The 60,948-nt window shown below is 40.5% G+C and overlaps 1 protein-coding gene and 1 pseudogene across 2 annotated transcripts; one reads left to right on the top strand and one right to left on the bottom strand.

Moving 5' to 3' along the window:
* Positions 1 to 866: 866 nt before the first annotated feature.
* On the top strand, positions 867 to 12,377 carry C1d (C1D nuclear receptor corepressor). 2 transcript variants are annotated; one of them, XM_021177133.2, is made up of 5 exons: positions 867 to 933; positions 7,606 to 7,752; positions 8,574 to 8,640; positions 8,909 to 8,964; positions 11,682 to 12,377. In XM_021177133.2, the coding sequence occupies exons 2-5, from the start codon at positions 7,615 to 7,617 to the stop codon at positions 11,844 to 11,846; spliced, it is 426 nt and encodes a 141-aa protein (XP_021032792.1). In that variant the 5' UTR covers positions 867 to 933; positions 7,606 to 7,614; the 3' UTR covers positions 11,847 to 12,377. The 2 variants fall into 2 exon arrangements, with proteins under 2 accessions (XP_021032792.1, XP_021032793.1); XM_021177134.3 differs by lacking the exon at positions 867 to 933 and adding an exon at positions 944 to 1,282.
* A 30,861-nt stretch (positions 12,378 to 43,238) lies between these two features.
* Positions 43,239 to 44,329, bottom strand: LOC110306350 (aldo-keto reductase family 1 member B1 pseudogene; annotated as a pseudogene).
* Positions 44,330 to 60,948: the final 16,619 nt, after the last annotated feature.

The raw sequence follows: 60,948 nt of genomic DNA, 5'->3' as shown, positions 1-60,948 counted from the left end.
TATTAGGGAAGCCCCTCCAAAGATTAATCTGAGGTGCACAGTTGGGTCCGGAAGTTGGGACCCAACTTCCATCAAAGCAAAGAAATGGACAAAGGTGTAAGGAACATTCAGTTTGAAGAAGCCTAATCTAGACAAGATGCCAGGGCCTTCTTCCCCAATCTTGCCACCTTGGCGGGAGACCTTTAAGTCCTTTGCCTAGCATGGCTGTCCTCTGAGAGGCTCTACCAACAGCTGATTGAGAAAGAGGCAGATACTCACACCCAACCATTGTAGGACTGAGGTCAGAGACCCCTATGGTTGGATTAGAGGAAGGGTTGAAGGAGCAGAAGGGGAGGGCGACCGCATAGGAAGATCAGCAGTCTCAACTAACCCGGACCCCAGGGAGCTCCCAGAGGCTGAGCCAACAACCAGGCAGCATACATGGGCTGAGCCAAGCGCCACCCCTTCCCCAGCCTCCTGGGACCTATGTAGCAGAGGTCTGCTTAGTCCGGCTTCAGTTGGAGAAGATGGGTCCAATTCCCAAGGGGCTTGAGGCCCCAGGAATGGGGGATGGGGAGATGAAGGGGAGCAGAATGGTGTGAGGAACTGGGTGGGGGACCGGGAGGGGGCAACGGCTGGAATGTAAATAAATAGTTAATTAAAAAAATAAATGTGTCAAAAAGAGAAAGGAAGGAAGAAAGAAAGAGAGACAGACAGAAAGAAAGAAAGAAAGAAAGAAAGAAAGAAAGAAAGAAGGAAAGAAAGAAAGAAAGAAAGGAAGGAAGGAAGAAAGAAAGAAAGAAAGAAAGAAAAAACAGACCACCGCATTTAGCTCCTGGACGGACAGAGGCGGGGCAAGCCTCGGGACTGAAGTGCGCACGCGCGGCAGGCAGCGTGTCATGGCGTCATCATCGTGCGACTTATTTCCCGGAGACACGCGTCCACGGTATTGAGGTATTGTGCAGAACCGCGTTCGGGTGCTTGTCCTGCTCCCGTCACAGTCTCTTTTCCCGCACCCCGGGATCACGTCCGTCCTGTGGCCGACTGGGAGGAGCCGAACGGGACTGCTCGCTTCTAGCGTAGTCTCTGCAGTGGCGGCTCTCGGGCTTTGCTTTGGCCTTTAGTTTCTCTGTCAATACCGTCTTCTTTTCCCGGCCACTGTTAACGTTGCCTTTCAGGGGTTGAAAAGCGACAAGTAATACACCCAACGCCATCAGCTTCTAGCTGATTCCGAATCTAAACGGAGACAAAATGGAAGGTGGAAAAAGTAACTTTGCGTGCAGCCCTTCCTGTTCCGCCCAAGGTCGGAATGCTTGCGGTGGCAGTGTTAGCCCTTTTGAAACAAGGGTTTCCTTAATTTTACCTTTTATTTTCCAAGACACAGTTTCTCTGTGTAGCCCTGGCTGTCCTGGAACTCAATCTGTAGAACAGGCTGGTCTCGAACTCAGAGATCTGCCTCCCTCTGTTAGGATTAAAAGCGTGGGACAGCAGCTTTCTGCAGTAGCGGATTGTATTAAGAGGAATTTTTCAGTGTGATCTGGGAAAAATTCATCGAGGCTCAAATTTCTGTTGGAAGATAGCTTTAATGACTTAAAATGTGTTGACTACAATTTAGTTTTGGCTTGGAAAAGGTGTATTTGCCCTGGTGAGATGTTTGTGGTGTAGTTATTAACCTGTTTGGACTAAGAGTAGACAGAACTAAGTATTAACGTTAGTTTTTATTTATAAATGACAGCTAACCTTATTGAACTTTAGAAAACCACTTCTGGATGGTGGAATTGATAGAGTGAATTGTTTTGTTACAAGATAACAGTGTGAACAGTTTTTGTTGTTTTCAAGTAATAGAAATTACTTGACAGTGGTGGCACACGCCTTTAATCCCAGCACTTGGGAGGCAGAGGCAGGCGGATTTCTGAGTTCAAGGCCAGCCTCGTCTACAGAGTGAGTTCCAGGAAAGCCAGGGCTACACAGAGAAACTCTGCCTTGAAAACAAAACAGAAATGAAATTCCCAAATCAGAGATGTTGTAGATGCTTTCCAGTACCTATAGGGATGCAGTTTTCTCTTGTTTTTAACTTTGAAAAATTCTATGGGTAAACAGTAGCACTTGTTTATAAGCATTTGACTCTTCATGTATGGCTCTGAATAGTCTACAGTGGGTTACCTCTTTGTTATTTCCACTTTCTTAAATAATAACTAATATTGTGAACTAGTATTTTGAGCATTCTACTAATGGAGTATAGCTTTAAGAGTTTTATTGATATTTATCTTGTCTGCATCACAACCTTATGTATTATTGTTACTTTAGAGGTAATTGTGAAAACAAGCCCCACATTTTTGAGAAGATAGTTTTTGCTGCTTCCTTTCATTCATTTTGAAAACATGTTGAAATAAGCATTAAATAGAAGTTGATTCTGTTGTGGCTCCAGTCTTAACAGGTCCTTGTAATTTATGTACTTTAAAATGTTTCTATTTATTCATGTGTTTGTGCTCATGCCTCTATCTGTGTATTTGTCACATGTGTGTGGGTGTCAACAGAGGCCAGAGGATCCAGTGGAGCTGGACTTACAGATGGTTGTGAGCTGCCCAAACTGCCTGCTGGAAACCAAGCTTTGGTTCTCTGGAAGATGAAAAGTGCTCTTAACTGCTGAGCCATCTCTCCAGCCTTGTAATTTATATAATCTTTATTGCTAGACTTTTGCACATGTATTTTTTGTGTGTTTATGTGTGGTTTATGCAGGTGTGTGTTCTCATGTGAGTGTATGTGCATGTGTGTACGTAGAAGCCCAGCGATGCTGTTTTTCTCTATTGTTCTCCACTTTGTTTATTGAGGCAGGGTTTCTTATTGAAGCTGCGAGTCATTGACCTCAGCCAGTCCAGCTAGACTGCTAGGGGATTCCATGTTTTGGTACCCTCCACACACAGGAGATCTGAATTCCAGTCTTCAAGCTTGGTGGTGGTGGTGGTGGTGGTGGTGGTGGTGGTGGTGGTGGTGGTGGTGGTGTGTGTGTGTGTGTGTGTGTGTGTGTGTGTGAGCGTGAGCGTGAGCACGAGTACTCATGGGCTTTATTCACTTAGCCATTTAACTTCTGTGATGTGCTTTTAGAGGATAGCACGCTTTAGAAAAGGAAGCTTAATGTGTTCTCAGATTTTACTGAAGATCACAGGTAACATCAGCATCTTTGCTTGGCCAAGACAGTAGTATTGAAAATTTACATATAAATTTCACTATAGTTTTCTAAGGTAATGCTGTGTAAAACATAATTATATGAATGGGATTATGGTGCAGAACCTGTAAATTCGTCTCTTGTTCTAAAAGTCAATTAAGTATATGTTGGATTTTCTCTCACTAATATGGTAACTGTGTGGAACTCTAATTGCTATAGAAATGAAAACAGCTTACTTTTATATATGTGTGTGTATACATATATATATATATATATGTATGTATATATATACACATATACATATATAATATAAATTTCTCCTGGATTCATGTAGTGACTTTGTAATTTATGTAATTCCAAACTGGGACATGATGTTAAGATTTTCCAAACTCGAAAATTGGCTAGTAGACACAAACAAAGGTTGGATTTGTGGCAGCAGCTTTGGACTAGATGGTGGGAGGTATGGCCACACAGGAACTCAGAAGAGGCCACGTGAAGAAGAATATACCTTTATTTTGCTAGAAAATTCAACTCTAGGGAAAAGAAGACATTTTGGCTCTTTGAGTGGCAGAACTTGGTGAGACGAAGGGCAAAGACAAGGTCAAGGTGCTGGAGGCCATGGGGATGAGCAAGAAGAGTGAAGAGGAGAGGAGGCACTGCTTGGACAAGCGCACACAGGCACAGGTGGCCTTCGAAAAGATGCAGCAGAAGTGGCAAATGGAAAGAATCCTGAAGAAGGCATCAAAAGCCCACAAGCAGCGAGTGGAGGACTTCAACTGACACCTGGACACACTCACTGAGCACTATGACATTCCCAAAGTCAGCTGGACCAAGTAATCTGCCCCTGGTCTGAAAGGTGCTTCCCTCCGTGTTTTCTAGAATGTTGTACACCTGGCTGGTGCATCTGCTGAGACCAGCTTTCTGAAACTTGATTAAAGGCAGGCAGTCCTTTCATTGGGTTTTGGTTTTTCAGTAGTTCCCTTTTTTGTTTGGACAGCAACATTGACCTCAGCAGCTGGGAAGGTCATGGAAGGATTTCCACTCCCATTGCAGCATCTGTCTTCATTTATACCACAATGCCAGGACAGAAAGCTACTGCCTGTAGCCCACCACAGACATTCCCACAGTTCTGCTCCATTTTGGGTCACCTAGACATCAGATTGCATCTGCAACACCACCTAAAGCATGGGCAGGACACAGGTTTCCCGCACATAGCCTGTCCCACAGTCCACCCAGTGGACTGCTATGGCAGATGTTGCTAATCTCAGTTCTCAATGATGGCACTTGGGTTTCTAAGCATGTGGCATGTGGTATGAGCCTGGTTGGCATTCCTGGTCTAAGGACACCTAATGCCAGACGTGGCCAAGGCAAAGTGCCAGCAGACGTGGTGCAGTGCAGATGTTGCAGAGCTTTGTGTCTGAGGGTCTAGGTGGACCTCTTGAAGAGTTTCTGCACACACATTTGAGAGATGCAGCTTCTGTTGCCATGGATGCTAAAAGAATGACAAATTGGTAGAGCTGACATGTATAGAATAAAGGGAATACCAGTCATGGAGTGGGAATGTTGTCTCTACAGGCTGTCCATTACAGTGATACCTTTCCATGCCCTTGAACAATGAATGCACAGTGCAAAACCAGTTTAGTGTGGGAAAAATGAGATGCTTTTGTCTTTTAAAGGTACATATGTGTATATATACACATTGGTGTATTATATTGCGTGTACGGGTACATGTGCACATGTGTAGAGGATTGACTCCTTCCACCATGAGGAGCCTGGGGATCGGATCCAACTCAGGCTGCAAGTGACTTTACCCACTGAGCTATGTCACAGTCCAGATGACATTTATTCCACCTGTGTTCACATCTGAGAGAGGTGGTATGTGCGTCGTACCTTGTCTCATGTGTTTAGGAACATTTTGGATTTGGGGATTTTTCCAAATTTGGCGAACACAGTGATTTTTGTATGTTGCAGTGACTGTCACAAGTTTGCATACATTTGATTTCTGTTTGATTTGCCCTGTGCACATAGCCTGTGCACTTTTATATTAATTTTTTTGTCTTTGAACATAGTATACAAAATACACAATTTTTTGAAGAATTTTGTGCATAAAAAAAGAAAAGTCATTATAGTGATTTACTAAGTTTTAAAAAGTTTCCTATGAAAGCTCTCTAAGAAAAGAGGGAAAACTGAATGAAAAAGGGGGGAAAGAGAAAATTCTTCTTCCCACTCTTCTCTTTGTCCTCAGCACTTTTACATCTTTCAGAATACATGATCACATGGTAAAAGTTCATCACAAATTCACACATAACATTCAAATCATACATTGAAATAGAAGTTTACAACAGAGAATGTTTACATGCATATCCATTAGGAGTAATAATCAGGCTAAACTCATCACCTGTCACAGATCCACAGGTTCACTGACAGTTAAAAAGCGTAACTAAGATATTAGTGAAGTTTTATATAGATAAACCCAGTCAATATTTTATTTTCAGTCCTAGTACCTATAATAAATAGTTCACTTTTTATGGAAAAGAAAAATTATGTTCCTGAGAAGTAAATGTACTGATTTTGAAGTGGAATATGAAATTCAGAAAAATGCTTAATTAAATCAAACTGCTAATGGTGAAGAGGGCCTGTTGGTGGCCACCTCTGCTTGTATTTGATGCTGTCTGACACATGAGAAATGGGATCTTGTTCTTGTGGTTTCTTTGTGTGAAGTTGAGTCCTTTTATGTTTATTGGTTACTTGGATTCTTTTGTAAGTGGCTGGCTTCTGTTTTTTTGGGAGTTAAGTGTAGTTTCTGCTTGTTTGTTAAATTGATTCAAAGAGACTCTGTTTTCCTTTGTGTGGCAGGTATACTCTATTTGGACTTAGACCTGATCTATGTGTTTTCACATGGATACATTTTAAAGAATCAGATAAACATGGAGGAGATTATATTTTGAGGCTAGACGTATAGTTAGTGGTAGGGCACAACTTAGCATTCATGAGGCCCTTGGTTCGGTTCCCAAGCAGCTACCCTGCCCCTCCAAGGCCATTTGTAATATAATCAAAATTTCAGCCTTTGTTGACTGTGTTAGATTTATGAGTGTTTGGTCCGCAACTGTTCAGGATACTGCAGGATACTACAGGATACTGCGTGGACTGAATGCACTCTGTGTGTGACTTCACCACTCTCCACCTTTGTTATAATGCTCTTATTATAATGCTCTTATTATTAGTTCTTGGTTTGTTACTTATGAAGACAACTTTTTTACGATAGGTTCATGCTGCTAGGTGACTTCACTGCGACCTTCAGTATATATCTTTAAATGATTTCATTATATATCTACGATTTCATACACAACAGAATTATCCATAATTTTGATAATGAATGTTACAGATAACTAGACCAACTAGATTATTTTATGAATAAAAAATTCGAGGTGCACGGAGCAGTTTGATGATTTATCCAAGGTAACAGAGTCAGTGTTCAAGCAACACTGAAAGCTCAGGTATCTGCTTCCGTTAACAGCCCCACCTCCTGTCACGCCGCTCTTTTTAAAACACCTGGGACTATACATTCATTTATGAGCTTGAACTTGAAAAGTAATTTTAGTGTTAGTTGATAAAGATTTTTTATATTTTTTTTATATCTAGGATTTCTGTTTTTTAAGTTTAATACAAGGAATGGTTAGAACAACATCTAAATTTTAAAAAGCTAAATAAAATTTAGAATTTTTGGAGAAACTCACTTTGTTGACATTATAGGATGTTATTAGACTTTCATTTAAAAAAAAAATCTTTGCTTTCAACAGAATGCTTTAAAAAGTGTACCTGTCCCCCATTTATTTTTATTTCTTAGATTGTGTCTCCTGGAGCAGAGACTGGCCTTGAACTTGCCTATAGCTAAGGGCCCCTGGATCAGAGCCTCTCGCTCCACTTCCCAAGTGCATGTACCTTTGAATCCAGTTGAACATGGGTTTAGCTTATTGACATATGGTATTGTGATTATGTTGTCAGAGCTGTGAAAGTCTCTAGGGCTTGATGTGTGGCTGGCGTGGAGTCTTCCCTCTTTCTCCATGCATTTTTTTTTTTTTTTTATTTTAGCTTTCAGTCTCAGATGATTGCAGCTTTATTTTTTTTTTAAATATTTTATTATATGTAAGTACACTGTAGAAGCTGTCTTCAGACACTCCAGAAGAGGGCATCAGATTTCGTTATGGATGGTTGTGAGCCACCATGTGGTTGCTGGGGTTTGAACTCAGGACCTTTGGAAGAACAGTCGGCAATCTTAACCGCTGAGCCATCTCACCAGCCCTCCCCATGCATTTTAGCAAGGGAGGCTGGGAGGTTGCTCCTCTGGACTTGCATTCTAAGATTCACTGACTTACCTTACTCAGAAGTAAATGGTCTTTTCATTTTCTTTCTAAAGCTCTGTCTCCAGTATGAATTCTGAGAGTTTTTTTCCCCCCCAGTTGGTCACAATGGCAGGTGAAGAAATGAATGAAGATTATCCTGTAGAAATTCACGAGTCTTTAACAGCCCTGGAGAGCTCCCTGGGTGCTGTGGACGACATGCTGAAGACCATGATGGCTGTTTCTAGAAACGAGTTGTTGCAGAAGGTATTTTAAAATCTACAATCTCAGATGAATTTCATAAGACAGAACATTAGGAAGAAATGGTGCCTTAGCACTGACCATGTCTTTCTGCAGGAGATTAGGGGAAGTGTTGGAGTGTATTTAGTTAGAACATCCTACAAAGCTTCTGCATGGGAACTTGATTTTGAAGAGCAAGGCACACTCACAACATTATTTTTGACAGAGTCTATCTTTGATGTTTTATGTATTTTAATGATATTATTGGTTCTGGAAACAGTGCAGTACAAGAACAGTAATGGGATTGTTTCTTCTGGCTTTAGAGTTGCCAAGCATTTCGTGTGCTTCTTATATTTAAGTGAGTCATATTCAGTGCTTACGTTAAATAATTACTTTTGATATAAAAGTCCAGATTATAAATCTGAAATTGCTATAATTTAGAATTTTTTCTTGGATTGTACAGATTTCTTGTTTCCTCAGAAATGATATTCAGAAGCATGTTGTGGGTTTTTTTTTTTAAAGCAAAAAATAAATCACTTGTTATATTTGGGTGTTTGTATGTATCAATGAGAAAAAAAGAACCCTATGAGTCCAGAGAAGAGCAGAGAAGGGTATTCAGGAGTGCTTAGGCTGTATTTAAAATGGAGTTTCAGATGTAAACAAAAAGAATCACTGGTTAAGAAAACTTTGTGCACATTATGTCTAGATCATTTTATTATTGAATTATAGGGAGTGAGAATACCATGCTTTACTGCCGTGAAGGAGGAGACAGTTGAACGTGTCGTCTGGTGGTTCTCAGAGGTTATGCGTCTCTCACCCTCTTATCTCTTTCTTCTTTGTGTTGCTAGTTGGACCCGTTGGAACAGGCAAAGGTGGATTTAGTTTCTGCATACACCTTAAATTCAATGTTTTGGGGTATGTATGTTACTTTGTAGCTCATTAGAAAGTGTATTATTGTGTCAAAGATGACTTATTTTTAAGAACTAGTAGTTGACATAGAATTGTCTTTTATAGTAATCTTATTGGTCATATGTTTCAGAATAAAGGATGCCTGTAAGCTACACATAGTTTAGATAATTTGAAGTTGAATTAACTATGCAACTTTCCTCTTGAATAACTAGGATTTCTTTAATTATAACACTCTATATACACCAATTTCTTTCATGCGGTTTTTCTCTTACAGTTTATTTGGCAACTCAAGGAGTTAATCCCAAAGAGCATCCAGTGAAGCAGGAATTGGTAAGAGGCCTGTGATTCATCCCTATTTATATGTCCGAGTGTACCTCTCGGGGGTCAATCAGTCGGCCATCATCATGCTGATCAGTAGGGAGGTCAGAATTGTAGCAGAATGGCAGCATTCTGATAATTAGTTATAACTTTCACATTATTTTTCCTATAAATTCTTTAAATTTTAGTCATCTCCAGGGCTACTTAAGGAGAAAAAAAAAAAAAGCAAAACTCTTACACAATTCTTAAAAGTGTATTCCACTTGATTTACTATCAGAGATGGGGAAATTTCTCTCCTACCTTTCAATTTCTCCATTAACTCATTTTCTCAGCAGTAAAGAATTCAGTTCAGCAACAAAGCTAAAAGCTTTTTTGGCACCAGCTATATGTATACTGTCCAGTAGTTCTGCATCAATGACATATTTACAACCTGTAATAAATCTTCTAGGTTTGTCTCTGTATTCCATTTAGATGGATAAGTACAACATCTAGTACAAATAAGTACAAATAGAATCTAATATCTTGGAGTTTTTGCTGACTTCAGATATTAAATCAAATCATCCAATTGGAAGGAGAAAAATAAAAGTGAAACTTAATAGTTACCTTATTGACTTGGCTTTATGAATAAGAGTTTTAATAAATTTATTCTTTGTGTACATAAAATGTAATATACATGTATATGTGAGACACATGGAATTATATCTTTGTTTTCAAGTCTTATAGTAGTCAGTAATGTGTGTTAGTTACATTTAGTAAAGCATAGGTAATTTACTTAAAAATACAATGAGGCATCTTTATTTCAAATGTAAAATATAAAAAAAGTATAGACTAGAATATTTTTTTTAAAGTTCTTTTTTTTTTTTTTTTTGGTTTTTCGAGACAGGGTTTCTCTGTGTAGCCCTGGCTGTCCTGGAACTCACTTTGTAGACCAGGCTGGCCTCAAACTCAGAAATCCGCCTGCCTCTGCCTCCCGAGTGCTGAGATTAAAGGCGTGCGCCACCACGCCCGGCTTTTTTTAAAGTTCTTGAGGGAAAAATAAATTTATGCTTAAATATAACAGTTGTGAAAAAAAATTTAAGAGAGGTTACCTATGCTGCTAGCATTAGAAGTACAGGTTATGCGTCTAGTTTTCCACTTGTGTCCTTTTATAAAATTATTTTCAACATAAAGCTAGAGTACTCAATATTGTGTTTATAAAAGGACAAGACAATTTATCTTCATTCTTCTTCAGAATCTACTTTATAGAGAGCACATTAATTTTCTGGGTAAGGATTGGCAAATAAAAAGCATTCTTAAGTGAATTCCCTTTTTTGACCTTGAGACAGATATTATTACTAATTGATTGCTCAATTAGATGAAATCGATTTGATATTTGTCATGTATCACAAATGGGAAAACAGTCACCTTATTTATTCAGTGGTATTTGAATGGCTACTAAGGACCAGGCATTGTTTTCAAGTGATGCTGCCTCAGAGAAAAAAACAAAGGTGTGGCAGATACCGCTCTTGGAATGAAGGGAAACCCAGTAACCATAATAAGATAATAAACACTTCGCATCTCAACTATGCAGGATGCTATAAAAGCATTTTATGGGGGAAAAAGAAAAAAAAAATACAGAGCAGATAGAGTGAGTTGGAGTATCGGGATCAAGTGTCCAGTCTTAATGGTGAAGGGAGGAAAGACTGACAGACTAGCAGAGAGGGAGGAGCTGCGTGGACGCCCAAGGCAGAGCAGTATCAGGGCAGGCTCCCGGGGTGGGGCCAGGGTTCAAGTGCTGCCTTGCTGGTCACTGTTACTGGAGAGGTTTTACAGGAGCAGTTCAGTTTTGATAATGAAGCAATGGTAAGGTGTTTATGTTCACACTTTAATGAAACTTGTTTGTTCCTAAGCAGTGATCACTTACTGTATTATAGTTGTTATCGCCTTTATTTCGGCACTTGATGTATAAGAGTTACCTATTTTGAATAATACTCTCAAGAGATTTCAAAGCGCTCCAGAAGCCTGCTATGATTCCTTACCTTTAAAGTCTGTATATTTTATTAGGACATTTTACATACTTACCAGTCGAGATTATGAATTGAATAAAAGATCTCATATTTTCATTTTGCCTATTTTAATATGACAACTCGACAGTAACATAAAATAGATATAAATAATGCCCCACCCATTTTCTGTTTAGAAAAGTGATGGGAGAGGTTAATTTTTTGGCACAAGTGTAGGAGAACTCAGATTTATAATTTACTCTTCTGATACAAAATAGTTAAAATGAGAATTTAGGTTAATGTTGACTAAAACAGTAGTGCCATATATAAGCCAGTTATTGTTTATTGCTATAGTGATATCCTAATGTGAACTTTTTCCTGGAAGAGTTCAAAAGACTTGTTAAGTGTTGGGTTGGTTGTTGTTACTGCTTTTAGACACTGTCGTGTGCAGCCCAAGCTGGCTTCAGACCGGCTGATCTTAAAGTCTTTCCTCTGCTCTCCAAGTGCTGGGATTCCAGGTGCACCCTCATGCCCACTGAAGGAACGTGAAAATAAAATATGCCTTTCCCCGAGACTGTCAGCTCCAGGAAAGCACGGGACATGTTTAGCCTGTGCAATTGCACTCTCTAGTTCCATGGACTTAGTGGACAATAACAATTCACTGTTGACAGTCACTGAGAAAGCGCGTGATAAACCTGGGATGCTGAACAGCTCAGGAAATGACTGTCTTTTATGTTTCTTCTTAAGGAAAGAATCAGAGTCTACATGAACAGAGTTAAAGAAATAACAGACAAGAAGAAGGCTGCCAAGCTGGACAGAGGTGCTGCTTCGAGATTTGTCAAAAACGCACTCTGGGAACCCAAAGCAAAAAGCACACCAAAAGTGGCTAATAAAGGGAAAAGCAAGCACTAATCTTTTGGTTTTGATGTACATGGTTTCAAAAAGTACATCCTTTTTAATCAGTTTACAGTGCAGTTATGTGGCCATGCGGTGTTTAAATGGATCCCTTTGGAATTCATGTATAAGTTTACACATTACATTTGTGATACTGAATCTTTTTTTTGCTGAGAAAGATTAAGTTGTCTTTGTTGATTTTCATATAAAGCATCATGATGTGTTTAATATTGTAAGATATTCTATAAGCAGTTGTGAAATCCAAATGTTCTTTGTAAACATTTGTAGTGTTTGAAATGAATAATGATATTATGAAGTGTGCTATCTGTAGACTGGAGCTGTAAGGACATTTGTTTTCAGTAATGATGAGAAATACAATGACTTAAATACCCACTCTGTTTTCTGTTCAGTTAGTTCAACATGTTTCTGTGATTTTTTTTTTTTTTGAGTAATTGCTGTCTTGATATTCAAAGTGCAAAACTGAAACCTTGAGGCTGTACTCTAATTCTTCATGTTCCATTTAAAATAAAATGTTCTCATTAACGCTGATGGAAAATACGGTTGTATGTCCTGACTGGCTTTGGCTTGATTCCCTTTTAATAAATATGGTAGCTGTGTAGCTCACGTGCTTCTTGCTGTCCACTGCGTGAGTGAACATGCGCTCCAGATGAGGCAGTGTGAGCAGCTCCACCCGGTAGAGAAGGCTTATGAGTCCTGGCTCTCTGTTCTCTTGGTCTTGCTCTTAGAGTCTTTCTGACTAAGTATTTCCTAAGCCATGTGGGTGCTTTGAACCATCTTCTTTATTAAATGCTGCCCCTCAGGCACAGGAGGAATCACATTATATTTACATTCTAATTTATTTTTCCGGAGTGTTTGTTATGATGAATTCCACTTATTAATGTCTGAGCTCACATAACCTTGCTTCTCTAGGCCCACATAGTCATGTATAGATGTGCCAAGGATAGCTAAGTTTTTGTTGTTGTTGTTGTTGTTGTTGTTGTTCTTGAGAATTAGAGTTGTAGAAATTGTCTGTGACTAACTTTTAATATATGAATTTCTTGATTAGGTAGCGAATAGTGGAACTGGTCTGAAGTTATAATGGACTTTGTAAGGCATGCTAAAATCTGATTCATAAATAGTAAGTCAATAGATGCAGAAAGTCTCAGCTCTGATATCAGATACTTTGTGATGTGAAAGAACATTTATGAGCATTTGTAGTTATTTCACTCTTGGCCATTTTAATTCTCTGATAATAGTGAAAGTAACTTCATTAGAGAAATAAGTGCTTTATGAAGATAACTGTAGAATGTATTTTTAATGTTATTCATTGCAAAGAAACTTGGGTCTTGTATTTCTCTTTTTAAATTTCATAAAGAAAAGAGCTTTGAATGGAAATTTTCACAATTGCAGAAAATAATTAACCAAGGTATTTGTGAACACCCAGCCTATGTCCCACTGAATTGGATATCCTTAACGATTTCTCTCAGCCTGCATTTGTAGAAATAAAATATTTTAAGTCTGTTCTATTTTATTATATAGAGTTTGAAAGAATTATTACAACATACCAAGGAGCTGTGACAGTTTATTAGGTTATCTGTGTATCACAGGCCAACACACTGTGCTCAAGTCTAGGTTTCGGAGATGATGTCTGTAGCCCTCGTGTTGTTTTTCTGAAGTGTTACGGAACAGTAGTCTTGATTCAGTTCAGTATTTCAGAGTTTCCAGAAGTCATAGGAAGTTACCTCACCGACCTTAGCCAGAACTATGCAAGGTGGCGGCTTCATTGATTGAGCGTAGAGTAGTGATTGGTAGCAGTTTATTCCGAAAGGGACCGTGTTAGTTTCATGTTTTATTAATCTTCTTGGGAATTAACATAATTGGAGGAATCGCAGACATGTAGACATTGATCTAAATGAAATCTTTAATATTTTAATTAAAAAATTCTTGTTCAAAGATTACAGAGTGGGAAGTAGAATATGTTAAATAAAAAATTTAAAGATTAAACCATGTAGATGAGTTTTTAAGAAACTGAAGTATAAAAATCTACGTTAAGTTACTAAAATGGACACACTACAACTTTTAAAATCGTTTGGAAACCTGAGTACTTAAAAAACAGTGTACTGAAGGTAGACGCTCTTTTCCTAAGTAGGTTATTGAAAAGAATACTTTTGGATTGGTCATTTATGATTCTGTTATATTAAAGTTTAATACAACAAATTCCAAGAGCTTGTTGGGACTTTGTTAAACAACAGGAAGCAAAAGAGGCACTGGCCCTCACAGCAGAGTGACTAAGCTTGCCCAGATGGTCCAGTGGTTCTCCCAGTGATGTCCAGGGTCCAGATGTTTCAGTGGCTTGACTCATGAGCTTGACGGTGTGCAGATGTTTCAGTGCCTCTTCCTAGCTTGCGTGGCTATGCAGTGGATATACTTTACTGATGTGAATATTTCTCTTTCCTTACATTCTAAATTTAAGACTTGAGTTTTGGAACTATCAACTGTAGGTTGTTTAGTAAGAATCTTACAGTTGTCACTGACCGTTGTATCTTTTTGGTGTTGTTGTTTAAAGATTTATTTATTTTTAAGTATTCACTGTTGCTCTCTTCAGACACACCAGAAGAGGGCATCAGACCCCATTGCAGATGGTTGTGAGCCACCAGGTGGTTGCTAGGTATTGAACTCAGGACCACTGGACGAGCAGTCAGTGCTCTTAACCACTGAGCCATCTCTCCAGCCTGACATTTGTGTCTTTACAGAGTTAAAGTTAGGCATATTTGCTGTCCCCTGTCCTCTCTGTGGCCTTCAGGCATGCTAGCAAACACTCTGTCCTCAGTTATAGCGCAATTTAAAATATATCCCAAAGTAGTGAAGTTGTCAATTAGAGGCAGCTACAGTAAAGCTATAGACTTTAACTTGTAACCATATCTGTCTCCCTGCCAAGACCCAGCCAGTTCCCTCCCCTCCCCTCCCCTCCCCTATCCTCTCCACTCCCCCCCTCTCCCCTCCCAGCCTCCCCTCCCTTCCTCTCCCCTCCCAGCCTCCCCTCCCCTCCTCTCCCCTGCTCTTTCCCTTCTCTTTCCCTTTCCTTCCCTCTTCCCTTTCCCTTCCCTTTCCTCCCCTCTCCCCTCCAATCCCCTCTCCCTTCCTTTTCCCTGCTTTCTCTTTCATTTTCTTTCTTGACAAGTTCTCACTATGTAACCTTGGCTGTTCTATAACTTGCTGTGAAGATCAGGCTGGCCTCAAAGTCAGAAAAATCTGTCTTTGCCTCTGTCTCCCAAATGCTGAGCACAGGTGGATGCCACCACATCCAATCAGTTTCTGGTTCATTATGATTTATTTTTATTTTATTTGTGTGAGTGTTTTGCCTGCCTGCGTGTATGGGTATTGTGTGTGCACAGGGCCCGAATAGGCCAGAAGAGGGTGTTGGATACCCTGGAATTGGAGACAGTAAGTAGTGAGCAGCCATGTGTTGCTGGGAACTGAACTTGTATGATCTCCAAGACTAGGGTGTGATCTTAGGCACTGAGCCATCTCTCCAGACCCTGGTCCTTAAAAGGTGGAAAGATGATGGTGGGTTTTACCCCCTCCTCCCAGTAAGCCTTGAAGTTTATGTATCTCAGCAGCAGCACCACTGCCTGCAAAATGTCAGCTTCACAAAGTGATATATATTTGAGATGGTGTACAAAATGTGATGGTGGAGAAATAAGCTTTTATAAATGAAACATTGAAGAGACTTTATTATTCGCTCTTCAGTTTAGTATTGCCTTAAAGGTGCACCATTTCATTTTGGCAGCTACAATAAATGACTGGAGGAAATTGAAGGTAATAACTCAACATTTCAAGATGCTGCTGTCATAATGAATGCAGACCTACCCAGGGCTTGGATTTAAAGTTTATACTCATACAGTACTTTAAAGCCACATACCCAGGAAATCCATGGGGAGAGGATTTGAATGAGCTGATGAGAAGTGGAACAGACCGAGTTCCTTGTGTGGGTGTTCGCTGCTGAGATAACCTGTGTCACTGCAAATGGAAGCCTGTGATTCTCATGTTACTATGAAGTCTGGTTCATATTGGGGTTTATCAAAAAAGGGTTGGTTATTAAAAAAGATTATACCAAGGAACATGCCTCAGTGTAGACCTGAAGCACTGCTTTGCTGAGAGACCATGCTCTAATGGACCAGGCTGGTGGTCTTGTATTTGATGTGTTTTGTACTTAGTACTTGAGCTTTTTAAGCTAAAGTCGTCTGCCACCCTTGTCTCATTGTTTTTAAGAAAGCAATGATGTAAGCACACAGTACACACAGATATCTATTAGGTATTTTTGAGGTTCTGATGCTTGTGAGTCTGATTCTTTGTCAGAGGGTCACAGAGCATAGAGATCTTAGGGTTTTTCCAGGGCTCAATCTTAATTCCTGCGAAGGCAATATTCAACCTCACTGATGATTCAGCCTCGCCACCCTCTGGGTTTCCAGTTTTTTTCCTTTTCCTCGAAGAAGTCTCATTCATATTTCTTCACTCATTTGTTCAATATACTTAGCTGAGCTGTGTGCAGATTCTGTTTTAGGCAGAGAAGATTCAGTTGTTAGCTCTGGCATGGGAGTCCTTGGGAGATGCTAGCTTTTTGTTTGATCTCACATTGATGGGATAAAACTCAGGGCTTTACTACATGGAAGCACATATTCTACCATTGCTCCCAACTGTGTTGCTGTTGATGATTAATCTGCTCTAATAGCCCAGTAGCAGAGAGAGTTCCTTGGTACTGCCTCAATGCTCTGGATTCTTGAATGAAAGACACACACGCAGCCTTATATCTAATATGCCTCTTTCTCCCTCCTGTGTTCCTTGCCCGGGAATCCTAAAAATCCTGCCTCTGCCTCCCTGCTTAGCCATTGGCAGCTGGTAACTTTTTTTTTAACCAATCAAAGCCAGTTGGGGGTAGGGACCATTAGAATCTTACAAGCAGTCATGCAGATTCCTGTGTGTAATTTTTGGGGTCCAAATTAATGAAAGTAGCATTAGACCAAATCCACAACACAACTGGAAAATGGCTGCCACGTGTGGCCTTGTGGACTCACTCTCTTCCCCCACCCCCGGGTTAATCTATGGAAGACCTAAGCTTCAGTTCCTCAAATTGTCACCTTATTTTGGAATGGGGTTGTTGTACATTTAATCTGCATGAGGTCTTTAGCGTGTTTCCTAGTTGTATATGAAAGTATAAAAAGAGGCAGTGTGGACATCTATACAGCAAGACTTGTGTGTGCAATGAAGGCAGAATGGTTTGCTGCTATTAGGTGTGAAGGAATGGAAGTGTGTGCAAAGCGCTCAGCGCTCGGCATCGAGTGAGGGGTGGAAGTGCTTTTCACACTGATCTTGGGTTTCAGTCTCCAGAGCCACAAGACAGTACATTTTCTATTGTATGAGTTGCCCAACGTGTGGCTGTATGAGCAGTATCATGGAAACAAATCCAGAGGCCATCAGATGAAGGGAGATGGATAAAAACAGTACTTGTGTAGGAAAGTATGCACAAGGGGCCTTGACATGAAGTGCAAGTGTAATTCTGAAAAAGCCTTGGCACCTTAGGGACACTGACACCTTACTAAGTGTATACCTAGGGACATTTTTAACGTGGGCAGAGATGTCAGGACTTATATTTTGAAATGTCAAGGGCATGCTATATCCTTTCTGAAGCCAAAACATTCAAAACTTTCTAACATATTGTCAGTTAGGGTTGAATGTTCCATCTTTTAAACTTTTGTTATTTTGGTTTGAGAAAAGTCATTTCTCTGAAGGTAGTGGAAACCCATTAGGCTTCTTTGGAGAGAAGCCTTTATATTTTCACACAAACATCACCATATTATATGACATTTTCCTAAAACAATGGAGCAGTTAGGTTGAAATAATGAAAATAAATGCTTAAAGCATCACACGCAGGTGTTTGTGATTTGTACAGTTAGAAGAGCGAATGCCACTGTAAAAAATCCCTCATGGAATTTATCTGGCTGGATATAGACTTTTTTTAAAGGGCTACTTCCCGTTTTTTAAACTATATAGTGTGCTGTTTAGTTGTGTCGTGTGGTGTGCCAAGTGTATGTGTGTGTGTCTGTGTGTGTGAACCCACTTATGCCCCACCCTTTGAGTTTGTAACTGAAGAATTCAGAAGTAGGCCTTTACTCCTAATAACTTGGGTCCAGTTATTTGCTTTTTAGAATTCTAGATGCCTTTACCAACTTTAGTCTTTAGAACGAGCCAGTAGATAAAACACAAATAATAACATAAATAGACATCATGAACATAAAAGCCAATGTTTAAAAGAGTTCACCATGGGAGAGCATTGTCAGCTGCTGCACAGGACTGTTAGCCTGGGAAGTTTGATTTCAGTTGCCAAGGCGACTTCCCTGTTATTCTTTTTAAGTTTTCTAAGACTGGAAGGAGTTGCTGGAGACCAGAGTACTGCTTTTCCTGATTTGCAAGCCAGGAAGCATGCACATTAGGACCAGCCGTGTCAGTCCTGGGAGGTAAAGTGTGAATGTTGAAAAGTTGTACTCCTGCCATGGACTGAAGTAGCACAGGGTTTGGCTTGGTTTATGTTGTGTTTGATCTCCTTCGTAAAAAGAAACAAGAGGAGCAATTGTGCTGACCAGCAACAACCTCTGTCCAAAGCTGTGTTGTGACTGAGATACAAACTAGGGTTTAAAATTGTAGGCAGTAAGACCGGTCAGTGATAGGGAAGTCATGGAATGCTGCCCTGAGTTGGCATATTCCACTGTTGTACACGCATGCACATGCATGTGAATGGTGTATGTGTACATGAGGTCTGTAAACATTTAGTAATTCTCCCGAGTTTATCTGTAAGTAAACATGAGATCTTTCAGTGTCTTAATGCTAAATTGAAAGAGGGATTTTACTGAACTCGTTTCCTAAGAAAAACTGGTTCATAGAAATTGTTGAACAATTTGTTGTCTCAACGAAGCCCAGCAGGGTTATAAAAGTCAACTCTGTAATGTGTGGTATCACTTTGCATCAAATCTTGCATCCCAGAGATGATGTGAAATAATAAAATCTTTAAGAAAGTTATGCTATAAACAACCGAGTATACTTATAACGTTAAAAGTCAGAACTGTGGGATTTTTTAATTGCTTACCTTTTAAAGTTCATTGAAAGCACTAATAAAGACTAACAACCATGCTTTCTTAATTATGGGTATTACTTAAAACTTTATTTTGAGCCGGGCAGTGGTGGCACATGCCTTTAATCCCAGCACTTGGGAGGCAGAGGCAGGCAGATTTCTGAGTTTGAGGCCAGCCTGGTCTACAGAGTGAGTTCCAGGTCAGCCAGGGCTACACAGAGAAACTCTGTCTCGAAAAATCAATCAATCAATCAATCAATCACAGAGAAACCCTGTCTCAAAAAATCAATCAATCAATCAATCAATCAATCAATCAAACAAACAAACAAAACAAAACAAAACACCAAATTTTATTTTGACACAAGTGGCTATTTGGAGTTTTCCAGATATTACGTTGCTAAAAGTATTTGTAGCTAAATTTCCTTCTTCAGCCAGAGACTGGAATAATTTACTTTACCTTTGGGAGTAGTGTTTATGAGTGTTTAATTCTTTCACAGGAGGCGATGTGCAAGCTTAGTCCTGCTCTCCTGAGGCCGGAACACACACGGTGGTTACTTTTGATGACCTGCCCTGAATCTGTGGGAAACAGTCAAGAGAGTTATCTGTGCTGACTAGTTTTTTTTTTCTTTTTCTTTTTTAATTTTTTATCCGATATTTTCTTCATTTACATTTCAAATGCTATCCCAAAAGTCCCCTATAACCGCCCCCCCCCCTGCTCCCCTACCCACTCACTCCCACTTCCTGGCCCTGGCCTTCCCCTGTACTGGGGCATACAAGGGGCCTCTCTTCCCAGTGATGGCCGACTAGGCCATCTTCTGAATCATATGCAGACACGAGCTCTGGGGGTACTGGTTAGTTCATATTGTTGTTCTTCCTATAGGATTTCAGACCCCTTCAGCTCCATGGGTACTTTCTCTAGCTCCTCCACTGGGGGCCCTGTGTTCCATCCTATAGATGACTGTGAGCATCCACTTCTGTATTTGCCAGGTACTCACAAGAGACAGCTATATCAGGGTCCTTTTAACAAAGTCTTGCTGGCATATGCAATAGTGTTTGGGTTTGGTGGCTGATTATGGAATGGACCCCCAGGTGGGGCAGTCTCTGGATGGTCCATCCTTTTGTCTTACCTCCAAACTTTGTCTCTGTAACTCCTTCTATGGGTATTTTGTTCCCTATTCTAAGGAGGAATGAAGTATCCATGAGTTGGTCTTCCTTCTTCTTGATTTCCTTGTATTTTGCAAATTGTATCTTGGGTATTCTAGGTTTCTGGGCTAATATCCACTTATCAGTGAGTGCATATCAAGTGACTTCTTTTGTGATTGGGTTACCTCACTCAGGATGATATCCTCCAGATCCATCCATTTGCTTAAGAATTTCATAAATTCATTCTTTTTCATAGCTGAGTAGTATCCATTGTGTAAATGTACCACATTTTCTGTATCCATTCTTCTGTTGAGGGACATCTGGGTTCTTTCCAGATTCTGACTATTATAAATAGGGCTGCTATGCACATAGTGGAGCATGTGTCCTTATTACCAGTTGGAACATCTTCTGCATATATGCCCAGGAGAGTTATTGCTGGATCTTCTGGTAGTACTATGTCCAGTTTTCTGAGGAACTGCTAGTCTGATTTCCAGAGTGGTTGTTCAAGCTTGCAATCTCACCAGCAATGGAGGAGTGTTCCTCTTTCTCCACATCCTCGCCAGCATCTGCTGCCACCTGAATTTTTGATCCTAGCCATCTGACGGGTGTGAGGTGGAATCTCAGGGTTGTTTTGATTTGCATTTCCCTGATGATTAAGGATGTTGAACATTTTTTTCAAGTGCTTCTCAGCCCTTCAGTATTCCTCAGGTGAGAATTCTTTGTTTAGCTCTGCACCCCAGTTTTTAATGGGGTTATTTGAATTTCTGGAGTTCAGCTTCTTGAGCTCTTTGTATATATTGGATATTAGTCCCCTATCAGATTTAGGATTGGTAAAGATCCTTTCCCAATCTGTTGGTGGACTTTTTGTCCTATTGACAGTATCTTTTGCCCTACAGAAGAAGCTTTGCAATTTTATGAGGTCCCATTTGTCAATTCTTGATCTTACAGCACAGGCTATTGTTGTTCTGTTTAGGAATGCTGACTAGTTTTTGTCAACTTGACACAAACCAGTCACCTGTGAAGATGGAGCCTCAGTTGAAGAATTGTGTCCATCAGATTTGTCTGTGGGGGCATTTTCTTGATTAATGATGGAAAAGAGAGAGGGCCCAGCCCATCATAGATGGTACCTCCTCTGGGCAGGTGGTTCTGCAACACAAACCAGGCAGGCTGTTGGGAAGCAAGCCCTCAGTGCATGTGTTCTCATGGCCTCTGCTTCAGTTTGCTCCAGGTTCCTGCTCCAGCCCCAGCCATGGCTTCTCACACTCAGTCCTGTAAAATGAAACAAATCCTTTCTCCATCCAGTTGCCTTTGGTTGATGTTTTATCAAAGCAGCAGAAAGCAAAGTAGAATAGTACTTTATGCTACACTTGTGTGAAGTGTTTTTGTTGCACATAATTCCTTTCCCCTCCGTTTTTACATTTAGTGTCTGTGCATGTGCATGCGTTTAGTATATGTGTGTGTGAGTGTGTTTTCGTGTGTGTATGCATGCATACATGCGTGCATGCACCCATATTTTTGAGTGATTCACCATGTGGATGCTGAGCTGAACCTTGGTCCTCTGGAAGAATGGCGAGTGCTCTCCAGTCTCACAATGTGATTTGCTTCTAAGATATTTTGTTTTTAACTTTTGTCATACAGTAAGGGTTCAAAGCACAACAAACAAAGACCACTACCAAAGTCCCAAGGTAACTAATATAAAATAATTAGCTTGCTTTAAAATGAGGAGTAGAAACTTTAAATGTCTTAATGATAAAAATTGAATGGAGTTGTGGTCTGTGTACTAAGATGTTGGAACCTGGAACATTTTACTCCGGTCTAGACATGAAGCCCAACTCTGGAATGTTTGTCTGTTGGACAGGCAGATGGCTCAGCAGGTAGAAACACTTGCCCCCAAGCCTGATGACCAGAATTTGAACCCTGATTTGACAGGTGGAGGGAGAGAACCAGTTCCTACAGGTTCTCCTCTACCCCACCCCTGTAAGTGAATCTATATCTATATCTATATCTATATCTATATCTATATCTATATCTATATCTATATCTATATCTATCTATCTATCTATCTATCTATCTATCTATCTATCTATCTATCTGTATGTATGTATGTATGTATATGTATGTATATATATATCTCCTGCTTGTCAGATGCAAGGCTGTGGGTTTATTCTCAGCATGAAAGCTCTGTTTTTTTTATTCATAACAATCGACTTGAGCACTCTTTCTCTTTATTATGAGACAATGACTAAAATAGAATAAATGTTATCTCAGGTATCCAGTTGTCATTGACACAGGTGAGACCCAGGCACAGTGCTTTTCTTTTATTGATATCTGTAGTTAAGGTATAGGTCATTAAGTTTAAGAAACGGCTTACAATGGAACAGGGCACATTCCAGCTACTGTTTGCTCTGAATGGGACTTCTGTATGTGTTCACTGGGGTTTGTGTGTCACACTTTCAGATCGGCTACCTTCATTTACCAATAGGCACTTACACTTCACCCATGTCTTCTCACAGCTCAAAGCTGTTGCCAGTAGTCCTGTCTGGATGAGGTGTTTTCAAATTCTTGGCATCTTATGCAAAGAATCGAAACAGTCCATACAAACAGCAAGGCATTAAGGAATTTTATTTAAAGGGACAGTGTAGGAGACTTTGTAAGAGAACAGCAGATGGCTTGAGCCAGAGTGCCTAAGAGCATTGCTTATTGTTTGGGCTTCCTGTTATGGGGCACAGGAGGAGTTGGTAGCTAAGGGGCAGAGTGTGGCTGCTTTTCTTGATTGATTGACAGGTTTGGTTATGTAGGCTGCATTCATGGTATGTGTCCTTTCACATGATGCATCTGCTTCTACTCCTATGCACATATACCATACATAGGCACAATGTGGTAAATAGGGGCTCTATAAAATCCACTCAGAGAGCACAGTTTGCCTTACTGTGTGCATACACCCAAATCCAGTCCAGACTACATTGGCTTCCTGACTGTAGTCTCTGGATATGTTCCAGGGCATGTTCTAAATTCTAAATAGGAGGGCTACTAGGGTGATGCAATGAAGAAGAACTTTTTGCAGGGTTGGAAGTGAGTTGTATGTGCAGATGCATGGCTGAGGTTGCCAGGTGTATTAGGAAAGTGTATAGCCCAAGCTCAGGTGGGGTCCCAGGTGCCTAAGCTACTCCTGTGCTTGCCTCCATCAAAGCCTCCTGACTTATTGTCATATCGGCACCCATGTCTGAGGACGTGGGTTTGCAGTGGTTAACAAACATCCCTCTTACTAGTCATTGTATTATCTCCCGTGTGGTCCAACAAACCAGCTAAAGTGGAAGCGATTTTCTACTCACAGGTAAAGTAACAGACATAGACAGATGTTGTCTAAGATGATGCTGAGTGAGACCAGCATGTGAGTCTATGATGGAGCTGCTGCCCTTACCACTCCTGTCCTGGGCCTAAGCTTTGTTAACGAACTACCTGTAAAAGAGTCTTGGTGGAGAACACCTGAGCCTCTCTGGGAAGCCATTTGCTGATTCAGCAAAGGTGCCTTGCAGGTTCAAATCCCCTCTACATGCATATACTAACCTCCAAGCATCATTGTCACCATGTCACATTGTTGGTCCTGTGCTTTGTTATCAGTAAGGGGGAAATAGAATAACCCTTGTAAAACTGTTTGACAGTTTGTTCTCCAGCTCAGGCAACTTTACCCACTCAGGAGGCAAACCATACCCATTCACACTCCTCAGAAGAGATTCCGGGCTAGGAGTATGGCTCAGTGGGTGAAGTTCTTGCTGCACAAGAACTAAGATTTGAGTTTGAATCCCCCAGAAACTTCATAAAGCTGGAGACAGTATGTGTCTGTAGCCCTAGCTCTTTTATGGTGAGATTGGAGGTAGAGATGGGAGAAGTTCAAAATCTTGGGGACTAGGCACTCTGGAACACTGCAGCAGTAAACAAGAAAAGAAATCCTGCCTCAAACAGCATGAAGATTGACACCCAAGGTTGTCTGTGATACACACACACACACACACCACCACCACCACCACCACCACCATCACCACTACCACCGAAACAACAACAACACTACCAAAAACAAAGTAATTCTTTCTTAAGCAAGAATGAATCGTGGCAGATACCTGTAATCCTGAAAGTGGAGACAGGAGGATCAGGGTTTTTGATTATGTAGCAAGTTCAAGGATACCTGGGCCACAAAAGACCTTATCTCAGATATCGACATTCTCTCAGGAGAGTAATGCATTCCTTGGACTTAATGGCTCCTATTCCTTCTGGTCATATAGAACAGGCTGTTTATAGAAAATCTGAGGTCATTGACTACGATTCATACTTTCAAATCTGTTTTCTATTTAATTTGACTGTGATTATCATTTGATGGAACAACTAATAACAATGTAGTTGGGGAACATAAGTGTTTATCACTACTTACTGTCTGCTCCTGTTTATTGAGTAGCAACTATATGCCTCAGAAAGGAGGAAGCTAAGTTTCTCTGTGTTCAAATGAACTTACCATACAGGGTCGTTTCGAGCAATGCAAAGCAGTGTTATCAAACTGAAATTATTAAGGTTTTTTTTACATTAAAGAAGGATTTTTTTCCTTTTTGTCTTTTTTTTTTAAAGACTGTGTATGAGCGTCGTTTTTATGTAGTTACACAGTAATGCTCACCCCTCTGATTTATCACGGTTGCACTTTCTGATCTCAACCACTAGGTGGCAGCAAGAGAACACAGGTTGTCTGCTTTGCACTGTGTACTTAAAAATGAAGTAGAAACTATTTTTGGATTTCATGGAAGATAGAAAAAAAAAGTGATTAAAACTTGATGGGACTGGGTATATATCTCAGTTGCTAGAGTGCTTGTCTGAATTCATGAGCCTCGGGTTTGACACCCAGCACTGTAAAAAACACTACTGGTGCAGAGACAGGAGGGTCAAGGTCTTCCTCACCACAAAGTGAGTTCTAGGCCATTCTGCATATGTAAGACTGTGTCTCAAAATTAAATTAAATTACAGATGGCGTAACTGTTACAAACAATACCCAGACAAATATTGATTGAATATTTGGTACCTTAAGTGTCAAAGTTATATTTTATTAATATACAAACCATAACCTAAAGTTCTCCTTTAAGAAGTCTCTGTTAGTACCCGGAGAATTCCCCAGGATTTCTATGAAATCGATTTTTATATTTATAGTAGTAAAGAAAATGACACACAAGCGAGATACACCGCCCCCCCCCCAAAGATTGTTCAGTAAGAGCGTGTGAACAGGGAGTTTGAACATCCAGGAACATTGGTAGGGAATTACCTTCCTTTATAATTTATTTTAAACATCATACTTTGAGAAAAATAGAGTTTGATGATTTTCTTACTAGACAGGAATCTGCTTTAAAATGTCACTTCCCGGACAGATTTGAGTAGAATGTACACTTTGGTTTCTTTCCCTCTTACTGTGAAAAAGTACTTTGAGGACAGTGACTAAAGGGAGGCGGGGTTTCCTGTGGCTCACCGTTTAAGGCCTTTCATGGTGGAAACATGATGGCTGCAGGAGCTTGAGGCAGCGGGTCGCATGGTACCCACAAGCAGGAGGGGACAGCAATGAATGCCACTGCTGCTCTGTACTGGCTATTTTTGTGTCAACTTGACACAGCTGGAGTTATCACAGAGAAAGGAGCTTCAGTTGAGGAAATGCCTCCATGAGATCCAACTGTAAGGCATTTTCTCAATTAGTGATCAAGGGGGAAAGGCCCCTTGTGGGTGGGACCATTCCTGGGCTGGTAGTCTTGGGTTCTATAAGAGAGTAGGCTGAGCAAGCCAGGGAGGCAAGCCAGTAAAGAACATCCCTCCATGGCTTCTGCATCAGCTCCTGCTTTCTGACCTGTTTGAGTTCCAGTCCTGACTTCCTTTGGTGATGAACAGCAGCATGGAAGTGTAAGCTGAATAAACCCTTTCCTCCCCAACTTGCTTCTTGGTCATGATGTTTGTGCAGGAATAGAAACCCTGACTAAGACAAGTTGGTACCAGGAGTGGGGTATTGCTGTGATAGGCCTGACCATGCTTTTATTTGACAGAATGTGGATTTTGGGACTTTGTATTTGGAAAGCAATGGAATGCTTTAAATGGGGCTTAATGGGTCATCCTAGAAGAAATATGGAAGACTTAGTTGCTGGGAGTAATTTGAACTGTGTTGACCTTGCCCAAGTGATTTCAAAGGAGAAGAATTTCAGAATGTGGCATAAAGACTGGTTTTGTGGTATTTTGGTGAAGAATGTGGCTACTTTTTGCCCTTGTCTGAAAAGTTTGCCTGAGACTAAGGTGAAGAGACTTGGATTAATTGCATTGACAAAAGAAGTTTCAAAAAAGCCCAGCAGAGACTTTGTTCTCTGGTTAAGTCTTATGAAGAGAAGTTTGAATAAGCATAGCAAGCTTAGAAAGGAAAAATATAAAATATATGGTTTGAGTATTAAAGGAGTACCAGGAAGTGAAATGGAGCAAAATCTTGTGTTCTAGGAGATAAAGATTAAGGGAGTGGGACCTTGGGGCAAGATCCTACCCGGCTAAATTAGATCCAGGCATGGTGGTACACACCTTTAATCCCATGAGACAAGCATGCTGATCTCTACATTCAAGGTCAATCTACCGAGCAAGAACCAGGATAGCCAAGCTTAGGCAGTGAAGGGTTTAGAAAACATAAAGCTAGTGATAATGTAATAATACAAGGGGATCATGTTCTAGTTCCTGTAAGCAGCAGAACTCGGCAGCTTCAGCCATGTGGCTCTGGCTCTAGAGTTAAGAATGGAAGGAACTACTGGGAAAATTGATGCTGGTTAGCTGGAGCTAAGGAATTAGCAGTGATTAAGAAGAGACAAGCATCACTGAGGTGAAATCTTCTGGAAATTGTTTTCTGGGAGCACAAAGAAGCTGTGTTCCAGAGATAACCAAGGTTGCACCTCATGCTGCGGCTGGACTTGGTAATATGTAAGAGTCACTCAGGTGGTACTGCTTGTGAAGGAATGAAGGGATAATGGAGAGAAGCTGAGGCTTAGCACTGTGAGAGGCCAAGGAAGGCCATTGGAGAAGGTGAAGCCTCAGCTGTAGTTGATGGCCCAGGACTAAAGGGGTCATGCAAAGGATTTGAGGCTTGGCACCCTGAAGAGAGCCTATGAGAGGCTATTGGTGAAGCCTAGTTGGAGTGGAATATCCCAGTGTATTGGAGATGTCAGTATCATGGAGTGATCACCAAGAACTGCAGCCGTAGTGGAGTGGATCAACCTGAGCTTAAAGTGCTACAGAGGGCAGAGCTGGAAAAGTGATGCCAGCCCTTAGGAAGAGTCCAAAAGATCAAGTAGAATCCCAGACACTGAAACAAGAAGCTGTAACATTGAAATTGCCTTGGAGACTCAAAGATGTTAAAGATGCCAGAGTCATGGGACACATGCTGAGGAAAGCCGCTAACAGGGAGTGGAACCAGCCCAGGAGAAAGCAGTTTGTTGCAGTCAACAAAGATGAAAAAGGAGTGGAGATCTGAAGACCGCTTTGACATCAGCCATGGAGATGCAGAGTTTGGAGTTTGCCCAGCTGGTTTCCTACCTTGCTTTGGAGATTACAGTTAATTAAATTGGATGAATCTTAGAAGAGACCTTGAACTTTGGACTTTTAACATTGTTGTGACTGCTATAGACTGTGAAAACTTTGAAAGTTGGACTAAATGCATTTTGCATTATGCTATGTTTAAGTGTGGCCCCCATAGACTCATGTTTTTGAACAAGTCTATGGGGACCAGGGAGTGGAATGTGATGGTTTGTATATCCTTGGACCAGGGAGTGGCACCATCTGAAGGTGTGGCCTTGTTGCAATAGGTGTGACCTGGTTGGAATGGGTGTGTCACTGTGGGTGTGGGTATAAGATCCTCACCCTAGTTGCCTGGAAGTCAGTCTTCCACTAGCAGCCTTTGGATGAAGACATAGAACTCTTGGCTCCTCCTGCGCCATGCCTGCCTGGATAATGCCATGCTCCCACCTTGCTGATAATGGACAGAATCTCTGAACCTGTAAGCCAGCCCCAATTAAATGTTGTTTTTTATAAGACTTACCTTGGTCATGGTGTCTGTTCACAGCAGTAAAACCCTAACTAAGACATGCTCAGATCCTTTCTCTACTTATATTGTCCGGATCCCAGACAGGAAATGGTGCCAACCTCAGTAGGTCGGTAGGTGGATCGGCTTACTCTGAGTACTGCGATATAGATGCTCCCCCCACCCCACCCCACCCCAACCGCTCCCCCACCCCTGCCCGCAAACAGGCTCACCCAGAGGCCCGTTTCCCTAGGTAAATTTAGACCGGGTCTACTTGCCAATCAACACTAACCACCACAGTGTGTCCCTGAAGATTCCACGACACATTTCCAAAGGCTTAGCTTTTTTCTGTCTAAGTTGTTCATGAAACCTCAAGAATGTATAATCATTTACAGTCAGATACAAAATAAAAAAATTGCCTTTTTTTCTGGACAATTGAAATCTGTATAAAAATAGGCCTTCCCATTCTCTCAAGAATTTCAACTGCACTTTAGGATAATCCTTGTTTTTAAGTAAACATTGCAATAAAAACCTTGCAAATAAAAAAAAAATCACATATTGACTTTAAACAAACCCAGAGTCAATGCATCTCAGCGAGCCTCTTCTACACAGAGTAGCCGTTCTAAAGCTTCACCCAGGATCTCAGACTTCCACTCCTGACTGTGTACGTATCCACGACAACCTCTAACAGTCTACAGCAGAGTTGGAAGTACCAAAACTTTATAGCCTCTGTCATGGCTGAGGGATTTTTTTACCTGCATTCAGTCTTTCTTCTTCCTCTAATATGGAGCCTTTCTTGTTCTCTTTTCTGCATTTATACCTTGCCCACGTGTACATTTCACACACACACACACACACACACACACACACACACACACACCTGGCTAGATTTCACATATGAAGGAGAACATTTAGTTTTTCTTTCTGAGACTTTGTTTGTTTGTTTGTTTGTTTTTGTTTTTTCAAGACAGGGTTTCTCTGTGTAGCCTTGGTTGTCCTGGAACTCACTCTGTAGACCAGGCTGGCCTCGAACTCAGAAATCTGCCTGCCTCTGCCTCCCAAGTGCTGGAATTAAAGGCGTGTACCACCACTGCCTGGCTGTCACTTACTTTTTATGTCATTCTATCTCCTGCTTGTTTTGTAATTATATTTTTCTTTAGAGCTGAATAATATTTAATAATATGTACATGCACAGATGTGCACACACATATTACACACAAGTGCATATACATATGTGAATACAAACATTCACTTATGCATACACACATGCACATACTCATGTGCACACACACATTCACATACTCTCGTGCACATGCACACATGCACACACACATTCACATGCTCTTGTGCACACGCACACATGCACAAACACGTGCACATACACACATGCACATACAGACGTGCACACACACATGCACATACTCATGTGCACACACACATGCACATACACATATGCACACATATAATTTTCATCATGCTTTCACCTGTTCATGGACAACTAAATTGATCCCAGTTCTTTGCTGACAGGAGCAAGAGGTAGCAGGAAGCAAGGGGTGTGTCTATCTCCGTGGTAGGACATGGAGTTCTTTGGGTATATTCCTAAGAATGAAATAGCAGGGTCACATGGAATTTCATTTTGAATTACTTGAGAAATCTCTAAGCTGACTTCCACAATGGCTGCATTGTGTACACCCCAACAATAGTGAATAGGGGGATCCTTTCTCTCAGCCTCCTCTCCGCCATTTGCTGTCAGATTTGTTGATGCTATAGCCGCTCTGAGTGATGTGCATAAAGTAGCTTTGATTTTCATGTGCCTGATGGCTAGGAGTATTGAACACCTTAAAAAAAGAGAATTAGGTTTTTTTCCTTTGAAAACTTTCTATTCAGTTTATTTGCCTATTTGTCGATGGGCAGTTTTATTTTCTTTCCTTTTTTAAGAACTATTTTTAGAGAATAAAAATATTTAGATTACTCGAAAGCCTGTGAGTTACTAAAACCAAACCAAACCAAACCAAACGAAAAGTCAAGTACAGACCAGAAGGGCTGCAGTTGTCCAGGGGGCAGAGCGAGGGGAGGAAGAACAACGCCCCCTGCTGCTGCTCCCTGCAGATGCAGGACAGAACGTTTCCTCCCCTCTCGAGCACCATCATTGTTGTCTCTTCCTGTTTGGAATCCTTAATTTCATTTCTTTAGAAAGTGTTTATTTTTTATTTATGTGTGTCTGTCTGTGTGAGTGTATACCAACCACACTTACTTTGGTGCCACGGAGGCCAGAAGAAAGCATGGATGGCCCTGGAGCTGGAGTCACAGGCATTGAGCGCCACCCTAAGCAGATGCTGAGAAGACAAATTCAGGTCTCCCCCCAAAGCAGCAAGTGCCCTTAATCCTGGATGCATCTCTCTGGCACTGATTTATTTCTTGTAGCAATGTGATCATAGTTTCTGTGCTTGTGTAGTTTGGTTGCATGTATAATCTGGGCCCCTGAACTGTATGCCGTTTTGCCCTGTGACCCGCATCACGCATGTACCAGCAAGCAATGCTGTTTATTATTTTTATGGCTATGTTAAGTTTCATCAGATTTGACAATCTGATCTTTCATCACTGGTTTCTATACCACATCTTCAGGTAAATATCTCAACAGACTCTTTTCTAATAAGAACTATAGGATATCAGAAAGACTGATAACCACAGAATTCCAGCTATTTCGTTCTGTCTGTGTCTGTTGACTTTAAATAAATCACTGAAGCTGTGTGTAGTCTCCATCTATAAAGAGTACAGCGATGCTGGCTTTCCATCTCTGACTAGACAAATTTTAATGAATATGTGTCAGAGCTTTGGGAAGAAAATGGATCTAAAATATTATATTGGTTGAAGTAAAATACATGTTTCTTTTTTTTAAACTAGGAAACTTTGATAGACAGTTAACATTTTCCGGGTTGTAGTCTACTTTACTTCTCTTTCTGGTTAACAGTTGAAGCGTTTATTTCAAGACGTTTGAGTTCTTAGACCCTGTCCTTAGGATGTTCTTTGGCTAAAACATGATGTTATGTTGTTCTCTGTTCTGTTTGGATAGGTAAGGGTGTGGTAGGTGAGACTATGGACAATGCGTAACTCTATCAGATAGTGGTAAACTTCTACCTCAAGACAAGGGATTTTTCTTAGATTGGAAACTGGAAATTTTTCTAACTAATTCATAAGAAGAAGTTAATTCATAAAAGAAATGAATTCATAAGAAGAAGCCCTCAGTACAAGGAATCTCTCTGTTCTGGGATTTTTGTTACTAATAGGAGTTGTTCCCATTGGTTCATGGCATTGAGAGGAGCTCTCTCCACATATACAAATCCAGGAGCTTAGAGATTAACAAACCCCATGCCCACACTCTACCACATATCAACAAATCAGACATCCTAACATAGTCCAAGTAGCAGGACTGAAGGTTTTCAGCCTGGGTCATTGTGCACCTAGGCTGAGGTCTCTGAGAGAGACTGTAGCAGGAAACAGCTCAGCAAAAGGCTGAAACCTCAGATCAACCTCCATTAGACTCCTTGCTTTTACTGCCCCGTTTTTTCAGATAGGGATCTGTACTTTGAAGATGAGACAATACCCCACTAAGCCATATGTGCTCTGTCCCTGTCATCAGCCTGGACACTCCCATGGCCCCCAGCTCTCCTTTGCTCCTACCCTGAGGAGGAAAGAGATTCCCCACTCCCGGCTCACTCACCACACCATTCAAAGACATGAAAATGAGTGCAACACTCGTATCATTTCAGACACTGCTGAGTTTTTACATGTAGGCACAGTGCCTCACAGATAATCTTCCCAACTCGAATCCACTCATAAGTATAATAAATTAGTGCCTTCCCTACTCTCATTTTGCCTAAAGGACTAAATGCCCAGCTGCCTTCTAAATACCTTCGCATCCAGCTGCTAATCTGCCTTTGTCAGAGAACCTTCCTATTGCAACAGGAGGCACTTAAGGCAGACTCATGATGGTTGTGGTGCTGGGCCCTAAATAGATTTTCTATATCATCCCCTCCAAGGCTCAGGGAACACAGGTAGGCTGGGGAGGAGAGTAGAAAAAGCAAGAGGGAGGACCGTTCTCTAGGTAAATTTAGACCGGGTCTACTTGCCAATCAACACTAACCACTACAGTGTGTCCCTGAAGATTCCACGACACATTTCCAAAGGCTTAGCTTTTCTGTCTAAGTTGTTCATAAAACCTCAAGAATGTGTAATCATTTACAGTCAGATACAAAATAAAAAAAAATTGCTTTTTTTCTGGACAATTGAAATCTCTATAAAAATAGGTCTTGTGGACATGACATGGTCTTGAGCTCATGAAGTCAGCACAGTGGTGAATAACTGCTCAAGACCCGCAGCAGATAGGAATAGTCAACTCTTGATCATGGAAGGGGTAAGGGCTCATGAAGCCCCACCCCCTGAGGAGCTATTGACAGTTGGTGGCTGGGGAAGGAATGCCACTCTCTTCAGCGGTGTAGCCACTGCTAAGTTGTGCATGTTCCAGCAAATCACCTCTCACTGATGCTCATGCATGTAGCAATAATTAAAGCCAGTGCATCACACACAGACACAGAAGACATGCATGGAAGTGGGCTTCTCTGGTAGAAAAGGGGTTTCTTCAAAAGAGGGAATGAGAGTGGGTAATGGGGGAAATGACTAAACTTCCTTTTGTGTCTGTGTGTGTTTGTGTGTGTGGTGTGGTGTATGTGTGTGTATTAAATTGTCAGAGTAAAAAAGTAAGCCAATTAGTGGTTTTCCTAGTCTATCCGAAGTCATTCTTCAAAACATTCAAATAATTATATATACGTTTGTGTATACACACAACAAAAACATGTTCAGGCAACGTCAGTTTAGAATCAAGGTGAGGAAGAGTGTCCTGGGGGATAGATGTGGATTCTGAAACAGAATTGAGCCTAGAGAAAGCTGCTCTGTCAAAAGTTTCTTTGCTTTCATTCTGTTTCAGCTTATGTATTTATAAAAATGCATCGCTGGTGGTAGTCACAAGTCAGGCATCTCATTTGCTGCTTCTAAGATCTGTCCAACCCTCTTTGCTGGGAGAAGGGGAGGAGTCTCAGCTGGCTGTAGACTTGCTTTAGAGATAATCTAATGGTAGGTTATAATTTCTGTTAGGTGAGAAGATGAGAATACTGATGTCGTAACCTGTCTACTGCATGTGCCCCTTTTAGATAAGAAGATAATGCAGATACAAGGCTATGTTTCGAAGCTGTCTTGGAAAGACTCATGATACAGAGAACTGAGGAATTATCATTGATTATGATACAGACAGTAAGGCTTAAAATAGCACATAAATCGCAAAGTAAAGGGGAAAAGGGCCCTAATGTCTTAAAAGGGGACCTAGGTGCACACGTGTATCTGGTGAGCAGCTGTACTTGAAGAAGGTTTGCTGAGTGGTGAATGGAGTTGAAATATTGAGAAGCGATTCCTCACGGTTAGATGTGTAACTCGGCCCTAGGCTCTCTTCCAGCAGTGAACAAATGGGGGAGGGAGAGAGAACAGAAAAATCAAAGGCAATTTCTCATTCTCAAACACTAATATGAAGTTCTAGACATCACAGGTTTTAGTCGTGAACGCTATTTTTCATTTAAATTAGGTTTTCCTTAAATGATTAAAATTTGCAGACAGTAAAATTTGAAAACCTTATCATTTGTTGGCAATGATAAATTTTAATGAGTGCTTGGGTTAATACTTTATTTAACGACATTCAAAAGTTTTAAAAATTTTACAGCAATCTTTGAGTATCTTTAATTCATTAAAGCCATAATCTTAACAAATCATTTACAAGTGAGTTATTTCCACTGTGATATGTGTAAGGGTTGTGGGCTACATTAATGAGATTTGTAGGTATGAAGCACAATTTTGTTAAGAGTTTTGAGAAAGTGAAAGTCACATTAATATTCCCATGTAACCATGCCAGCATAACCAGGAACCACAAATAAACAAGATAACCAAATAAACCTATTTGGTTGTCTAAACACTTTGTAAATTAATTTTGTCAAACGAGTATTTGATTCTTTAGATTTGAGTGAAGAACCACTTGGAAAACATTAGAAAACATTTTATTTCCTTTCTTCTTTTATTTAAGGTTAGAAGAAATTATATCTAAATATCTTCTGCCTTTGATCATATTTTGATTAGACAAAATAACTTTGAGACTCTGATGAATAATCATGAAAAGCTTAGACAAAGCAACCCAAAGAAAAAATACTTGAAGGCTACAGGAAGCTAAAAGCATAGGAAAGAACCCCAAGTCTAGGAGCTAGAGACAGGGTTGACTCACATGGTGTCCTGTACATTGGCCAACTCTGCTTCTTTTTCGTCCTTCTGGAAGTAAAGAGGTCATTTTAAAAATTAGTATTACCCCCTTTTTCCTTAGAGACAGGTCTTGCTATATAGAAAAGGCTGGCCCTGAACTCAAAGTGCCCCTGTTGTTTATCACCAGTACCCAGACTGGCTTTCATGTCATGGGAAGCTAGATGCTGCTTTGGGTCCTGTTGAGCACCCAGCCCTTGTGATCTGTGGCAAAGAATTCAGGTGAAACAGATGGTGCAGTGTAGAGGCAGGCAGAGTTTCCTACAGAAAAAAGTAGAGCCTTCTTAAGGGCTGAGTGGACAATGGGCAAATGAACTGTGGAGAACACTCTCAGAAGTGGATGTGGGCAACTGCATGCATCTCATACAGGTTGTAAACTATTTCTAAAGGCTTATGGGCAGGAAAAAATAGGATATCCCCCTTTTGTTGTTGCAAAGTTTCCTGCTGTACTGCAAACTGTCTCTCTCTCTTTGTGCCCCCCCCATATCTCATAATATGCTAATCTTATATCATTCAGGACTCTTGGAACCAGGTTTAGGTAGTTACCAGTGAATGGCTTTCTGGCCAGTATAGGATGTACCTTATCTTCCCAGGACCAGAGAGAGAGATGACTCAGCTCCCATTCACCTGGTCAGCAAATTCAGGCCTAAAATTTTAGTTCTTGGTTTTATTAGCCATTGGCTATAAGGGAGGGCTCCATCTACAATCTCTTTTAACCCTCCTCATATCTAATTTGCACCTAACAGAACCATTAAGGCTGTAAAAGCATTTGGGTTAGTTTTTCTGACATTTTGAATCAGTTTGAGTTGGAACCTTCTTTACCCTGTAGAGTAATGCTGTAGGAGGACTGAGAAGTGAATTTGAAAGTGGTCCAGCAGATGGTCTACCAGAAGGCTGGTGTACCTGCGTACCAGGGTTTATAAGTCCTCCTTGAAGGAACATGCTGCTATTGCCCATGGCCTCTTGTTAGATATCCAAGGAATTTTACAATGTCTAGGTGTAATAGAGGGAGATCTGGACAAAAGACAGGGATGGAACCTGAAGGGACTAACAATGCCAGGAGACTCACAGGCCTTTAGAGATTGGCATTATTAGCCATTACGTTTAATACAAGTACCCCATGATAATGTGGTAAAGGGTAAATCTGAGAACCTGGCTAATGGCGATCATTAAAACAAAAGGCTTGAATAGAAAATCTGAAACAACATTTGATGTCTGAAGGAAGAAGTGCTTATAGTTTGGGTAGCAAAAGATTGACAAAGCTGATGAAAGAGTCAGTGGGCAATATTTGAGATGGTAAAAATATCCAAGATGAATACATGGTGGAGAAACAAAAGGAAGAGACAGCAGAATGGGGGGGGGTGAGGGTAAAATGAAAACTTTATCTTGTGTGTAACACATGTGCATGCACACGCACACATGCATACACACATGCACACACTCACACTCACAAATACATACACACAGGCACGCACACATATGTGCATCCGCACACACATGCACTCATAATGCATACACATATACACACACATATGTGCATGCACATATATGAGCTCACACACATACATTTGCACACACATAAACACATGCACACATAATGCATACACATATACACACATATGTGCATGCACATATATGAGCTCACACACATGTGCACACACATACACACATGCACACACATGTACACACACACACATAGACACAAATGCTCACCTTCACTTATGCACACTCACACAAACAAGAGGGGAAAGAGAATGGTGTGCCAGCAAAATTAGAATAAATTAGAAACATGAATTTCCCAACAGTAGTAAAATTCATAAAAAAGGAATATAAATTGAACAAAAGAACCCCTGTAACCAAGGCTCTGGGAGCACTGTGGAAGAGATTGCAGATGGACTGTAAGACAGTCCACTGTGAGAATGTGTCTTCTAGATACGACAGTGAAGCTTTTCTGCTGAAGTTTCAACAATATGTCTAGCTAACCAAGAACTAACAATGATGACAGCAGGTCACATGCCAACGTGGATGGAGGAAGTCTCACGGGGTCCCATCTCTAGATGATAAGATGCAGAAATTAAAAGACTTCTGAGAGACAGAGAATAGTTATTGAAAAAATCTTGTGTATTTTTAAACAACAACAACAACAACAAAAAAGTGACCAAAGACAAAAGATACATGCTGAGATGGTATGTAAATTCTCCAGGACAAGTATATACAATAAGTGTTTTGTTCACCATATAGTAAAATTAGCAAATACATGTCATAAACTGTATTATTTTTAACATTGCTGTCCTTTACTGCTGAACCAGGCATGGTGTGACACTTTTTTTTTTTTTAAATCTCATCACTTGGGAGAGAGAGGCAGACAGATCTCTGTGAGTCTGAGGACAGCCTGTTCTCTACAGCAAGTGACAAGACATCCAGAACTCATAGTGAGACCCAATCTTTAAGAAAAAAAAAAAAAGGCAAAAACTGTTTGGGACATGTGTCTAAAACATAAAGGATGAAGAAAAGTAGAAAAGGATAATGAAGTATTGAGGCACCAGGGAGATGGAGAGATTTTAATTTTATATGTATGGTTCGATAACAAAATCAATATAGCAAAACATAGGCAAAGCTAGAGTTAAAATATTAGCCAAAACCCTTAGCTCAGGTGCTCAGCCCATGCCTCTCTGTAACTGATCAGACAAAGAGGAAAATAATTATAAACATGTGAGAACTTTGAATAAAATAATTAGTAAACTTGTCATGTCTGACATGTAAAGGGTTGAACTGAAGACTCAGAAAAACATTTGAAGATGTAAAACATTAAGAAAAGGCTATTGGCCATAAAATGAACTTCACGTGATGGAAATAAAAGTGTGTTTTCTTATCACAACATACACTTGAAGGGTCAAATACTTCTCACATGATCATTGCAAAAACGATGAAGTGAGACTGTCCCTTGAGATGCTCCATGGAACACCTTGTTCCTTCTCTGATTGCCTGTCTAATAACTCCTGTGCTTTAAAAAAAAATCGATCTTATAAATGTCTTCCAATAAATTTCAACTCTGTTTCATACCAGCTAGTCTTAAAATGCATTTCTAAGGTTAAGTCAAGTCTTAACTGAGTAGAGCTCTGTCTTTGAGACTTCACTGGCTGACCTCCGGGGGCAATTGCAAGGACAAAGGACACCACAGAAGCTCCAAAATGATAGCTTTATTTTGTTACAGTGATATCTTGTTTCTTGTGTTCTTGAGCCAGGAGACATAGCTTAAGTAGAGTATCAAAAAAACAGAGGCTGTAGCAGTGGCAGCGGTGTGTGTGTGTGTGTGTGTGTGTGTGTGTGTGTGTGTGTGTGTGTGTGTGAATGGGTGGATACTGTGGGCTATACATAGGAATGATCTTTCAGAATCTCAAGGGGGAAATTCTGTGGAAAACTGAAAAGCAACCTTAGCTAGAACAGCGAATTTTACCTTAGCTAGAAAAGTAAAATGGAACTTTACAAACCAGACCAAATCCAGATCCCATCTAGAGACTGCGTCAGTTTTGGGAGTTCCCTGTTCCCAGTGAGAGAGAAGACCATCTGTACCAACATGGGGTTAGAGCTGTGGAAGGCCTTAGTTGGGCAGCATGCTAGAGGAAAACCATTCTCTGTCCTTGGTGCTGGATTCTCAGCACTCAGTATACAATGGAGTAAATCCAAGACCCAGTTCATAAAGATCCTTCTTGATCTGGCAACAGAGCAGCCCAAGATCCTCTGTGAACTACACTCATGGGAAACGCTGAAGTTATCACAGGACTATACATTGAAATTTGGTTAGGAGAATGCTGTAGACTTCAGAAAAAAAAAAAAAAAACAACTTTAAATCAGAATTATGTAGTGTTCAGAGATGTGAGCATTATCTTTTAAAATTTTATTCTTTTTTAATCTTGTATATATAATTTATACACACACACACACACACACACACATGTGCATGTGTGTACACAAACACACTTTGATCAAAATCCCTATCCTAATTTTCTCCCTCCTCTCTTCCTCCTTGCATTAAATCTGTCATCTTACCAGGCCCTGTGCAGAAGTCACTGCTGTGAGTTCATGGGTGAACTGCCATTTCATATCCAAAATGGAGGACCCTACTGTATTCCTTGTCAGCTTTCTGTAGCGGGAAATATTCCTCTCCTATAAGTTCCATCTTATCTCTTCCTCTCCTTCCCTTCTTTTCCCTCTCTGTACTCTTTGTTCTCATCTCTAAAATTCTCAGCCCACCTTCCTTTTCTACTGCCCAATCACATGCTCTCACCTTATCTTGTACCTGCTTTCAGCTGCATATAGATAGCAATCCACTTTTCCCTCTTTCTGTCCAGTTAAAAGGCTTTAACATCATCTTTGACAATTAACTAGAACACTCTGTCATATATCCTAACTTTCAAAAGGCTTATAAATCCTTATCTGTTAAGTCCTTGTTTTAAGTCCTTGTATACTATCTGAAAACTATCTTCTCAAATATGTTCTCTCAATGCTATATAGCCTGGGTTGGCTATGAGACTACAAGTAGTCTTTCAACCCTGTCAGAAATCTGAGAACAACCAACATTATTTGAAAATATATGAAGCCTAACACAGCTTTCAGAACTGAGACAAATTATAGAGACAGTTGCCTACCTATACAGCCCCAGCAAGACAGGAGGTTGGAGCATCAGTCTTCAGCCTTCTGGCCCAGGATGTTCTGACAGACCTTGAAAAACAGGAATTATTAAGGACTAGCTTATTCTGTCTTGGCAGAACTAAGATGTCCTAACCTATAACCTGTGTCCTCTCAAAAATGGTACAGGTCTGCAGGAGAAAAAGGTAATTTCTGCCCAATGGTGACCTACCCACAATGTACAGCCTCACCTGGAGGTAGAGATGCTCAGCTGCTTCTTTAAATCCATGAATGGGAAGCTCTTAGGGGCAGATTTGTCTCAACAAGTGAATAAATAACATTAAATGTCATATCCTGTGGATTTCTGACATTTTTGAAAACCAACTATCTATGTAAAGTAATTTGGACTATTGTCTGTTAACTACTCACAGCTATTTATAATTAAAATATCTGAAAACACCATAGCAATAAACTCAGAGCCATGAATTCGCTATCTGGCCCTTAACTCACAGGCTTAAACATCTCAGATCTGTTTGTAATGGCATTTTATAGAAGAACTGGGTCCAAACCTAGTATTTTTACATTTTTGTATCAGTAGAAGAAATTTATACCAATGAAATCCTAGATCCTGTATCAAAATAATTTCTGAACAGAATAAGAAATTATGACTTCAAATTAGTAACTATTGTAAAGATTTCTACCAAAAGAGATTATGGTTTCACAATCAATTGTAGCTATTTTCTCTCTGTTCAAATTATGACCATTTCAAAATTCCCCAGAGAGACAGCTAGAATAACCACCTCTAGACCCCCAAGTCCAGGAAACTAGGATGACGACTCTTCATAACTTCTTCATGTTGAATATGGGGGTTGAGATATCTTTGAAGTGGAGGAGGAAGGGTAGGGAAAATGGGGAGTTGGATGGCCTTAAGAAGGCCACACCAACAATTGTTATAGTCTCTGATGTCTGTGTCCTGACGGGATCCAGCTGAAAATCCAAGACATCAAGCAGGAGTTCAAGCAGGTCAGCTCTGCATGACTGGCGATGAGACTTACCAAGACTGTATATGCTGTAATATACAAATCTCAAAACAAAATTTTAGTATGATCAAGATATCCTTATGGGTTGTATTAGTCTGTGTAGGGTGTTCAGACTAGTTAGGATGAAGTTTTGCTCCAATCATAAGTCTTCATTCATGTCACGTGAAGGATGGCACAAAGAATCTTTTTTTGTTTGTTTGTTTGATTCATCTGAATCTACTTTTCAGATAGTCTTCCTCCGTCATATCTGATCCATTTACTCTGGAAGGTGTAGAGACACTAATCACCTTTCCTAAGAAATGCAAAGACAAAACCTGTCTCCCAGATCAGCACATCCTTTAGCTGGCAACCAGGGACGCTTGTATTCTGCCCTCTCTTCCAGAGGAATAGTAAAACAACCAAAAAACTATTCATTTTGACAATCTGTATTCTCTCCTTCTAACTATAAAAGCAATTTAATCACACTTCTATTAATACCTGTTAATAAGAAGCAGGCAGCTAGTTAAATCAGAATTTTAACCCAAAATTCCTGTGGAGCCCATGAACAAAGAATAAGAGTTTCCTGTAGACTTTAATATACCATTGTAGTGGCTGTTCCTGGTTGTCAACTTGACTCTATCTGGAATGAACTACAACCCAGAATTGGAAGGCTCACTAGTGATCGTAATCTGGAGGCTGAGAGATAGAAGTTTCTGACCTGGATCTTGGCATGAAGATCTTGAGGCATAGTGGCTATGAATTCCAGAAGATTAAGATAGGGAGATCTCGGAGTTCAAGGTCATCTAGGATTAAAGGTGTGGTGGAACACACCTTTAATCTGGGCTACACCTTCTGCTGGAAACCTACGTAAGGACATTGGAAGAAGGATGACTCTCTCTCTCTCCTTTGCCTGTTTGCCGTGTGGGACTGAGCAACTGCTAGGTCCTTGGACTTCCATTCACAGCTGCTGCTGACCATTGTTGGGAGTTGGACTTCAGACTGTAAGTCATCAATAAATTCCTTTACTATATAGAGACTACCCATAAGTTCTGTGACTCTAGAGAACCTTGACTAATACAACCATTTACCTCTACCTGGAGCCACGGACTTCCATCAATACCTGTTCATTGTAGGCAAGTGTCAGTGTTCTCTACCTGGACTCAGTGACGAATTTTCCCTATCCTAGTTCTGTACCACATGTGAATTCCCCACATGATTCGGACAAAATCTGTATATAAACCCTAAAAGGAAGTAATCCCCATTTTATAAATTCACAGTTTAATCAATATCTGCCTCAAGAAGTAGGCAGCTTCCATTGTCTGGCTCTCTGACTCAGGGAGGCCTTCTTGATACTTTTCACAGCAGGAGACATCAGAGCTCTCTTTCTTTGTTTCAAGGTTCCCTGAGGTTGAGTCATGTGACTTGACTCCACTCTGCTCACCAAACCTCCAAATTTCTAACTCACAGGCTAAGAAACTTAAACTTATAGTGGATTCTTGTCTGTCACATTGTACGTCATCTGTAGCATGAAATATTAAAAAATATTTTAATGCTATCTCTGGCAAGGCACCGTTGGGCTTTGTTCTCATCTTTGGGGAACTCTCTGACCATCTTGCCACCTGACTCTCTAAGTTCCCACTGGCCAGTCACTACCACACCAGCCTCATGCTTCAAAATTCCCATGGCCTTTTGGGGTGCACTTCTTGCAAACCCATACTTTGCCACCATACCTGGAACCCAGTTGAGCCACCCTGTGAAGGAAAACACCACACAAACTTAGTTCAGAATCAACAGGTAACTCAATTGTTGGGTGCAACAACTAACATCCTAATTTATAAACCATTCTAAGTTAAATCCTCTGGTATCAGATCCAAATGGATATGAAACAGGGCCTCTGCTACCTACATTTTCACCTCCATGCTCCCATCCTCTTATGTTCTTCCTGATCCCTTTGCTATGGTGTTTTCTGGGTACTAGAGAGGGCAATACAGAGGTTCTATTAGGACTGATCACTCAAAATCTATTTTTTAAGTACGTTGAGCCTGTGCATTGACAATTACCCACTGTATAGAGAAGCTTCCCTGACCAGTGCTGAGAGCAGCACTTATCTATGGGCATGAACATAAATATTTAGGAAGAAGTTGACAACATGTCCACTTAGCAGAAAAACGACTGTAGGTTTCCCCTTAGGCTCTGTGACTTCTCTATCCATGGGCTTTAGATGTAAATTCCCTCTTGTGGAACATGACTCGATCTGATCAAAAGGTGAGTTACCTCCTCCGTAACAGTTATGCCACTATTGCACAGGTGGGAACATCTTGCCTAGCCTACCAGTGCTCTAGTTCTCAGCAACCACAGCCAAGGAAGACTACTGATATCTTTTCTCTGACAGTAGCCTGAATAGCACCTCCTGGGACTATAGAGCTAAACTCTGTGCTGTCCTCAGTAATACAACATACGACATTACCATCTCATTCCGGTAGACAACCAAGATGAATTGCAAGAGCCTGTATTGTTTTGGGGGCCTTGGAAGCTTTTTTCACTAGCAAATCAAGAGGTGCTACCTCATACCTGCAACTAGGGTTTTTGTTTAATAACCCCTGGCTACTGTGATCAGTGAAATACACACATGCAGGGTATCTCTCTTCTAAAAATATTTTTAATTGGAGTACAGAATAGTCCCTTTCTTTTCTTTTCTCTTCTTTTCTTTTCTCTTCTTTTCTTTTTTCTTTTCCCTTTCTTTCTTTCTTTCTTTCTTTCTTTCTTTCTTTCTTTCTTTCTTTCTTTCTTTCTTTCTTTCTTTCTTTCTTTCCTTCCCTCCTTCCTTTCTTTTCTTTTTTTTTTTTTTAATCAAAAGCAGTTTTTATTTGAGGCAAGGAGAAGTCTGACCTAAAGGATTACAGTTCTAAGCACTCAAATTTAAGTGTTAATGGCACGAGTTGGGTTATAAATCTTGCTTCTCTTTGGTTGGAAAGGGTACTCGTGTTAAAGTCCTCCAAGTGGGTAAGAAGAAAGACCAAGAAAGGCTGGAAGAAACACCTCAGCTCCTGGTACTGTCCTCCAGATCCTACATCAAACTAACTACTCTCACCATCTGGTTTGCAAGGTGCCACCCAGTGCAGAGGGACACAGGACACTTGCAAGGGCAAATGATGCAGAAAGAACAGGTGCAAGCTGCTTGAGGAGGAGCAGGGGTCTATCCGCCGCAGCTTCAGACTTCTGCATGGAAGGGTTACGTAATCCTTGTGTTTGGCACAGCTCATCAAGGCGCACACCCTCCAGTTCCTGTTGTAGCTGAGTAACGTGATCATGTCCTCGATGCTGTTCAGAGTCAAAGACCTTAAAGTTCTCAGCAATGCGCGCAGGTGTCACAGACTTGGGCATCACTACCAAGTTTCTCTGAATGGGGAACTGGATCCGCCCCTGGGCTGTAGTTTTATTGTACTTGGATGCAATAGCTTTGATCCTGAGATCCTCCAGGAGAGACAGGTCTTCAGGCTTGGCCCAGGCCATATCAGGAGAACCAAGGGGACTGTATGGTGTCACCACGATGCCTTTGCTGTGGCAGTACTCAATCAGCTTCTCCTGAGTTAGGTACGGGTGGCACTCGATCTGGTTCACCGCAGGCTTATATTTTAAGCCAGGTTTGTTCAAGATCCTCTCAATCTGAAAAGGTTGAAGTTGGAGACACCAATTGCTTTATCCAAACCTTCATCCACTAGTTGTTCCATAGCCGTCCAATGTCCACAAAATCGGCGTTACTAGGAATTACGTTTCCTGATGCATCCAATGGGAAAGAGTCAGGCCCAGGCTTGAAGCTCGTGGGGCCAGTGAATAAGGCAGAGATCCAGGTAGTCCAGCTGCAGGTTGCTCACTGTCTTCTGGCAGGCTCCTTTCGCCATGCTCTTGTCGTGGAGCGTGCACCACAGCTTGCTGACGATGAAGAGATCCTGGCGCTTTACCACCGTGAGCTTCTCCTGGAGGGCCACTCCCACCTCTTTCTCATTCTGGTACACCTGGGTGCAGTCAGTATGGCGGTACCCCATGTCAAAAGCAACCTTCATGGCCTCAGTCGTGGGCCAGGAGGGGACTTTCAGGTGTCCAGGCCCAGGGTGGGCATCTTGGTGCCGTTGTTGAGTTCCAGATGGCTGGCAATGATCGCTGCACATTACACACCCGGATCGGTAAATGTGCCAAAATAGTCCCTTTCTGTTTTTTTGTTTTTTTGTATATATCCTTTGTTTTTTTTTTTTTTTTTTTTTTTTTTTTATTAATCCTCCCTTCTAACTCCCTAGTCTCATACCTAGCTGAAGCTTTCTACTGCTATTAACTGTCTTCACCAAGGCTCCTTTCTAGCATCTGTAGGCACTCCTAGTTAAATACACATCTAGAAGCTAGGACCCACACGTGCAGCATGTTCTTCTGTGCCTGGGTTATCTCACTCAGTGTATTTCCTGGTTCTGTCCATCCATTTGCAATTATCATAGTTTCACTTTTCTTTACAGCTGAGTAAAATTCCATTGTGTAAATATAGACTATTTTCATTATCCACTCGGGTTGATGGAGATGTAGGCTGATCTCATGTTCTAGCTGTTGTTAATTAATGCAGCAGCAATGAATGTGACTGTTCTCTGTAGTAGGGTAGTAGAATATCATGTCCTATAGGTGTATGTGCCAGAGTCATATAATTGGGCTATATGGCAGTTCTATTTGTAGTTTTTTGAGACCCTCCACACTGATTTTCACAGTGGCTGTACCAGTGTCGAGCAGTTGCTACGTTCTCCTGGCCAGCATTGCCCTATTTATGTGATGAATTACATTTATTGATTTATGTCATTTAAGTCATCCTTGTCTCTCTTGGATGAAGCCTAGTAGATTATAATGGATACTCTTTTTGATGTGTTCTTGATTCTGTTTTGTCAAAGAACAGAGACTGGGCTGTTGTTTGCTTGTTTGTTTGTTTTAATGGTGAGCATTGATCAGCCTCCTCAGGGATGGGGCCGTTCTATGCTGTCTGACTTTATATTTTTGCCTATTCCTTCTCAGTTCACCTTCATCCTAAACTCCTGCATGTCCTCTTGTTTTAAATATCTACATTTCTGCTTCTGTTTTTATCAGTTTCCTGTGCTTTCTGTTGTCTACCTCAATATTAATAAATAATCTTGTGTTTTTGGTTGTGAGCCTAACCTTTAATGGCTCATCCATCTCTTCAGTTTCTAATTATTAAGATTATTCTGATCTTATTTTTCTTTCAACTCATATCCATAGTCACGAATACATTATTACACAGTACCATTTGTGACTTTTAACACACTGAAATGGTTCATGTGTAGGGGATGCATAGTTTTTAGTTAACAATCATTGTCTTTTCATAAAGTGCCTATCCTTGTATTTGCAGATAATGTTCTGCTGTTGGCCAAGCTTGGTATTCCTATCACAAGTCTAATGGAGGAAAATTCTACCTGAAACCTCACAACAGGCCATTGTCTATTGACATTTGTAAATACTTCTACTGAAAAAAGAAATGTGACTTAAATTTATTATTAACAAGCTCAAGACATAGCCTGTGTGGGAGAACATATCAGTGCTGCTCTGGAACATATGAGTTATCAAACAAAAATCTGAGTATCAGCCATGAGTTGCCTCTTCTACATTATTGCTCAATGTGGTCCCAGAGGACACAAAACAATACAGGCTACTGCTGTTACTCTTGGTTGCCCATCATAACTGATGATAAGACCTTATTAATACTTCTGTTGCAGGACTTGAATTGACCAAGAATCTCTGTCCCCTCCTGGCTAGCTTTTGTGGTGCTGGAAGGCTATACACATAGTTGGGAATTTTTTTTATTCAGGAATAGACCCTGAATGCTACACTACTAACCTTTTAGGGAGGATGCATTTACCAGTGCAATAGTGGTATGGCAGTTGTGGTGGTAACCACCTGTTTTCTTGATTGGATTTAGACCCCGTTCCACAGATATAAATTCATGCCTGTTACTGTAATTCATGGCTAGGGGAGCCATAGGCAAATATGAATATATTTGTATTCAAAGGTGAATATTGTAGTAATTCTCAACAAAAGGTATATACATTAGTTTTGTTCCTGATGACTGTTACAAAATACCTGAAAAAGGAACTAAATTAAAGGGTATATTTGGGCTTACAGTTTAATAATATGGTCCTTTATAATGGGGAATGGTGGCAGGGATTGAGGGGGCTGATCACATTGTATCTGTCACCAGGAAACATAAAACAATGCATGCTGGCATTTAGCTTTTCTTCTTCTTTTCATTTGGTCCAGAAAATCAGACTGCCTGCCTGACTTCTGTTAACTCTAGGGCATAAAATATATTTAAAAAGTATCTTGAAATGTACTTCAACTATGGTACATTTTGAATATATATGGAATAGTCTATTCTGTGTTGAAGTTAAAGGTCTTGCCTTATCTGAATGGAAGTGTCTAAAAGGAACTCCCTAAGCTGGAGACAGCAGAAGGTTGGGTTTTTACACCTGCTATTGCTGTTATATGACCTTACCTGAAATGTGAGTTAGGCAGGTTCAGTAAGTCATTTTGTTAACTTTAAGTTTTGGTTTGATGTAGTTTTTTGTTTTTGTTTTTGTTTTAAAGATTATGACTATCTGTCCATTCTTATAAGATGTGCCCTGCACACCTACCTGATGCTGACAATAAGCAAACGTTAGGTGATGTACACTCCATATAGCATTCTTGCTTGCCATTTGTTGATGTGATTTGGGTTAGACAATCACATAGACAAATTCACAATCTCTCACATTGACATGGAAGAAAAATTAACTCACATTTTGTTCAGCTTTTCTGCATGGTTTATTTCATTTAGCAAACTTTCTTTAGGTTCATCCATCTTATAGCAAATAACAAAAGGGGGAAATAGTATTTTATTGTGTCCCTGTATGACCTTTTCCTTCTTTCTTTCTTTCTTTCTTTCTTTCTTTCTTTCTTTCTTTCTTTCTTTCTTTCTTTCTTTCTTTCTTTCTTTCTTTCTTTCTTCCTTCCTTCCTTCCTTCCTTCCTTCCTTCCTTCCTTCCTTCCTTCCTTCCTTCCCTCCTCCCTCCCTCCCTCCCTCCCTCCCCCCTCTCTCTTCTTTTATTTTTATTTATCAGTGTTTGGACCCTTACCTAGTTCAATCCTAAGCATAGTGTGCTGTAGATAACATTGAAAGGAACCTATCAGAATGTATAGCTCTTTTGTATACTGATTTCATGCTGGTTCATCAGAGGGCTAAAGGGAATACAGAGTAGTGGTGGTGTTAATTTTTCAGGATCCTCCAGATTGCTTTTTATAATGGTTTACCAACTTATATTCCTGCCAGCATGCAAGGGTTCGCTTTCCAACACACAACAATTTCTCACAACAAAAATTATCCATTTCCAGATATCAGCAGGAGTGAGAAAGCTTGCTCGAGAGTAGATACTATCTGAAAAGCAAAACTTTGTGCATGCTCTTAGAGCTGAAGACAGACTTTAGCTTTCTTTCTTTGGTTGCTGCAGTCATCTTCTACTTCCACTGTAAAAGGAGTAATAGTTTTAAATCTATGTATATAAAACTATGTGAGATATGTTTTATAGATGCTTTAAGAATTTCCCAAGGATAACACTCCTTATGAAATTTTTGCCTTATGCATTCAATCAGAATCTCTCTTAACTTTTATAGTAGCCATAGGACACAGCTGGAGAAAATCTAATCTCATTTCATTGGTAAGAAAACTGGGCTTGATAACTCAAATAAGGGCAGAATCCTGGAGGCGGGAGCTGATGCAGAGGCCATGGAGGGGCGCTGCTTGCTGGCTTGCTTCTCATGGCTTGCTTGCCCTGCTTTCTTGTGGAATCCGGGACTGCCAGCCCAGAGATGGCACCATCAATCATTAATTAAGAAGATGCCTTACAGCTGAATCCGGTGGAGACATTTTCTCAACTGAAGCTCCCTCCTCTCAGGTAACACTAGATTGTGTTGTTGACATAAGACTAGTCAATTCATATTAGTATCCTCATTTAATTTAGCTATTTGAATTCTCTTGAAATTCATTTAGAAGTTTGTGTCTTCCCTAAATTCTTTAAATATACTTATAACCCTGGACTTTCCCAAAGAGGCTATTGGCGGTTGAGTTTTCCTGGAGGAGAAATCATTGCCTTCAAGAGTGGAACCACCACTAACATGTTACCCATGATCCTATGGGCATCTTTATATCTGTCCCATGTGGGGAGCCCTGGTTAAACTCAATGAGTCGGGAAACAAATGCAAAAACAGAAAGATATGAACATAAAAGGGGCACTGGAAGGGTGAAGATTGGTGGAGGTGGAAAGGGGATAAGAAAGTCAGTGGCTGAATGTTACAGAATATATTATATGTATGTATATAAGAAGAATAAATTAGGTTTAAAAATCAAAAAAGTCCTCTTAATAGTGGTCAATTGATATTATTCTAATGTAGATGCTTTTCAAGGAGTGGAGAAGATAAGCTGTGTTTTCTTTCTTTTTTTTTTTTTTTTAGATTTATCTGTTTTATTTATTTTTTTGTATGTATAAACTTATTTGTACGTATATTTGTAAATTTTTTGGCCAAAACTCCAGTTCAGTTCTATCTAAACTCATTTTTCCCATCTCCCTTTGGCAAACCAATGGGTGACAGGACCTATTTTTGGTGAAGAAATTTTTCCTTTCTGTACTAATTGGTTTAAGGTTTTATGTAACAAGCTAGAGTCATCAGAGGAAAATAAGACTCAGTTGAGAAAATGCCTCTATGGGTCCCAGATTTGGGGCATTTTCTTAATTAGTGACCAATACCAGAGGGTTCAGCCCATTGTGGCTGGTGGTCCTGGGTTCTATAGAAGGTGGTCTGAGCAGGCCATGGGAGCATGTCAGTGGGCAGCGCCCTTCCATGGCCTCTGTGTCATCTCCTGTCTCCAGGTTCCTGTCCTGTTTGAGTTCCTGTCCTGACTTTCTTCGTGATGAGCGGCAATATAGAAATGTAGACCAAATAAACATTTTCCTCCCCCTCCAAAGAAAACTGGGCTTGAAAGGAAAAAAAGATGATTTGATTAGGATGTTTACAGCTAGTAAGTATCTAAGCCTATCTCTAACCTACATGGGCCTCACATTTTATAATCCTTCTCAGCTATACATAAGATATTAAAAGAACGTAGCTGGGGTGTGCTGGTGCATGCTTTGCCTAGTACTCCAAAATCAGAGGCAGGTTGATCTTTGTGGATATGAGGCCAGCCTGGTTTACAGAGTGAATTCTATGACATCCAAAGCTACACAGAGACACCCTGTGTTGAAAAACCAAACCAAACCAAACCAACCAACCAACCAAACAAACACCGTCCCCCCCAAACTTAATTGATATTGGACAGGCACTATGCCAGGTATTGGATACTGTGATAGACATGGTAAAGATCCTGCTAGTGTGAGGTTCAGGGTGCAGTCATTGGGAGAGCTTGTATAGAAACATGATGATAAAAGACAGGCTAATCAAATGAAAATCTTTAAAGTGTCTGCGTCTGGGGAGAGGTGAATGGGAGGACAATGGCTGCTGTTTAAAAAAACTTGGGTCTAGTATAGTCATTCTGCTTTGCAATTTTACTATTAATGTTTCTGTTATTTTCCTGTGTTTTCCATACACTCTTTCAAAAAAATAAAAACCTTCTGTGTCACTCTCAGTTAAAGATAAATGATATTCAGTGGTGTGTGGTCATGCTGGGTTAATGTATGGGCAGCTAAGAGACTACCTTTGCCTTCAGAGCTGGTGGTTTATGTTATCTTTGGTTTGCAATTGCCTGGCTGGAGAACTGGACAGAGATGTTACAGCTATTCCTCTGTGAACACTATGGAGAGTTACGTTGCTACGGACTATGTTGTCATTCTTCTCCCCACAGACACATGTCCTAGAACCCATCTGAACAAAATAATGGTAGAGTAGCTACACATAGGACTGGATAGTCCTGAAACATTAACTTCTGAGTCTTTTCTACATACAAATATCTACTCAACAGCCAGAAGCTTACACATACAGGAACATTTAATAAATACTTACTGGCTGGCCATCCACATCCACACTTTGTACCTTGCTGAGGAAGTCCAACCTTCCTTCCTTTCTCTCTCTGTTCATTTGTTCATTCATTTATTCCTTCCTTTTTTCCTTCCTTTTCATTCAGTTTTCTACTATCTCTTAAGGACAAGTTTATATTCACATTCATTCAGCGATTTATCTATTTATTTATCTATTTTGTTTTCTGAGGCAGGGTCTCACTATTGTAGACTTGGCTGATCTGGAACTCAGTAAATAGACCAAGCTGCCTTTAAACTTACAAATATCTGCCAGTCTCTGCTTCCCAAGTGCTAGGATTTAAGTTATGTGCTATCATACCTGGACATTCAGTAATTAATTGATGTCCATCACATATTCATGGAGCACCTAGTCACTGTAAGGTATCTGGGACACAACCCTGAATAAAGTATTCAGTTGCTGCTCCTCATGGAGCTTAATTTCTGGTCAGAAAACATTCTATAAACAATTAATAGCAGAACTAGCTGTGTCTGTGATAAATGTTTCAGAAGGACAAGTATATAACAAGAGATCATAGCTCCAGGTGGCCACTGGGCAGGACAACACAGACAAAAGGTACAGGAGACTCGAGTCTTTCCAATCCAGAGGCAGTCAGAGTGTCTAATGTTGTGATGGTAAGAATTTTTGATTTTATTCTAATAACATATATAAATAACTGAAGAGTTTTCGACAGTGAGAAAGGAGCAACTTGATGTTCGTATTTTAGAGCTCAGTGCATGCTATTTCCATAGTCAGTATGCCTGCTGCAGCTATAGCTTATATCGGGGGCCTTGAGTTAGAGACCAGAGCACATGACCAGAAGGATGGAAAAACAAGACTCACAGGGCACATGGGCTATGGGGTCGGGGCAGGTGTTATGTTGTATCTGATTCATATCTTTCTTGATTTGTGATTTTCTCTGGAATGCTACTTCCAGGATACAGATGTCTGGGAAGGCAGGTGACTATGTTCCTTTGGGGATGGGGCTTTGCTAGTCACATGGAAAAACTGAAGACAACTTTAGACTGTGGGCATTAACCAGTGAATAATGGTAGACTGTGGACTTCTGTCAAGAAAAAGTAGAAGCAGAAGGAATGGGCAGAAAGTAGAAATGATTTCATCATTTTCTATAAAGAAGGAGTGTTATTATGAGGATATTTGAGGAGTTGTATGTTTCAGTGATGTTGGGGATATGCAAAGTTAATGGTATGACTGGGGGAGGTATTGACTCAGCTTGAGAAGAGATGAGTGGAGACTAGGTAAAGACCCTGAGCCACTACATAATTATAGGCCATATAGGGTGAGTAATGCAAGATTAAAGGGGGCTCTGTTCACACTGGGGACAACATTCTCTATGTTACTAGAGGTGAGAAATGTGGACTATTCCAGGTAATGAAAGTACAGAAAATTGGATGAAAATCCTGTGTAGGTGTCAAATCATGAGGAAATCCAGAAAGAACTGGGTGAAGAGTATACAGGATACATATACATGAGAGAATTCCAGAAAGGTGAGATTACTAAGTGGAAAGGGATTTGGGCTACAGGAAGAGAACAGTCACCATTTGAAGTAACATTGGAGATGATGTCACCCCCTGACTGTGACATGACGCTACAGAAAGTAGTTTCACCACCTGCAAGGGACTTTTTTAGGAACTGTGTTTGTTGAGAGCTGCTTGTCAATATAAGAGAGCCATGGGCCTTTGATCATCTTACTATGGAGGGCACAGTGGGAAGGTTTGAACAGGAAGGGAGAATTGGGTTTTGGTTCCATGGTCAGGAACCAAGAGGGAATAACAATGGAAGAGATAACTCATGGAAGAGTAGATTAAGTTGAAGATGAAGGAAAGATCCAGATCCAGGAGCTCTGACGTCATAGCCTAGGCTTGTTTTTAATCAGGGTCTTAGCCTTAGGACTATGTGTTTTAGAAAGGTTTTAGGAGAACTTTTGCTGGAAGGGGCCAGTTCATGCTTTGCAGGATGTGTAGGGACAGCTCAGCATTTTACTTAAGTTATCTCAGTGACAAATAGAGGCTGAGGATATCAAACTTGCCTCCAGATATTACTAAGTATCTGTTGGGGTGGGGGAGGGAGTAAAATCATTTCAGTTTTGTGCCATGGAGAGACCTATAACTCAATGTTGTGGGACCTAGATGCTCATGTCCTTGCAGCTGAGAAATAGCAATGGATATGTCTTTATTCTTTTATGTATTTTGCCTTAGAAAACTATAGCTTGCCTGTGTGGGCTTTTTAAGCAAACAGGAGACTGTAGATTGCCCTCCATCAGAAGAAGTTGTCATTGTTGGTTTTCAGAGATTCTTCATTTAGAATTCCTTTCCGTAAAACAGCCTCAGAATCAAAGCTTCTGCAGGAATCGAAGAAGGAGGTGTTAAAGTGCAAAGTGGTTCTGATGGTCTGGGTAAAATGAGAGAGAGTAGGTTTCTGTTGTAACTGTCCCCAGAGCTATTTGGCATGAGTACAGAGCTTTGAGAGTAGCAAAGCTGTCCGCTGTGGAGAGCTGGTCTGCAGTGCCTGGGTGAGCAGAGCCCAAGAGGCACTTGGCACAGCTCCTGCTGACTTCATTCCCAAGCCAGTTGGACGGGATTTGTTGAACTGTTCTTGATGCCAAGGACAGGGTGGGAAAGGCGAAGTAAATTCAAACAAAAGAAGGGGTGAAGCGCCTGAAGACAGGCTTTTCCAGCCTTTCTTATGTGCTCTCAGCTGCACTGAAGATGCAAATATTTCGACTGCAGCCGTAGCCCTTTTGGAGAAATAGCAGGGCATACTGAACATGGTGATATTATCACCTCTATTCACTGAACAAAAGACTTTATTGTATAACAAAATAAAACATGCTTTCCTTCCAGTTACTGCTTTGTGACAGTCTTTAAAAATGAGTATACAAAGGAGTTATCCAGAAACTTGGCAAAAGTTATTTTAGACTTGTTCCTTCCAAAATATCTGATTGAACGAGTTCTCAGCTGGTTTTCCTGGCTTGCTGAACAGTTTTCTTTTTTTTTTTTTTTCTTTTTTTTTTTTATTACATATTTTCCTCAATTACATTTCCAATACTATCCCAAAAGTCCCCCATAGCGCCCCCCACTTCCCTACCCACCCATACAGTTTTCAAACAGTCTCTTTTTCTGGTCAGTTGTGAGTAGGAGGGATTAACAGAAGTAGTTGCATCTCATTTCTGACATTTATAGGCATACTTCTTCCAGGCTGATTAACTGCTAATGTAGAGGGCAAGTTCAGGCTCTTGTCAGGACGAGAGTTCATGTGTGATCCCCTGGGATGCTGGAGCACCTCCTCTCACCCACGCAGAGGATCAGCACCTCTCTCCCTTCCAGTGCCACACTTCAGGGCCTCTTTTCAGTTTTTCAATGAATTATGATGTTAATCTTTTACTTCCAGAGTTTCTTTGAGTTCTCAAATATCCCTAGGAGTGAAACACTCCATGTGACCTGAAGATGAAACTTATTCTTCCCAGTAAAAAAAAAAAAAACTAATGGAGATATTCTTCCATGTAATACTTCAGAATCAGAAGATGCAGCCAATTTCTCACGAGTACAATACTGAACAGTGTATCTCACATGCCACAGACTGGATGATTCCAGCACCACTCATGTAATATGCCAGAGTGATGAAGACAGAGAGGGGGCCTGAGCAATGGTTGAAACAAGGGTGTGACTGGGGATGGCAAAGGAATTCCTTTGTGGGGACAGAGAGGTGCCTAATCTGGATGAGAGGTGTGGTCACACAGCCCACATGGGATAAGCTGTCACAACACTGTATGAAAACTATGCATGCTAGAAAGCACAACCAACAACAGTCTGTGCAAAAAGAGCTGAAATCCGAGGAAAGCCAGTACTTGGTTAACTGTGTAGAGTTAGTGTAGATTCCTTGGTTTTGATAAGATATATAAAATGATGCCATTAGAAGAAGCTGGGTGATAGCACATAAAAAATTCTTTGCACTATTTTTGGGACTGATTGTGAATCTTAAGAATGATTTCAAACTAAAAATTAAAAATAAGCTATAAAACAAACCTGGGGTCAAATAGCCTTATAAATGATAGTTAACAAAGGAATGGATGAATGGATGAGTGAATGAATAAATGAATGAATGAATGAGGTGAATTGCTGAGTAAGCAAAAAATATGTCAGTATCATGTTAAGGATTTAGGAGACAGATGAAAATAGACTTTTAAAATGTCATTTTCCAGTACAAGGTCTTGCTACACAACCAAGCTGTCCTTGAACTTATAGTTCAAGTTTTGCCTCTGTCTCCCAAGTGCTGAGATTACAAGAGTGTGCTACCATGCCTGGCTAGGTAACATTTCTGAGAACTTAATATCAAACATTGTATAAGGTATTTTGATATTAACAGGAGTCTTTTTTTCTTTTTAAATAAAACTTGTTTCTTAAAGAGACAATTTTGTGTATTTGGTAAAACTGTAAAGAAAAGAGAATTACTAATGACAAAAACAAAAACAACCACCCCCCAAAACAAACCCTAGGTAATAGTTAATGCTGAGGATAGGATGGTCAATGACATCGAGGGGCTAGAGTGGCAAGACTGTGTGTGTATTCAAATATGTACATATTTTTCTATGTGGATGTTTCCTTTAGTTTTTAAATTAAAATTTACATTAAGTTTAATTAATTAATTAATTAATTTATTAGTGTGTGTGTGTGTGTGCATGTATGTGTGTGTGTTCACACACCTGTACACATCTATGATGCACATATGGGCACTGGAGGACAATTTTCAGGCGATGCTTCTTCCGAACAGGAAGACCCTGAGGATCTAAATCAGACTCTCAGGTCTGAGTCACATTTCTACTACTGTGATAAGACACCATGCCCAAGGCAACTTGCAGGAGAGAGAGTTTATTCGTGACTTATAGTTCTAGAGTGTTAGAGTCCATGTCCCTAATGTCAGGGAGGATGGTGTCAGGCAGACATGGCACTGGGGAGGTAGCAGAGAGTTCACATCTTGAGATATGAACAAGAGAGCGGGGGGTGGGGGTGTGTGGGAGGGAGGGAGGGAGGAGAGAGAGAGAGAGGGAGAGCGAGAGCGAGAGAGAGAGAGAGAGAGAGAGAGAGAGAGAGAGAGAGAGAGAGACTCAGAACAGTGAGAGTCATTTGAAACCTCCAGGCCTGCCCCATGACATACTTTGTTCAACAAGGCCACACATCCTAATCCTTCTGAAACAGTTCCACCAATGGGGACCAAGCATTCAAACATATGAGCCTGTGGGGCCATTCTCATTTAAACTACCACATTGAGCTTGGTAGTAGTGTTTTTGCTTACTGAGCCATCTTGCCTGCTCATTAATCATTAGTTTTAAGTAGCATATACATGCAGGCATTTGAACATACATTGATGTATGTGTGACAGAATTTATAAAATGACAGGTTATGTGGGAAATTATTATGTATAATTATTATATATTATAATATATTACATATTATAATATATACAAACAGACATTTCTATTTATAAATATATAAATAAATAATGTAAAATTATATTATATATTGTAATATATGATATATAAATATTATACATATATATGTATGTATGAACAAAGCAACATAGACCCAAGTACAATTTGTGAGGTGACTGCAGTTGTTTTATTGACAAGGGTGGGCCAAACAGAGATAGTTTCATTCCAACAGGGAAAAACTGGCTGGCTTTTTCATCTCATTGTGACTGCTTGCCCCAAAGATTGTTATAGGGATCTTTGACAGAAACTACAAGAATTGTGTCCACACATGAGTAGTGCTGTGAGGGAGACGAAAATTATTTTCCTTATGCACTTTGACCACTGACTAATGGGCAATCAGTCAATTAGCATCAGCCCCTAGATCCTAGGGAGGCATAGGTAGACCCCCATTATCTATGCTGATGGAGCTAAGAGCACTCACTTTCTTGTTGCAGGTCTTTAACATGTGGAGACAGTAGGGTGTCTAAAACTAAGGTTAAGAAGAAAGGGACTCTGAGAGCACATGAAGCAGCAAGGACTTAGCAATTCTGTAGCAAATCAGAGCTCCTGAATGGACCAGATCCTAAGGATACAAACTGGGACTCTTCCCTATTAACTGATACTGTCTATGAATTTAGGGACACTTAGGAAGACGGATTTGCAATGGTTAGATACTGACAAACACATGAGCAATGTAAGAGAAAGCAGAATTTTAGTTTTCTAAAATTGCGACAATACCTGAGTATTGAAGGAGGAAACATCTATTTCTGCTCATGACTGCAGAGGCATGAGTGCAGTTGGTTATCTTGGTGGGAATGTACGAATGAGAGTTTGTTCACCCATTGTGCATAGTCTTCTCATCCCATGATGACTATACAACACAGAGACAAGCCTTCTGCCATTCTAGTGTCTCCTTTAAGGACTCAATCTCCCAGTGAGTAGGTCTCACCACCCATAGATTAGCAAGCACACCTTTAGGGGACATTTAATATTCATGTCACTACAACCAGAATGAGAAAAGGTTCGAAGTGAGGCTTTTGCTCAACATGCTCTTTAAACTTTACACAATGCCAGGAGCCTTTAGCTCCTTTACAGGAATAAGCATGGACTAAGGACTGAGTGGCTCCTTCTCAAGATAAAAATATAGGTACTATATGAACACTGGCTTCCCATAAACATTTAAGCAGTGTGTCTATGTGCAATATGTGTTTCTGTGTATGTATGTATGTATGTATGTATGTATGTATGTATGTATGTGTATATGGATGTATTTATGTGTATGCATGCATGTGTGTATGCATGCGTTTGCATGTGTGTTCGAGTGTATACATGTGTGTGCATGTGTGTGTGTGAATGTGCATGCATCTATGCATAATGAAACCTCACAGTGATATGACAACACTACCTGTTTTGTACTGTTCAGACCCTTTCTGGGCATCCATATATACACATGTAAGGCCTACATAGATGTAGTTTTAAAATGGAGTCTTGCTATGTATTACTCTGTGACTTAGATTTTTAGCTTACTAGTGTCTTACAAATCTATCTGTTTGGGTCATGTGTTCTTTCTTCCTCAGTGGTGTCGGTAGTGACATCACAAAACTCACTGCTCTTGGAGCTGCATGTGACAGACAAGGATCAGGGAAAGCCCAGTGCATATGGCTTGGGCCATGTGTGTGGCCCTTGAGTTTGTACCTTTGAATAAACACTCTCAACGTGGTTGCCAAAGAAACCTTTATGGAGCCATCACCTTCAGTATAACAAATGTTTGCTAAATATCAGGTATGTCATTGAATTTTATTGTTTACTAATTATTGTTATGTGTTTTTTTTTTCTGTAACTAATTTTCATCTACTCATGTTAAAACCACATTATGCCTGGAAGGGTTATCAGTGTCTCCTCACAGACGAGGAGTGAATGCTTAATGAAGGTAAGGGCCTTGCCTGCATTCCTAGTCATCAAACACTCTCCAAGCTCTCTCTCTACCCCTTTACTACAAAACCTCTTTTATAAGTTAGTTTGGAGAAGAAGTACTTTTCTTGCTAATAAGTATGCATCTATATCAGAAGAGATGATTACCCCAAATTTTATATATTTATAATAAATGTGTGCCTGCACCTTATATTACATATAAAATGAGTATAGATCATATCAAATTACGTATACCTTTATACCATATTTACATTACATACATATTCACTCTTTATATCACATATATTACATAATATATGTTAGGCACATATCACATCACATGGAAATATTTATATATCTTTTCATAACAAAACAATAAATAATATTGTATTGATGTTTGGTCATCACATTTTATTGAGTACTTAAAATGAGTTAAGCCTTGTTTTGGGCACTTCAGCTAAATAAGATGGTCACTGACATTGTAATCAATGCAGTGTGGGGACTTGTAATTAAAATAATTACGAATTACAAAAAGAGTTACAGGGTCCTGAATGTGTACACTCAGCATGGCAGCTGGTCTTGCCTGAGAGTTTCGTGGAGGCATTTCTGAGACTGTGGTTTGTAGAGAAGTTTTACAGTTGTCAGCTGGACAGCTGTGCCTTTCTGGCTCAGTCTGTGACATGTCAGTAAGTAGAATTGGATCTAAGAACCCCCATAGAGCTATACAGACCTAACATCACTCTTACGAGAATCCCTAGGATTGGGCTCTCCTTACTACGCACAAATCATCAGAACGAATTAAACATGCAATCGAAAGGCTTATTGTGCACTACTTGAATGCTTTGGTGAACCAGAAATAAAGTGAAAATGAAATCATTTCCTCTTTCAAATAGATATTGTACGCTCCAGGCTTCACTAGGTTCATTAGCACTGTAGGATGGCCCCGAGGTGATTTACGTTACTTATAGCATTTGCAGATACTGTACGGCTCCTTTAACTTCAGGCACATAAGCATCATAGGATTTTCCATCCTTAGCTCTCCACTTAGTAAGTCCTCTTTCTCCCTTTCTAAAACCTACAGATAATTTTTTGAGACCTCAGAGCAGGCAGCTGTCTTAGAAAGCTGTTGATTTGCTCAGTGTTGTGAGTCAGTCAAAGCAAACATCACCGTGGGAATGCTCTGAGAACTGCTGTTGGGCTTTGATTTTCTTGCAGGTTAGACTAGTCAGGGCTTGTGGGCTCTATAAATCTGAAGATTCTTATCAGAATAATACGAAGGAAACGATCATTGTCTTTCACTGGACATTTACAATATATCATGAATTTCATCATTTCTGATTTGGTAATTGAGAATCAATTATTTTTTTCTTTTTTATTGGATATTTTCTTTTTTTTTACATTTCAAATGTCAAATTATCAGGTCTCCCCTTCGGAAACCCCTTTCCCTTCCCCCATTCCCCTGCCTCTATGAGTGTGCTCCCCCCACCTCTCACTGCTGCCTTCTCGCCCTGGCATTCCACCTATACTGGGGCATTGAACATACTCAAGCCAATAGCCAGTCCTCCCACTGATGTCTAACAAAGACATCCTCTGCCACATATGTGGCCAGAACCATTGGTCCCTTCATGTGTGCTCTTTGGTTGGTGGTCCATTCCCCAGGAGCTCTCGGGGGTCTGGACTGTTTACACTGTTGCTCCCCCCATGGGGCTGCAACCCACCTCACCTCCTTTAGTCCCTTCTCCAACTCCTCCACCTGGGACCCTCAAGCTCAGACCAATGGTTGGCTGCTAGCATCTGTTTCTGTATTGGTCAGGCTCTGGCAGAGCCTCTCAGAAGACAGCAATATCAGGCTCCTGTCAGCAAGCACTTCCCAACATCCACAATAGCGTTCAGGTTTGGGGACTGTATATGAGATGGATCCCCAGGTGGGGTAGTCTCTGGATGCCCTTTCCTTCAGTCTTTGCTCCACATTTTGTCTCCATATTTCCTACTGTGAATATTCCTCCCCCCAACTCTAAGAATCACTGAAGCATCCACACTTTGGTCTTCCTCCTTCTTGAGCTTCATATGGTCTGTTAATTGTATCTTGGTATTCGGGTATGGAGAGCTGTGGCAGAGGGTCAGTTCTTGAAGTGGACAGAAACCCGAAGGATTCTGTCTCAGGCTGTTCATTGGTTCCTGTGTCCTGAGGGTTCCAGGCCGGTCCCTCAGAGCAGAAGTGGTGGTCTTACCTGTGCTTGCAGGTGTGTCAGCACCCCTGGGAGACCACTTCTCTCCCGACAGTATTTGGGTATGGAGCGCTGTGGCATAGGATCAGCTCCGAGCACAGACGGAAACTGGAAGACGGGAATCCGTGATATTAAATAGTGCTTTCAATGCCAATTTTGATAAAGAAGAACCATATTGGATGTAGATCTTTCTGATACTGGATTATCAGCATTTCCACACAGGACCACAAAATTTTACTTTATAATATTTTGAACGGGTTTCAAATTCTTTGAATATTTTCAGGTTGAAAAGTGTGGTACATCCCCACATCACAGCCCCTTAAGACCAGGAGGGCTTGAAACCCTGTGACTTTTAAAGCAAAAGTACACGTTTTCCTTTGTTTACGAGAATATTTGTTCCTGGTCTCCTGAACCACTGTGATGGGAACCTGAGTGTACAGATGTCACCACACTATGCAGAAACCTAAGACATGCAACAGCAGTATATGCAGGTGCTGAAGGCAACAGCTCTAGCTAAACATGAACTTTGAGACATCCCTGTTCATTTGCCAGATACTATTCATAACCGAAGAAGCTGCTGCTGATTCCAGCCTTCAACACTTCCAGCTCCCCGAGACACGCGTCTCTTCCGACCTGAAGAACCAGACCACACCTTGGAGGACACAGGACGTTCATTCCTGTGTGCATTTCTGACTCCAGAATAGTAAGCATAATATCATTCTTATTGCTTTGTGCTACTGAATTAGGAGTGACTTCTTATGCAGCAGTGTTTTGTAAAGTTGGGAACTGTCTTCTATCTCACTGTCAGAATTTCATCACTTTCTTCTGTGTCTCTCCCCTGTCTTCCCACCCATGCCAGGGATTGAGCTCAGGAAGTGTTCAATTGTAGGCAAGTATTCTGCCATTGAACTACTAATATTCTCTTAGCCAAAATCTCTAGTAGGGAGGCTCCACACACAAAATCAGGAATTTGGAAAGATTTTGTTGTGAGTTCTATGGATTTAAATTTTATGCAAATCTTCAGCTCCTTTGTACACTAAACATCCTTCTAGTAAGATAAGTCCTGTTTCTGAGCAG

The sequence above is a fragment of the Mus caroli genome, unplaced genomic scaffold, assembly GCF_978045245.1.
Source record: "Mus caroli unplaced genomic scaffold, Mus_caroli_1 scaffold_13, whole genome shotgun sequence".
Lineage (NCBI taxonomy): Eukaryota > Metazoa > Chordata > Mammalia > Rodentia > Muridae > Mus > Mus caroli.
This window is presented reverse-complemented; position numbering and strand designations above follow the sequence as displayed.

What these genes read in the sequence shown, in the direction of transcription:
- C1d (XM_021177133.2), top strand. Translation starts at nt 7,615, where the DNA reads ATGGCAGGTGAAGAAATGAATGAAGATTATCCTGTAGAAATTCACGAG. An exon ending in GAAACGAGTTGTTGCAGAAG is followed by an intron (nt 7,753 to 8,573) that starts GTATTTTAAAAT and finishes TTGTGTTGCTAG; the next exon opens with TTGGACCCGTTGGAACAGGC. An exon ending in ATCCAGTGAAGCAGGAATTG is followed by an intron (nt 8,965 to 11,681) that starts GTAAGAGGCCTG and finishes TTTCTTCTTAAG; the next exon opens with GAAAGAATCAGAGTCTACAT.